Source organism: Perognathus longimembris, chromosome 28 (assembly GCF_023159225.1).
Source record: "Perognathus longimembris pacificus isolate PPM17 chromosome 28, ASM2315922v1, whole genome shotgun sequence".
Classification (NCBI taxonomy): Eukaryota; Metazoa; Chordata; class Mammalia; order Rodentia; family Heteromyidae; genus Perognathus; species Perognathus longimembris.
Window position 1 is genome coordinate 24,579,483 of NC_063188.1, and position 71,617 is coordinate 24,651,099.

General features: G+C 49.9%; 1 protein-coding gene across 1 annotated transcript; it reads left to right on the forward strand.

Moving 5' to 3' along the window:
* Positions 1–3,548: 3,548 nt before the first annotated feature.
* On the forward strand, positions 3,549–31,749 carry LOC125342980 (double-strand-break repair protein rad21-like protein 1). Its single transcript, XM_048335321.1, has 12 exons — positions 3,549–3,692; positions 5,497–5,626; positions 10,317–10,410; positions 12,789–12,905; positions 14,175–14,260; positions 14,871–14,957; positions 18,224–18,450; positions 18,667–18,760; positions 22,561–22,818; positions 26,394–26,504; positions 28,896–28,978; positions 31,630–31,749. Exons 1-12 carry the CDS (start codon positions 3,549–3,551, stop codon positions 31,747–31,749), a joined length of 1,551 nt encoding a protein of 516 aa, XP_048191278.1.
* The last annotated feature ends 39,868 nt before the right edge of the window (positions 31,750–71,617 follow it).

Below are 71,617 nucleotides of genomic sequence, written 5' to 3' on the forward strand. Positions count from 1 at the left end.
CCCTTGCTGCCCGCCCCCTGAACGTTCTTGCCGCCCCTCCCCAGTGCACCACGAGCCACGCCACACCCATTCCTCCATTTTTCTCTCCTCGTGTTAGTCTCGCCCTCCACAGATCGTCCTGGCTGGCTGGGACTTGGCTGGCTGCACTGGCGTGTCCTCCTCACCTCCTGCTTCCGAGACCCGGCGTGGAAAGTAGGCTTCATGGGGTCAGTGAGGAGGGAGTTTGTTGCGGAGGGGGGTGCGGGCAGCTTCCCTTCGCCCTCGGAAGCCCTCAGGCTTGTGGAGCCGGATGGAGGCTTGTTGCTGGGGGCTTTGGCGCCCACACTCCCATCCGTGGCAGAGATGACACTGGGGGGGGGGGGGGGGGCGGGGTCCTCATTGTAGCAGAGGGCGGGTTTGGTGATGCACACTTTGCTGCCCACCTTCCCATGCACTGCAGGTCTTCAGGGTTGAGGGGGGTTTTATGGTAGAGTGGGGCCAGCCAACATTGCCCCCAATGCAAATCTTCAGGTTTTGGGAGGTGGAGTAGGGTGGGCTGGGGAGGGGACGGACAGGAGGGGCGCCTGCCTCCCAGCCATGGTCACACCTTGGGCTATGGAGATGCGGGTGGACTGCATTAGGGAAGACAGGGGTCCCACCTTCCCACCTATGGTCAGACTTCCAGCTACAGGAGGGGGTGGGCAGGGTGAGAGAGGAGAATGGCACCCCCCCTCCACCCATGTCTGGGCTTCTGGTATGGGAGGGGGAGGGGAGCTACCCCAGCACTCCCTCCTGCCTCCCACCCATGCCCAGACCTCCAGCTATGGGAGTATGTGAGCTGGATGGGGGAGGGTAATGGCACCCCGCTTCCAGCCATTGCTGGCTTCCGGCTGTGGGAGGCATAGGCGAGCTACCCCACCGTTCCCACCTCTTTCTGGAGTTCAGACTACAGTTCTGGGGATGGACTGGGTGAGGGCGGGGAGAGTCTCTGGGGTGCTCACCCATAGCTGGACATCAGGCTACAGGATGTGCGGTAGAATGGGTGGGTGATGAGAGCCGCTCCCCTCATCCCACCCATAGCTGGACTTCCGGCCAAGGAAAGGGGTGGCCCACCGAGTAGGGGAGGCTTCGGCAACCACCTTCCCCTAGCTGCAGATGCTCATCCTCAGGAAATGGGGAACTGGACCTGATGTGGGCAAGAGCACCCTCCACTGCAAGTATTTACGCCATGGGATGGAGGAGGAGAACTTGGTGGGGAGGGGAGCAGCACACACCTTCAGAACAACTGAGGTCTTCAGGTTTTTGGAGGGGGAGATCCACCTGTTGGGGGAGGGGATTGGCACCCTCATTCACTCCCCCCCACACTCCAGATCTTCAGAGTAGAAGAAGGGGTTGGTGAATCTCATGGGGGATGGGGCCATGCCCACCGCCCCCTGCCCAACAGGTCTTCAGGCAAGGGGTATAGGGAAGTGAGTCTACTGGAGGAGGGCAGTCAGACCCACCTTCTTCCCCCACAGCAGGCCTTAGGGGTGCTGGGTGGTGCGTATGATGGGGGAGGGGAGCGGCAGCCACCTTCCCCCAGGCTGCAGGTCTTCAGTCTTGGGGAGGGGTGTATATGTGGTGAGGACAGAAGTGGCGCCCACCTACCCACCCAGAGTGTGTCTTCAGCCTAGTGGAAGCCACAGGGGGTCTTGGTGGTGAGGACTGTGTGGCCCACACTCCTATACATGGCAGAGACACCGCTGCCTGTGTTCAGGATTGTGGAGGGGACAGGGCTAAACCAGGACCCACCTTTCCACCCCATGCGGGTGGTCAGGGCTGGGGGAGGGCTGGAGAAGGGCTTGGTGGAGTGGACTCTGCCTCCGTGTGGCCGCTTGGCGGAGTGGACTCTGCCGCTGTATGGCCAGCTGCCCGGGTCCATGGTGGGAGGTCATACCGACTGGCACCTGGTAGATAGAACAGATGGGTAGTTCAGCCACCACCCTTCTTGTCCTCAATTTACCTCTCTCTGTACACCAGTGTGGTTGAAGCCTCATCACCACCCCTTCCCTGCCTCAACCTGTGCCCCCTACATCCACATCCCCCGTTTGGATAACGTGGCGCCTGTCAGCCCCCTTCTGCAGCTGGAGCCCCTGACCTCACTTCTCTAATGGCCTGAGCCTTGGGTAGCTAATGTCTCAGCATTGTTAACGCTCAGGGATTTCATGGGGATAGTTGTACAACTACAGGGCAAACACCATAGGCCTAAAATGGTGTAGCTCTGTCCTTGAAGAGTAAGGTTTGTAAACTGCTTAACCGTTGCTTTGGGCATGGTGATGTGATACTTGTAGTGGAATGGGAGAAACGTTCAAGTTCACCTAAGTGTTGAATTCTGTATGTGGCTTTGTGTTCAGCTTGGCTATTTGTATGCTATAAAAACTTAGGAAGCAAAGGACCCATAAGGGCAGTTTAAGGTTGTTTATATGTAAGAAAGGATTTGATTCTCTTCCGGCAGTCCAGCAAAGTGCTGTAACTTCCTTCCATTCTCAGTTTTGACTTTAGAGCTGAGAAGCTCAAGATAGCCAGTAGGTTGTTGAAATTTGCACTAATACTTTAAGTGATTGTTTTCTTTTATTATTTCTGTGGCTTTCTTCCTTCTTCCCTCCCTCTCTCCCACTCCCTCCTTTTTTGTGCCAGCACTGGGATTTGTAACTCAAGGCCTCTTGCCTCATAAGTTTGCTTATTTGGCCCATACTTTACTACTTGAGCCACACTGTCAGCTCAGCTCTTTGCTGCTTAGTTTTGAAGATGGATTCTCCCAATCCTCCAGCCTGAGCTGATTGGAACTGAATTCATGTGGATCCTAGTTCCTGTGCAGAAAACATTATGGGCATGAACTAAGGATGCATGGGTTTGCTATTCCTATTATTTCAAAACATTTACATTTTGGCTGCATATTTGCTGCAGGTTTTTTTTTGTCCTCTACTGAATCCTTCATTGTTTTCACTTTATGGTTCTATAGAATTCTAACATTTTAAGGTAAATGTTGGTATCTTTTATGTAAAGCAGACAATCTGGAAAAGAAGAAGATTTGAAACCTAGACTGAAATCAATGATACATTCCTTACCAAATTCTTAAGCTTTAGAAAGGGCCTGACAGCTAGTCTTTTTGTGTGCAGCGTTTCCTGTTTTTTTCTTCTGTTCTTCTGTCCACATTGCATCACATAATTTGAGCACCTTTTATTTAATTGACCATATTGCTAATGACAGCAGACATCTGTTATAAGAAACGGCTCAAGTAATAACAGAATCCTTTATAGAAGAAACAAAATCTGGGTATGATTATCTAAAGCACATGTGATTCACCATCATAGGAGTTTTGTTAATAGTATAAATTGACATTCTAAATATGGTTCTTTTTTTTACAAGAAAATAATTTTCTTGGAACACTATATTAAAATAGGAGATATCATTATATGATCACTGATATTTCTGCTTGTAGCCAGATACCACTAAAAATCTTGTTGTCAAGTTTTAAGTATTTTTTTTTCATTTTTCTCTACTTCCATAAACATAGGAGTAAAGGCAACATGTTCTATACCGATGTGCTTTTGAGTAAGCATGGGTCATTGGCCAACGTATGGCTGGCAGCTCATTGGGAGAAGAAGCTCACAAAGGATCATGTATTTAGATGTAACATAGAGAAAACCATTGGGAAAATTATTTCACATAAGGTATGTAACTGATTATAAACATTAGCGTATATTCAGCCAGAATCCTGGGCAGGAAAACAATGAGAATACAGTTGTATCAGGAAACATATTTCTGAACAATTTTACTTTACAAGTGATGGTTTTTAATTCCTTTAGCATCTTTTGTGTGAACACGAGCAAATGTTAGATCTAGTGCACAATTATTTTATGTGTTTTATCAAGAATAAATTGGACCCTGAGAAATAAAAAACAAGATCTATATTTTGTAATTCTTTATTCTCTTCTAATAAAATAAAACATGTACATAGCCGGGACATAATAAGTATTTCCTATACAAAAATGACTGAGTGTGGGTAGAATACAAAAGCATCAATTATAAATAAAATAATGTGAAGCTATTTTATGACAAGCAAAATACTTCTGACTTATGTCTTTATATTTTTCGTTATGAAAATATTAAAAAGTCTAATAACATTCACCTTAAACATATTAATATCTTCCAATTTAAATACATGACTTTAAAAAAATTAATTATTAGTAAATTAATTTTTTTGCCAGTCCTGGGACTTGGACTCAGGGCCTGAGCACTGTCCTTCGCTTCTTTTTGCTCAAGGCTAGCACTCTGCAATTTGAGTCACAGTGCCACTTCTCGCCATTTTCTATATATGTGGTACTGGGGAATCGTACCCAGGGTTTGATGTATATGAGGCAAGCACTCCTGCCACTAGTGTATATTCCAAGCAAAATATATGACTTTTTTTTTTATTATAATTGAAAGTCTATTTGGTGGGCTCTGGGCTAGACATTTTTTTTTTTTTTTTTTTTTGCCAGTCCTGTGCCTTGGACCCAGGGCCCGAGCACTGTCCCTGGCTTCCTCCCGCTCAAGGCTAGCACTCTGCCACTTGAGCCACAGCGCCGCCCCTGGCCGTTCTCTGTATATGTGGTGCTGGGGAATCGAACCCAGGGCCTCGTGTATCCGAGGCAGGCACTCCTGCCACCAGGCCATATCCCCAGCCCCTGGGCTAGACATTTTACTGGTTAAATTTTTTTTTTTTTTTTTTTTTTTTTTTTGGCCAGTCCTGGGGCTTGGACTCTGGGCCTGAGCACTGTCCCTGGCTTCTTTTTGCTCAAGGCTAGCACTCTGCCACTTGAGCCACAGCGCCACTTCTGGCCATTTTCTGTATATGTGGTGCTGGGGAATCGAACCCAGGGCCTCATGTATATGAGGCAGGCACTCTTGCCACTAGGCCATATCCCCAGCCCTGGTTAAATTTTTTAATCGTCACAATAAGCGGGAATCTTAACTCAGTTAATTGTGATGGGTAACCAGATGAACTTATGCATTGTTCAAATTGATATTTGGCCCTTACGTCATTACTAATCTGTATGAGCCTTGGTTTCTCTTTTGTGAGTAGGCATTATTAAAGTTAAGTAAATTAATGAATGAAAACCTCTTTGTACATTATCTGGCACAATGTAAATATATAGCAATTGTAGTCATGTTTGTTGCCCTGCAGTTGAAGAAGTCATAATGACTCACCTTTAGCAATTACCAAAGGCTTCAACCCAGGTTGCTTGACTGCAGTGTTTATGTTCTTTCCTTAGTATGAATAATAGTATACTTCCCTTTGATTCCTTGTCTGATTACATTTGCTAAATTATATAAAGAATGTTCACCTTTTATTTTTATAACTTTGGGTGAAAGTTAAGGGGCTTTAGATAAAATACACAAGGTGCTTTTTAAGGGGAAGAAAATCTTCTGGTTTTAGAGAAGTCTTTATGACCCTAATTTTTATTTTTGTAACACTCTGTATGTTATCGAAAGGTGAAATTTTCCCTTCGAACTTCGGGTCATCTTCTTCTGGGAGTTGTTCGAATCTATAAGAGGAAGATGAAGTATCTTTGGGAAGATTGCAATGAAACAGCTGGTAAAATGAGTATGACATTTCGCCCAGGTAAACATACAATGTTAATTTGTCTTACTTGTCCTGGTTTGTTTTGCATTTTGTGGGGTATGCTCTTTCACTTGACAGAATGCTTGGGGTTCTGGATGAATTTAGTGAATGTAAGCTTCATTTTTTTGGGACCCTAGAATCCATGGTTAAGGTAAATGTATTCTCTTTCTTGTTCCTTTCCTGTATTTATATAGAAGGTTATGCTGTCCAAAACTTGTTTGTTGCTGTGTGCATGTAGCAAATAAACTTAAGCACACCCCATTTGTGTAAAGATCTGATAGTCTGTTTTTAATTCCTTTAATTTCCCATTTGTTTGTGCCCATATAGTAGACATTGGAAATTGTTGGGGGCTCGGGACCCCCTTCCCCCTATCTCCCAGGGGGATGCCTGAATCCCAAACTATGAAAGAACACTCGGCTTTATCCCTCCCGCCCGCAGAAGGAACAAAGCGTGTTCTTATGGATTACGCTAAGATGAGGAAATTTGCTGAAACCTCCCCCCCCCCCCCCGCCGTCCCCCTCACGTGTCAGAAGCCAACGCAGGACAGAGGTTTCGGGTAGCCAGGTTTGGATGTTCTGCCGGTCTCCCCGTCCAGAGGGAGGGCAGAAGAAAGGAGGGAAGGAGAGGGACTTGGGGTGACTAGCTGATTGGCTGAGCTGGGCTGCCCATCAGGGGATGTCATGAAACTTCCTCTATGGGCGGGGACCACAATCCCCAAGGGCCGGGCCTCCGCCATTAGACACGTGGCCAAGCCGAGAGGCGGGGACGGCTTGCTTCTCTTCCGGTTCAGGCCGGAAGGTGGGAGGGGCTCCCTCCCACTCTGCCCCAGGGCTTGGGGAAGGGCAGCGTCTTGGGAGCTCTGTCGCCCTTCCCCTCTTGAGGCCAAACTAAATCCCCAACATCTGCCCCTTTTTGTTTTTTAAATGAGCAGGGGATGCTGTAAACATATAGCACATTTGTAGGCATAAGGCAGTCCAAGTCCAGAAAAGTCGGAATCTTTAGTCTGTTTCCACTCCACTCAAGATAATGCGGGCATCAACCCTTTTTGGGCAGTGAGGTAGAAGCAGGTTGAAGCTTTGGCATCTCTGGTAGTTCACAGTAGCTGATAACTTAAACACAGGTGGTTAGTAAAACATTCCTTTTTCTTTGTAAACATTGAAGCGAAGGTGCTAAACCTTTGTCCTTACTTTTAAGACATTTTTATCATGAAACATTGAGGTTGAGTGTCAAAACCCTCAGCTCCTATTTCCCTCTAACGGGACTCCCTAACGGCAGTGTGAAAGGCAAGGGAGAAACAGTGCAATTCCCCATTTCATTCCCTGTGCAAAGCCGTGGGCAATATCGTCACGGCAAAAAATCACACCACGAGAGACGCTCAAGAAGAGTCTAGAAAGCAGACAGGTTGTCTCCTACCGCTATTGCCCTTGTGTGCAGGCAGGCTTCCTCTATTCTCTTGGAAGAGCAGAAGAAATCCAGTATGGTCCTTGTTTTCCTAGAGAAAGCAACAAGACATTTCTCCAGAGCAAGTGCTCTGGGTTTAGTTTTCCAATCTGGAAAGGCACATACACTGTTCCATCCCACACTGATTTGGGATGATTTAAAAAATTTTAAGATATTTAATATAAGCATAACTATTCTTAATTAATCATGGGGGCTACTCCCCCTCTTTTTTTTTTTTTAAATTTATGACACCGGCGGGCACCAGGCAGGGAGTGTGGGTGAAGGTCTTTTCTTCTGTAGCTATTTCCTGCTGAAAGGGGGAGATGTAATCAAGGGCCCCTGGTCAGCCCGGCACCGTCCAGTGTGGCTGGCAAAAGTTCCCATCATTACCACGAGAATGGTCAATAGGGCCAGAGGGTGCCATGGTGTCCTCAGGCCAACTCCTGCATCATGGGCATACCTAGAAGTTTCCAGGGCTGGGGACTCCAGGGTTCAGGTCTGTGTTAGGGTGACGGCTATGAACGGCAAGTTCCCAGGTGGTGATCTCAGCAAGAGATGTTATTCTGTTAAAAGAGACTTTTGAAAAGGTCAGGCAAAAGATTGCTAAGTTTATAGGGCTAGTTAACATGAATGGCGTAGAATATACCCTGGGCATAAGCCAGGAAAGTTCCATTTGGAGCATAAATCCAATTGTAAAATGAACAGGTAAGGAGAAATGACTGAAAGAAGTGTTTAGTGATAGAAAACCGATTGGGCATAGCCAGTCAGAGGCAAAAAAAAAAATACATACATACATATATATACATATATACAACTGGCAGAAAAAGAAAATGGACTGGACTGGGTAAGTCCCAGGAGTTCCAGCGCTTGTTGCTGGGATGGCATGCTCCCATCCGCATTTACGGGTTTTGGACTCGGGGCCTGAGCACGGTCCCTGAGCACTTCTGTTCGAGGCTAGTGATCTACCACTTGAGCCACGGTGCCGCTTTCAGCATTTTGCTGGTTCTCTTGAGCCAAGTTCTCAATCTGGCTCTTTGCTGGTTAACTGGGAGGTGGAGTTTTAGAGAGATTTTTCTTTTGCCCGGGCTGGCTTTGAACTGCATCCAAGGAGTTTTAGATATAAAAGCCCTTATTATCTCCAATTGAGCAACAAGGAAAACAACATTTGTAACTCGTTGAGAGCTGACTAAAAACTGCTTGTTAAGGTTTTGCTGTAACACTTAGAGAACATGAGATCTATGTGCCATCAATCTGAATCACGCCATTTCTTCTTACCGGCAGGTGAGAGAGAACACAGATGAATGACAACCGAGGGCAAAGGGTTAAAGCAGTGTGGAACTTTCAGTTTTAGGAGTGGCTGCGTCTTTCATCCCAAATTATCAGGTTCCATGCCATGCGATGGAGAGATCCGGGCAAGGCTGCAGTGGCATCTCTGGATAGACTGTCACATCTCGTTTTGGGTTGCCTGAAAAATTTCTACATAGACTGGTTGATATTTAAAATCCCCCAACAGGAGATGGTGTGATTGACAGTCTTTTCAGAATTGTCATTTTTCTTACTTGACTGCTATTGATGAAATGTTACCAAAATTCCTAAGGCTTTCACAGTACTCTGTTCATGTGCTTCAACTGTAGTGTCTTCAGATTTTAATTTACAGACCATCTATTCAACTTTGGAGACATTAATCATTTTTCCTCTTTTTAGCATTGGTGATTTAAACATCAGTCTTTCCTTATCATCAGAATTGAAGTATCTTTGTTACACCCATTTTCTGATCCTCTGTTTTGGCACTTACTGCAGTTTGAACTCAGACCTTATGCTTGCCAGGCAGCTACTTGAGAACTCAGCCATGCTATCAGCCCTTTGTCTAGTACTGGTTCTTTCTCCCTGCCTGGGAATAGACTTGGTGTACATTCTGAATATATGGGCATCTTCGTTATAGCTGAAATGACATATGTGTACTACCAAGACAAGTTTATCGCCTTTAATACAGACTCAGGTTTTCTGCTGAACGTTGTCCTCAATTTCAGCCTGCAGTGAGGCTAGTATGACAAGTGTTCATTACCACACCAAGCATAGCCTGCAATATAGCAACTATGATGAGTGTTCATTACCATACCACGGTATCAGTGGATAAATGGGTCTCTTGAATGTTTGAGGGCTGTTGTCAAACTGCTGATCTTTCAATTGACAGCCTCCCCATTAGCTCGGAATTAATGCATGCGCCATTGATAGCACAGCTGATTTTCCGAGTCTCTGATAACCTGTCTTAATGTTTTTCCTGCGCCAATTGTTCAATCATTATGGAGTCTCTCCGGTCTTTGTTTATGATATGTGTGTTCTCTAATTAGCTATATAATCCTATCAATATGGCATATTTCTTTCTTATTTCAATTATGTTAGCACAAATATTTATTGATCTCATCCTTTGTGCCAAATATGTTAGGCTCTGGGACATAAGGACCAACAAGGCAATGGCCCTGGTTTTCTTTCTCTAAAGAAATCAAATCAGGGGGCTGGGGATATAGCCTAGTGGCAAGAGTGCCTGCCTCGGATACACGAGGCCCTAGGTTCGATTCCCCAGCACCACATATACAGAAAACGGCCAGAAGCGGCGCTGTGGCTCAAGTGGCAGAGTAGCTAGCCTTGAGCGGGAAGAAGCCAGGGACAGTGCTCAGGCCCTGAGTCCAAGGCCCACGACTGGCCAAAAAAAAAAAAAAAAAAAAAAAAAGAAATCAAATCAGGAAACTTGAAGAAATTTTTTTAGGTTACGTGCTATAAATGAAACTGAAATTAGCACAGCAACACAAAACAAAAAATTCAATTGACCTTTGACTCCTGGTAAATGCTTTTTGAGGGGAAGATGCATGGATATAGTCGCTAGAATAAGGGCAAAAAAGGGATATGTAGCTTAAAAACAAAGGGTTCATATCAAAAAGTGGTTCAACTCTCTGAGAGGATCTAAAGACCAGAAGAATTGGAATGTAAGGTGGAGAGGGTCTCCAATGATGCCTGATAGACTTGGAAGACTGAAGAGGCCCAGGCTGGAAATTTTGATTTAATTTGCATGGGGGAAGTTGCTCAACCACTTTAAACACAGACTTTGTCATCTGTGTGTCATGGGCTGCAGAAGGGCAGGAGTAGGCACAGAAAAACTAGATAAAGGTTCAAAGCCAATGTCTAGTGGGAGACAATAAACATTTAGCGGAATTATCTTATTTGCCTATTGATTTTCTTTTATACTTTTCAGGACTGAGTGACCTCTCAACAGGGGATTTAGAAGCGTCTTACAGTGCTATCACATTGGAAGAAGAATTTTATGATTTTGACATGGATACCATAAAGTAAATTGTATTCCTTCTGGTAGATTTTTATGTCACTTTGCTATGTTCATATGCAGGTTGTTTGTAAGCAGGTAGAACATAAGAACTCATGTAGTTTACATAGATTAAAAATCACCATATAATTGAAATTTAAGACCACAAAATTTTATCAATATATTTATTGCACATATTTTGCAATACTGGGAGTATATTCACTCATTTATCCTGTAAGAGTTCGTTGTGTGCCTTCCCTATGCCAGTCACTGCTTGAGGCATTGAAGAGATGGCCATTGTTAAAACTCAGCTCCCTGTGGATTTTACATTTCAATTGGAGAAGGCTGGGAAAAACAAACAAGTGCATGTCCATTATTCCAGGAGATGATCAGATGCCTAACATGAAGGGAAGTCGGATTAATGCTAAGATGGTCAAGGAAGGATTTTTCTGCTAATGTAATTATGAAGGCCTGAAGGAGCTAAAGGGACACATCAATACTGTGGAGCAAGAATTTTCTATGTAGAACCAAGTGTAAAGTTCCTAAGGCAAGAATGCAAGTAAGATTGGAGTGGAGAATATGAGCAACTGAGTGGTAGATAAATGAGGTCACAGAGGTAGCAGGAGGTCCAGGCAATTTGTGGGATATTGCAGGTATAATGGCAATTGCTTTTTAACTAAGGAAAGGCAGGCATGGCCAGATCTAACTTCATTTACCATGCTCCCTCTGGCTGTTTACTGTAAGAGGAAAAAGAAGTAGAGAATGTGTGAGAAGATGATTGTCCTTAAACAATATTAGCTAGGAGAAGATAAAATCTCTAAGCAGTTCTCAGTCTTCATCTTAGCAAGGCTGTAGCTGTCAACTGTGGATGTGTGTGGAAGGCAGAGCCATCAGTATTATTTGATAATGAATATGACTGTGAGGGAAAGAAGCAAAGGATCACTCTGATTTGGGAGCATGGTGATTGAGTTAGCACCTCATAAAATTAGGACAGCTAGCGAAGGAAAAATTTTATTACATACATGTATGTATTATCTTTATTGAAAAGGGTATGAGCAGGCAATTCAATTTCATAAGTCAGGTAATGAGTTCATTTGTTCTTAAACACTGTTACCCCTTCCCTCATCTTCTCCAGCTTATCCTCCTTATTTGCCCCCTCCCTAAGTTGTAGAGTTCACTTCCTACCTAGTGTCAAGTGAGTACCTGTCTTTTGTCCTGCGGTTTCTGGGATTCCATTGGCCTTTGACAGATGGAATAAACTTATATACAAGGCACAACGAACAGAAAACAATGAGAAACAGGAAAGAAACCTAGCTACATACAGGATATAATAAGAATCCCTTGATTCCATTTTTGGGGAATTCATATTGATACGCTTCAGTGTATTTGTTCCTGTGTGCTTAGCATTTGGGTTATTGAGATCTCCTGTTACGAATATCATAGGCCTATTCTATTTATTCCAAATGAAGGAAAACATGCAGCCTACCTTTCTTTGGGTCTGGGGGAAAGACAACTTTGAAAAGGAAAGAGAAAGAAGAAAGGTATTGGATCGTGAATGGTTTTGAGCTGAGTATCTGTGGGTCCTTTAAATAGATGTTGAAAGCTCATATGTAAGGCAGTAGAATTTTACAAATGAGGATTCTGAGGATGGTTAGGTAACAGAGGCTCTTGTGGATGAGATCAGTGCCCTCCTAAGAGAGGCTTGAAGTAGTTTCTTAAATTTTCTGCCTCCTGAGAATATAACAAGAAGGCCCCTCTATGAGAAACAGACTCTCACAAGACACTGAATCTCCTGGCACACTAACTTTGGACTTCCTAAACTACCGTCTCTGTGTAACAATATTTTATTGGTTATAAACTTCCAGAGGTCTTGTACTTCATTTACAGCATCCCTACAAAAAACCAAGAGCCCAGTGACTCAGTGTCTGGTGAACCTGTGTTGACTGGGTCATAGATGGCAGTTTTTTCTCTTTGTCCTCACAAAACGAAAGGAACAAGATAGTAGCCTGAGTCATCCTAAGGACACTAATGCCATTCATGAAGGCAGAGCCCTTATGACCTAGTCACATGGCAAAGGCCTGAAATACTATCACCTTGTGAGGAGGTTGAACATACAGATGTGGAGAGGACCCTTGCCTTCAGGCCATAGCAGGTGTGCACACCTCCCCCACATGGTATTGGTGAACGCAATGTGAGAACATCTGAAAACCAGCACTGACTTTTGCAGTCTGGAAATTATTTGTATGTATCATATACTAAAATCTTGTGTTCACATATAATACTATTGACAAAGCAACACACATGCATTTTTAGGTAACGAACCGGGTTTTGTTTTACATGTTTTCAATATGTGGCCAAATAACTGTTCTTTTCCTATTTCTTGCTCGAACTTTCATTTCACTGTAGCACTATTGATGCGTCTGAACACTTGACTCAAAACCAAAGCAGACCAGAGGAAATTACACTTAAAGAATATTATGGTAAGGATCTATCTTTAGAAGCACAGAATGTTGGTGATCATGTGTAAGAAATCAAAATTACAGTCATAGGCCATTGTAGTTGTATTTTATGTAGTGAAACAATGCAATAGAAATTCACAAGGAATCTAGAAGCCTGTTTCTCACGTATGTAATCCTAGCTACTTGGGTTGAAAGGATCAAGGCTCAAAGCCAGCCTGGGGAGAAATGTCTTGGAGACTTTTAGCAGAAATGAACCACTAAAGAGCTGGAAGTAGAGATGAAACTCAAGTGGTAGAGTGTCCTCCTCGAGTGAAAATACCGAGTATGTAGGACCTTGAGTCCAGGTCTCAGTACAACCAAAAAATATCAAAGGATGAACATTAGGATGAACATTTTTCTGTACAAGTACGTGTTCTGCATTATAAAACTTTACTTTCTTTTTAACTAGGGATGTCAGTTCCTGGTCTTAGCATCTGTTTCATTTCTCAGCTTATGTCCCTTTCTTGAATTTCTACTATATGTCGGGTACTATCATAAGGACCTGTGCTGTACACGTTGAAAGAGGCAGTCTCTGTCCTCCAGCAGCTTCAGCCTGGCTAGAGACAAACACATGCTCTAGTTAACGTGTATGGAAGGTTCCACACACATTGTGCCTAAAATGCCTTAAAAGAATATGGCTGACATTTGATATCCAGGAAAATCATCATAGAATGGAGAATACAAGCCTTACAGTAGGAAAAAAACCTGAGTTGAAATATTGGATATGTCCTTTATTAAGGTGGTAACTGCTCCAGTAAAAAACCCTTTCAGTGATTTGTTCCCTTTTGTATGATGACGGATAGAACAATTCCTTCTGTTGCATAGTCTCATGCACAATATAGTGAGTTAATAGTGGCTGGTTGGACTACTGATTGTTAGTGGTCCCTGTCCAACTACATTGTTGAATGAAGGCTATAGTCCCATTCTTTTAAATTTCACCTCAATTTCCTTGCAACTATTGTTTGATCTTACTATTTTTCTTAATTTCCTTCTAACTCTTGCTGTTATTATTTTTAAAGTAATATTTCATGTTCCATATGTATCTTATTATATGCATATGTATGTTTTTATACATTACCAAAGTATAAATTTTCTTCTGCATTTATTAAGTACTTTTAGCTATAATAGTTAGATGTGTTTCAACTCTTAAGTATATGTGTCTGTCATGAACTGAGCCTTAATGATATCTACATATATATATTTATTTAGCAGAAGGATCTCACATTCTCAGAGGACACAGCTTTGAGGAAAGGTATACATTGCCAAACTGCAGTGTCTACATATCTGACTATAGTACTGGAAACCTCCTTGGCGAAAACTCTTTGATGTGTAACAGTGGGGATGGATTTGGAGATGAAGGAGCTTCTGAAACAATGATGGGTAGGCTCTTTGTTTTTCTGGAAATAAAATAATTCAGTCTGATTACTTTGATGCTTTAGAGGACAGGTGACATCAGAATAGAATTTGGAGGTGACTTTCTGTGTCTTGTACATCTTAATAAAATACACCATTTGCTGTACATCCATTAATGCGTTATACAACTCTCCAAGGAAGAGAGCAATATATTTAGGCCTAAATAAAGTCATTCATTGAAACAAACTTTTCATAGAGTTGGGGGAACCAATGCCTATTACTATTTGTACAAATTATTGTTGGAGAGGAGTGAGGTTAGTGCATCCTATGAACGTGACTTCTTTAACACAATTGTGGAACGGCTATATAAGATTATCTTTTGAGCATTTTATATTATGTTCGTGTATTTCTATTACTGTTGTATTATGTAATTATAGAAATGGGTCACAGAAAATCTGAGAAACTGTCTATTTCAAACATAGTTGGTGGCTGTTTATATCTAATGGACTGTTAGACTTTTCCACTTTGTATTAAAATCTGGTTATGCCTTCGCAATGCCCTTTATAACGTAATGTTAATGTTTTTTGGACAAATGGAAGGTTCAAGTTTGTATGACAAAGATTCTGTGTTTTTCCAGACTTTCTATGGAAAGCAGATGAGAATTGCCTGTTAGAAGACATGCCTTTGGAGGAAACACTCCCATTGACTCCTGAATCTCACCAGGGTACGTTGAGTATGTCGAAGTCGCTTTCTGTGTGGGGAGTTGAAAGATAGCTAATATTCTAGTGAATCCTCAGAACTTAGAAATCTAAGTAGCAGAGTAGGATAGGAGGACTAAAGTAAAAGCTAAAGCCTCGTAATCCTAGTCTAACTCGTGTTGATATGGAATCCGATGTTGCATGCTGAAAAAGTTCCACTGAAGAATATTTAACCGGAATTAGGTTTAGTATGAAAGCACATTTAAATGTGCCAAAATACTGCCGAAAATACTGTCCCTTTAAATCCTGAAAACGTGTGGTACATATTAAAAATTATCATAAGATATGGTTTCACAGGATACAATTTTAGAGAAAATGAAAATGGATTATGTTTTCCTGCGTAAATTTCTAAAATGTAGTCCAGATGAGTTGAGATCCTCTAGGTTTGTTTAATAGAATATGTTAACCCACTATGATTATTATTTTTTTTTTTTTGGCCAGTCCTGGGCCTTGGACTCAGGGCCTGAGCACTGTCCCTGGCTTCTTCCCGCTCAAGGCTAGCACTCTGCCACTTGAGCCACAGCGCCGCTTCTGGCCGTTTTCTGTATATGTGGTGCTGGGGAATCGAACCTAGGGCCTCGTGTATCCGAGGCAGGCACTCTTGCCACTAGGCTATATCCCCAGCCCCCACTATGATTATTTTTTAACAAATAAATTTATTTATTTTGTTGTTGTCAAAGTGATGTACAGACAGGTTACAGTTTTGTAGGTAAGGCAGTCTGTACATTTCTTATTTAACTTGTTACCTCCTTCCCCATTTTCCCCTGGCCTTTCCCCCCTCTGCATTTCCATTCCCCACCATGACTTGTACTGTTGGTTTTCCTGCCCAGGCAGGAAAGTCTATGAGACTTGTATCTCCAGTTAAACACAGCAAAACCAGAAGTCGCACTACTGCTCAAGTGGTAGAGCATTAGCTTTGAGTGAAAAACCTGAGGGACAGTTCCCAAGCTCTGAGTTCAAGCCCCAGGACCGGCCAACAACAACAAAAATAATAATAAAAAAAAAACGTGAGAAGAGTTAGGTGGTAAATATTTACTCATGGATCTTTATGATTAACTGGTAAATTATTCAAGACAATATAAATTCTCCAGGAGACAAATCAAATTTATGTCTGTCATGTATTGGAGTGTCTACCACTGTTTTTACTGCTCTTAGGAAGGTGGGGACACCCTTAGATGTCTCAGGTGCTAAGAGCAAGATGAAAGTTGACTCACCAAAATACTGTGGTTCCCACACTGTATAACAACTGAGCCTTGATTCCTTTCTTAAATACAGGATTTGGAGCATTGAGATATGGCCTCAGCAGTATAAACCTTCAATTCATTTTCATTTTAATTTACTGTACACATAGTCTTGTATGTTGCAACATAATTATCTGTTTTTCTACTTGTTTTATGGTGACATTCATTAGCAAAACCAGATTCTTCAGCTGGCTCGTGTTTCAACTCAGATGACATATGTTTCCCTAAGATTGAAGAGATGGATACAACAACCTTAACAACTGAACAGGAAGGATTTATTCTTCATCCAATTGATACATCACGTCAGTGGCATTGCCGTGTTTTGTTTTTGTCTTTTATATCTTTATTTACATACTTTGAGATACGTGAATAATTTAGGAAATGTTAAAGAAGGCAGACTAGCAGTAGCATTCGTCATATAATAGGTAAAGTGCATGAAATGACTTTGAGGTGATACAGCCCTGCTCAAATGATAGGTCCACATTGGGGAACTGGAAAGATAAATGTAACTTTAGTTCAAGAAGTAACTGAGGCACTGCTGTGTGTTGGACACAGGAATGAAGAAAGGCTTCTGCCTTTGAAAAGAGCATGGCAGTAGATCTCTAGAATTCCAGCCTTTGGGCAGCTCAGTTAGCAGGATTTAGAATTCAGTGCCAGCCTTTTGTAAGTAGTCTGAGACTGGTCTCCAAAAGTGCATAAGGAGACCTCAAAGGAAAAGACTGCATCCAATTGAGGTGAAAAGATATTAAAGTGAATATAATTCAAGGCAGTATGAAAAGGTCAGGAGAGAGAATTCCTTAACAATTGACCTGGAATTTTAATGTCTTTTCAGGAATAATAGTATGAACTTAATGCATATTTAGGTACTTCAGGAATATTCTAGTTTTATTAGTGCATTTGATAAGAGTCTTGCATCCTAAACTCAATTGTATAAGGCCCTAAAGCATTCCAATTTGCTCTCCTGAATTAAACTGAGCCTTTGTTCCACAGGAATGGCAGTAAAGTCAACCAACTTGGCTTCCCTCTCTGTGGCTCGTCATGTTGTTATTAATGTTTAAGGAATGAGGGAAGAGGTGTATGAGAACTCTGGTTTGTCAGTCACCTCAGTGTGCATGTATACCATCTGTCCTAACTCCATAGCCAGACCTTTGAACCATGTTCCTAGGATTTCACTAAAGCACCTCAAGCAAGCAGGCTCTAGTACCCTGGCTGTCGGACCACTGGTCTGCATCTGAAATATCTAATTCTCTCCATTTCCAACATTACAAGGAAATCTTGACTTCTCCTTTTTCTGAATAAAATTTCCCTGAAGTGCTTCAATCCCATACACCTAGATATCTACTTTGAACTCATATATGAATTGTAGTAGAAGAGGAAAATTACACAGGAAAAATATCAATGAACTGTTCACAAAGTTAGGCTTGCCAGGGGCAAGGTGTGGCTCACATACCTATATTATAAGCTATTCAGGAGGATGAGATCTGAGGATCATGTTGTAAGCCAGCCTGGGCAGGAAAGGCTTTGGGACTCTTTATGTCCAATTAACCACCAGAAAAGCAGAAATAGCACTGTGCCTTAATGTGGTAGAGCACTAGTCTTGAGCCAGTAGAACTGAGGGACAGTGCCTGGGCCTTGAGCTCAAGCCCCACGTATAGAACCTCCAAATAGTCCAACTTCCCTCTAAGTGCGGTATATGTTATAACTAAGTGTGCTCAGGTATCCACCTAGTAGGCCATCAACCCCCTCGACGCACGTAGCAAGCAACACCTAGAAAATGTAACAGCACTTGGGTGTTCATAAATATATCTTACAAAAAACTTTCAAAGCTTAATCCTGAAAAAATAGGATTTACTTCCAAATGAATCGCTGCAGTTACTGTGTGAGTGTGTGTGTGTGTGTGTGTGTGTTATAAGCTTACATATATGATGTCTAGAATATCATCTTGCAAGTCTATGCAGACAGTCACACATATGTTTATTTTCTATATTTAGGAACTTCTGGGAAGAGGATGAGGAAGAAGAGGAGATTGCTCATAGATCCAGTCAAGGAGCTCAGTAACAAAAGTATATGTGAACAGCTTAGTTCCTTTGAGGACACTCTCAAGCCTTTAGAATTTTTACCTCCTACACGAAACTTAATGATGTTGAAGGAGAGGGACAAAGTGAGTACACTTCTATCAACACCGTTTCAGCATTTGGATTCTGACCAGTTGAATAAGGTAACAGAACAGACTTGGGTCCACACTTTGGCTAGAATGCAATATGTGCTTATGGAGTTTTCCATACTTATAACAGAATTAGAGTTTGTGTGAAAGGCCTTTTATTTAAAATGACTTTTTGAATATGTATATATGAGTTACCATTTTTTTACCCTAGAGCATACATGCTTGTGTTTTAAGTACAGATCGAACATACAAAAATATCTGTTTTTACAGTTGTTTCCAACTTGCCTTTTGCGCTCTGGTTTTAAATCTGGAAGATCAGTGAAGAGGGACTTAGAGCAAAATGAAGAAAACTGCTACGATGATGGTGAGACGTCTATGTGGAGGAGAAAATCCTGGAAACAAAGATCTCATTTTACAGGTCCCAGTGAAAATAGATCCAATTGCTTTTTCCAGTAATAAATGACAGCTTGAGAGTAGAATATTTTAACTTAGTATCGTTACCTCAGGCCGTCATTTTTCTTCTTTTTAGGTTAACATTTGAAAAAGATGAAGTAGCTCGGCTTGTGATAGCACATGCCTATAATCCTATTTATTTGGTTTTTTGGTTTGGGGGGGTATTTTTTGCCAGTCCTGGGGCTTGAACTCGGGGTCTGAGCACTGTCCCTGGCTTCTTTTTGCTCAAAGTTTGCACTCTACATCATAGCCACAGTGCCACTTCCAGCTTTTTCTGTTTATCTGGTACTGAGGAATTGAACCCAGGGCTTTGTGCATGCTAGACAAGCACTCTACCACTAAGCCACATTCCCAGCCCAATCCTAGTTATTTAGAGTTGATTTCATGAGTATCATTGGTTTGGGATTAGCCCAACAAACAAGGTTTATACCTATAATCCCAGCTATGCAGGAGGCATGGCTGAAGACAGACTTTGCAAGAAGCAAAAGACCTGAAAGTTAGCTAAAGGGAAAAGGGCTGGAGATGAGGCTTCAGGAATAAAATGTTTACTTAGCACATGCAAGACAATGAGTTCAAAAATCAGTAACCACACCTTCCACAAGATGAAAAGTGTTTATTATGTATACTGTTCCAATTCTTACTCATTCTTTGGTTTGGTGTGTGTGTGTGTGTGTGTGTGTGTGTGTGTGTGTGTGTGTGTGTGTGTGTGTGTGTGTTTGCCAGTCCTGGTCCTTGGACCGAGGGCCTGAGCACTGTCCCTGGATTCTTTTGGCTCAAGACTAGCACTCTACCACTTACTCTTACTCATTCTTATCCCCCATCCTCCTCAAAGTCAATACACACAAATCCACAAAACAAAATATGTACATGTAATACCATAATTTTTCCTTTAAACAACGAAATGAAAATTAGCTCAAGATTGAGTCTTAAACAATACATTTAATCTAAAACTTAGCAGTTGTCATCCAAACAAAGGGTTTATGGAATAGTAATGGAAATTATTATTGTTGGGACAATTAGAAAGTAATAGAGCCAACTTTCATGTGGTGAATAAGTCTCCTGCTCCCATCATGTTTCATAATGGCATTAGAATCTACTGATAATCCACCCCAGTGATTTTGGCATACCCATATTTTCCCATGAGTGTGTGAGTGAGTATGGAGGGGATGGTGGAGAGGATGGAGAGTGGGGTGATGAGAGTCCAAGAAGGGAAAGTGAAGATGAGTATGTGAGTCTTCAAAGAGCCTAAAGAACATATAACCACCCTTTGCCTGTATTCTTGGATTCCAAGTTGTCTGTCTGACATCTTAGTAACAACTGAAAAGACCTAAGTGACTCCATCTTAAAAATCTAAGCTTGCGGGCTGGGGATATGGCCTAGTGGCAACAGTGCTTGCCTTGTATACATGAGGCCCTGGGTTCAATTCCCCAGCACCACATATATAGAAAATGGCCAGAAGTGGCGTTGTGGCTCAAGTGGCAGAGTGCTAGCCTTGAGCAAAAAGAAGCCAGGGACAGTGCTCAGGCCCTGAGTTCAAGCCCAGAACTGGCCAAAAAAAAAAAATCTAAGCTTGCTCTCCCCTAAATCAGGAGGTTACACAGAAAGCCTGCACAAACATTTTTTCAGAAAAACTGCTGAATGTCTCAAATGGAGGATGTATGTGTTAGATATAAACAGAGATTGAAGTTTAACTTTAGGAATGCAGTTTAACCCTCTGCTAACAAAGTTTAACTATAGCCCTCTGCTAACAGAGTTAACTATGGCCCTCTGCTAACAAAGTTAACTATAGATAAGATTAGCCTATTTCCCTCTGCTTGCTTAGTGTGATATATTGTTAATCAAACATATGTCTTGACTGTTTGGAAGTTTCATGATATAAAAAGACTGCTAGATTTTGACTCGGGGCCCCTGAGCATCACCAGTTGCTGCTGTGTGTGCCGGGGACCGAGCTAGCTCACAATAAACGCCTCTTTACTGTTTACATCGGTCTTGGTCTCTGGTGGTCTTTTTGGGGGTCCTGAACTTGAGCAAAACAGCAACCATATCCAACTCCAATGTGATAAGTCAATTGGTGAAATATTCCTTAATTCCTTGATTATATAGATACCTCCATGATGGAAGAACCAAATCCCCAGGAACACTTCATTCAATTGGAAGCTTGTGACTAAAGAAACAAAGGAACTCTCCCTCGCCTAAGAATACCACAGTAAATATGAACCCCAAATAGAGGGTAACCAGAGAAAATTGGAAGAATATTTTTCCAGGACTGCTCTGGTGGAAGAATTGGTATATTTTGTTATTATCTCTTTACATTTGCAGCACATATTTCATTTCTTACCATGCTCCAGTTGTTTCTAAAAATTATCACTACTGCAGAATCTCATAAGAATTTCACTTGCAAGGCACTCTTCTCCAGGGGTTTTAATAAAGCCATTTTATACTGTAATCGCATTTTTGACTAAGACATTCAAGGAGTGATTTCTGGATCTAACTCCTGTCTACATAGGATTCAAGAGGTTCTCAGCATTAAGTATGCATGGAATTATTTCAGACACTAGTCAAAGAGGTTATTTTAAGTTTTGTTTTTATTTTTATTTATTGATGTCTTTAAGTAATTGTACAAAGACATTTCAATTGAATATGTATAGACTGGGTTTTGATCAGTGTGATTTCATCCCTCAGTCTCCTGTGGATCTACCCAAACTCCAACTATTTCCTTAAACTTATATTTTGTGTATCATACTAAATTCACACCACACCTTAAGTTAATATGTGTTCAACCTATCTATCATGTTGACCTGTAATCAGAAACTGTCTAAAAATCCACAAGCAAAGAAAACATTTTGTTTTTATTTAGAAAACCAGATATTTGAGAACACTGTTGGTAACAATGCAGTTTAAGTTCTTTTTCTCAATAGTCACTTTCCTGGTTGTGCATATATAAACACTAGGTAAAAATAGACAAGTGAGTAACAAACAGTACAAGAAATGTATCCAATGCCTAATGTATGAAACTGTAACCTCTCTGTAATTCAGTTTGATAATAATAAAAAAAATAGACAAGTGATTTTCTGGTTTGTTCCATCCTCACTGTGTTTTGCTAGTCATTAAGGGAACTCAAGTTGAAGCCAAATTGGAACTCTATGCCTGGGGTGTAAAGACCATTTCATGGAGTATTAAACAATTTATTTCACTGAATATAAAAGACTGAATACTGACATGAAGTCTTTCTGGTCCTAACCTATATTTTTTGCAGTCACATTTTTTTATTTTACAAAATAACGTGTTGTAATTAGTATTATGGAATTTTTTATGATTTGGCAGGGAGGGGAATATGAAAGCAGTTACCAAAGTAGACATATTAATAAAATATATTATTCCTATGTGCTTGTCATGGAAAAAGGAGAGAAGTCAATGTTGTAGGTCTCTTCCACATTTCCTCCATCACCCTATGCTGTATTTTCTCCTTTCTTTCCATTTGTATTTTCCTTCCAAATTGGTGGACAAATGCCATATGCCGTGATGTATGGGAACACGCTCAGTTTGAAGGGCAGGAAAGTGGTAACTCTGATTAATCTTTGATATACTCTACCTACAAAAGTGAGAATTCACAAAATGTTGAAAATTCACAGAGGTCAAATGATAATATGGCAAGGCTCTACAAATATGTGAAGACTGAAGTACACTTTGCTGTATTCACTAAACTTTCAGTAAGCTTCAGTGAAAATTCAAGGGAACACACAGAGAAGGCTCTTAAAGTGAGGGATGAGAACTGGGGAATGGAGTTTGGAGCTTTCAGGGTTTCTAGCAGTGCAGGGGAAGAAGCAATGGGACATGCTGAATTTGTGGCTTTCTCTTTTTCCTTCTTCCTTTATAAGTCTTTGCTCCCTCTGAGAGGACACAATCTTTTCTTAACTGGTGTCAGTGACAGCTCCAGCAGTGGCGGCAGCCATCCTGCCCTGGCCCTAGGTAGGGTGGCAGTGCCCCTCTCTCCTCTCTCAGTCCTTCTGGGGTGAGACCTCGGCAGGTGTCTTCCTTCTGCTACCTGGTACTTGGCCTGAGACTAGAGGTAGGAGATCAGAGCTAGATCCACCGTTACATGACGTCAGCAGCACTGCCCTATGGGCTTCTGATGTGAGATCTGCAGTGGAGTGGGAATTGAAAAGGAAAGGGACAGCAAGTCATGAGGGAAGTTCATCCCTTCTGAACGGCATGGGGAACAAAGAACTATTTCAATCGGGTGCTGCCTCTCTGAGGTATTTCAGAAATAATTCCTTAAACATATGGATCATACTTTTCACTGATGCTGATTTCAACCAGCAATTTTTGGGAGAACAGATAAAGAGATGTCCAGGCAAAGTTACCTCATATTTAGTAATTTAGTATTAAATTGAGTGAGGAATGGCTTAAGTGACAGACATGATTAACCCTTAGGTATCTCCACAACCTCTGATTTTATAGGCTAAGATTGCCCCATGGTATAGCTTAAAGGAATTATGAGAAAATTAACAAAAGGACACAAAAGATGTAAATATCAAGAAATTAAAAAGTACAGAGGTAGCTAGTTATAGGTCCAGGATGTCAGGATTTACTGAGATAAGTAAGTATGGAGACTCATCCTGTCAAAGACAGGAGACTAGAGAGTCACACACACACACATACACACACACACACACACACGGTTTTCTTCTTCAAATACCAGTCAACTCTCTGCAGACAATCACAGTGCTCACAGGCAGGGCTCTAGGGTTCCCACACACTGAGACTGAAAAACTAGCAGTTTATGATAAAAGCCATTTAATAAAATTAGTTTGTCCTGATTATAGAAAGCAGCAGTTTGACCTCTCCTTTCGTATTTGCCTTAGCAGGATGTCACTAAAATGCTTTTTCCAGCTTCTCAGAAATTATCTTAATGAGTGCATTCTTAACCCAGGAAAAGTGTCCAATTAAATTGGTCGATAGTGAAATCCTGGCTAGATTACTAGTACCTTATCTAAAATTGTCAATTTATAATTTTAATTCAGAATTTGAACAGACAAATTTTATTCATTTATTTATTTGCAGTACTTGAGGGGTTTACTAAATTTTATCATTGGAGCTGAGAATATGGCCTAGTGGCAAGAGTGCTTGCCTCGTATACATGAAGCCCTGGGTTCGATTCACCAGCACCACATATATAGAAAAAGCGGGCTGGGGATATAGCCTAGTGGCAAGAGTGCCTGCCTCGGATACACGAGGCCCTAGGTTCGATTCCCCAGCACCACATATACAGAAAACGGCCAGAAGCGGCGCTGTGGCTCAAGTGGCAGAGTGCTAGCCTTGAGCGGGAAGAAGCCAGGGACAGTGCTCAGGCCCTGAGTCCAAGGCCCAGGACTGGCAAAAGAAAAAAGAAAAGAAAAAGCCAGAAGTGCTGCTGTGGCTCAAGAGGTAGAGTGCTAGCCTTGAGCAGAAAGAAGCCAGGGACAGTGCTCAGGCCCTGAGTCCAAGCCCAGGACTGGCAAAAAACAAAAACACTAAATTTTATCATTTTAATTCAGAATCTGAACATACAAATATTTATCTATTTACTTATTTCCATTACTAGGGGACTGAACTAAAAAGGCCTGGGAGCTGTCTCTTAGCATTTTTATTTAAGGGTGGCAGTATTCCTTCCAGGGAAAGCCACCACTTCCTGAACAGTCAAGTTTTAGCTAGATATGGTCGCAGGATTTTTATATCTCGGCATTCTGGAAGTGGAAGCAGCCTAACTTGGGCTATATTTTGAGTTCAAATATCCCCAGATCACACTGGAAAGAAGAAAGGAAAATATCTCTGTGAAAGGATGGATGAAACATACAGCATTCTCTGGCATATTAATTTCTTACTTTATGTTTGAACTTCAAATGTACAGGAAAGCATGGTTTTTATGCTTTTATCACAGAAAATGATTGATAGCTTCAAAAATGTTGATCTACGGTTTACATGATACTTCATTCTCCAGAAACAATGCTACATTAGGAGCATAGCCTGGGATATTTAAATTTGTGTTTTATTTCAAAAGAGCAAGTGGGCATGGTGGGGCATGAGTGTAATCCCAACAGACAGTGCAATGAAGTAGGAGGATGCAGTACTTGAGACCGATCTGACCTACATATCAAGAATTTCTCTCAATTTAGGAAAGCTCACACCCAAAACTCATGTACTAAAGTTCCTGGATATTTCTGTCTCTTAACATTACAAGACTGAAGTCATATTTCCATACAAGATTTCTGAAATCAGGCAAAGGGAATGGATTGCTTCCAGGGATCAAGGCTGATAACAAAAAAACTGAAATGTGAGTTCCTTAGTACTGCTAATGCCTTGTTTTTCTGGCCCTTGTCCCAGAGTAATAAAAACATTTAAAAAGTATAAGGAATTTTAGTAAAGTTATATTAGTAAATAATAATGAAACCAGCAACTAATGCCTGATATTGTTAAACAAGTTACCTCTTTACAGTATGTTCTAAGACTGTTAGATTGTTTTTATGTACATGGAAATCATACTGAATTTTCTGGATAATGTAGGACAGAATAAAATAGTATGAAGTTTTTATCTGAAACATTGGAAGGTCTGAGCCAGAAGTCACTTGGTTCATTTTCATCTTTCTCTTGCTTGCATAGACAGTTTACTTGTAACCATGGTTAAGCAAACCACACTACAGTACATGTTCAGGCATCCTACGAACCCATGAGGATTCTCGCAATATGGATACAGTTGTAGGGTAGAGATTAAATTGATGGTTCCTTGTGAAATATACAGGCTATTATTCTGAGCTGCTTTTTCTTTTTAGTTGTGTGTTTTAAGTGAAGCTATGGTTTATGTATCCTCAAAAATGAGCTTTCTACATGTCAAAAACATCATTAAACAGTGTTTAACAATAAAGTAAACATAAATGAGTGAACTAATTTAGTCAGACACAGACCTAAATAGGAATACAAATGATGTGTGGACTGAGAGATTTGGAAAACTCTTCAGAAAAAACCAAGTATTGTTTTTTTCAGGTCAACTTAATTGAGTGTAAGGAAAGACAAGGCTTGTGCAGAACCAGGAAGCCAGCACAGCTTGTGAAAATGGGGTTCAGCAGTTCCTAAAACTCCTCAAAGTGTCCCTGTAGCCACAGCGGCTTCAAAGATAAGGCAGCGTGTTGATGAACTCTCTGAAACTGTGTTGGAATCCATAAAATCAACAGCACTCTGATGGAAGAGCTGGGCTCCAGAATTTCCTATGAGGCTAGACAAACAGTGCAAATGTGAAAAGGGTGACACAGATGCTGCTGGGTGGTGGGGTCAGAGGCAGCCTAAACATTTCACCAAAAAAACCCAGTTCTGTCTGTGCCGTTTCTGTGCCCACAAGCCTAGCTTGCCTGTGCTTTTTTTCCCTATCAGATTGATTGATCAGCACATTTTCCATGCCCTTTCTGTTCTCTGCTCCTAAGGTACTGGTTTGTAAGTGACTGGAATGGATTCGTGTAAAGGCATTTCAACTTTATACATTCCATTATTGATGTTTTCTCAATGTGGTTAAGGTTTAAAGACTGAAAAGAATGAACCTATTCAGATAGCTGACAGAACAGGCAATGAGTTACCCATTTTTGGAAAAGGAGAGGCCTTGAAATCTGAAAGATTTCTAAACCTTGGTAATTGGCACAAACTCTATAAATTACTCTTAGAATTTGTAAATAATCAGTTAAGTTTAGATTTACAGTACACTTTTTCTATTCACTTGTATTTACTTCTGTCATTGGAGTTAGATTGACCAGGACTAGGAAAATCCTACTGAAAGTGGGTATCTGCTGAGTTTACATTTCAAAGTACAGAAGGGCCAGATGCTTTTGGATGTGGTACCAGTGAAGATGGCAGAGTCTCCTGTTAGGGATCTCCTCTGTATTAGCACAAGTAACACTGCAAATCAGCAAATGTCTGTGTATACTTGGATTATTTTTATCCTCTCCATTATCAGAGTGCAAACTCTTTCATTTGGCAAACAGTAAATATTTGGTAAGAATTACTTAAACAAAACGTTTTTTGTTTATCAATTATCCCAACAGGAGTTGTGGAACAGAAAAGAAAACCCTGAGGCAGTGAAAATGAGTGCAATAGTATGTCACATGGTGTTAACTACTTTACAGGTAAGATTTATCAACTCTGCTTTGAAAAAGAAATAAAGCAATGGCCACAGGCACTTAAATATTTATGAAAACAAAGTCATTTCTTTTTCTGGTAGTTGTCTTGAGTCTTGAACTCGGGGCCTAGGCACAGTCCCCGAGCTTTGGGGATTTTTTTTTGTGTCTCAAGGCTAGTGCTCTACTATTTGAACCATAGCTCCACTTTACTTTTTGGTTGTTATTTGGAGATAAGAGTTTTACAGACTTTCCTTCCTAGGCTGGCTTCACATAATGTCTTCAGATTCCATCCTCCTCAGTAGCTAGGATTATAGGTATCTTTTTTAAAATGTTTCTATTTGAAACAAACTCCACTAGAGTGAGATGCTTAAGAGTGATGGTACCTACCATTATGTATAGAAGTTGGGGACTGATGCCAGAAAGTTCTAATCACATTCTCATTCACACTCATATCCCCAGAAATCTATTCTGTGTCTCATTCTTTTTATAGCAAACTATCAAAAATAATTGTAAATGTGACACTCATTTTTATAGGTAAAGAGCAATAACTTACTTTTGAAATTTCATTCCTATTCAACATACTCAAGAGTGCTGTTGCAAAAGGCTGAATGAAAAGCAAAGACCGCAGTCCTTTGTCCCACCCTCCTTCATCTCTAAGCCCTCATCATCAGACAACACTGTGTTAGGCTCTTCTGTTTAGAACTTACATCCATGTTTCCAACTGATAACATGTTTTCTGTTCTTTCTTGATTTCCCAGGTTTAGCTTTTCTCTCTTGCCTTTTTTTCTTTTTGTTATTGGCAAGGTGATGTTCAGAGGAGTTACAGTGACATATGTTAGGTAATGAGTGCATTTATTGTCCAACTTGTTACCCCCTCCCTCATTTTCCTCCCACCTTCCCTCCTCCCAACCTCTCCTCCCCGAGTTGTACAGTTGGTTTACTACATATGTATTGTTGTTGCATTGGTTTGTCTTTTATCCTTTGTCTCACTATTTTAATGTTCCCCTTTCCCTTCCCTAATTCAGATAGACAGACATAAAATACCAAGGGTACCAGAATCAAATATAGTGACAACAGGGGCTAAATCATAGGGAAAATGATCCGAAGAAAAAAGAAATAATTTCATATAGTACTTTAAGAATAACAGCATCAGTGATAAACCACACTTGTTTCCATATTTTGGAGGTCATATCACTTGACGTCATTAGCTATTAAGCTGTTGTGGTTATCTGCTAGGACTATCCTAGATATATACTAATTATTACCAATGAGTGATATCATAGAGTTCATGTTTCTTAGTCTGATTTTTTTCTCTTTCCATTTTCTTACGAATAGAGAAATGCCATTCTTTCTGATAGTAGCATAGAAGTCCACTGTGTATACATACCACAGTTTCTTAATTCATTCATCTACTGAGGGGCATATGGGTTGATTCCATATTTGAGCTATGGTAAATAATGCTGCTATAAACATGGTTGTGCTGGTAGCTTTAGTATGGCTTTGTGATCCTTTGGGTAACTGCCCAAATGTGGGGTTGCTGGGTCAGAGAGGAGCTCTATGTTTAGCGTTGTGAGGTCTCTCTTGGCTTTTGGGGGCCTGAAATGAAATCCTACCTTGTTAAATTCCTCATTTTAATGTGCCTTTAGCTGAGCATTTAGTGTTACCAGGTAACAATTGTAATAGTTGTGAATACAGGCTTGATTGTGACAGAAAACCAAAATGCCTACCATAAAGAAGACAGTAAGAAGTGAATTTCTCCCTCAGCTAATCATGCAGTCTGGTATGCGTTTGTGCTGGAAAAGTTGTCAGAGCCAAGTTTTCCTTTACCTTATTTCTCACTTTCAAGATCCAAAAGAATCTACCTACACTGTTTCTATTTCAATCAGCAGTGTATTTTTCCTAAAGTGCTCTGTCTAGCTGGGAAATGCAGCTCAGCTTTAGCCACCTTAGACCCAGCTAATGATGATATTTCTATTGAAGAAGACATGGTAAGGAAGAGCTAGCACATTCTGGCACTAAGATCACCTGAAGCCCACATGGAAGCAAATGTTATGCTTCTATTACCTGATTCTATTACCTGAGTTAATCATTCCCTCATGTTTTCATTTACTGAATATTTGTCCACGTACCCATCCTTTTTTTCCTTTCCCTCCTGTAGTTTTTTTTTAAATACTTATTTATTGTCAAAGTGATGTACACAGAGGTTACAGTTTCATATGTTAGGCCTTGGGTACATTTCTTGTACTGTTTGTGTACCCATCCTTAATTATTTTTCCAAATTCTCTGAAGATAAAACAAAATGCCTCCTGAATATATACAATTTGCTATGCCAGTTGATCAGTTCTACATTTTTTCTTCAAGGAAACTCTTGGAGCTCATCATCTTCTTGTTCTAGTTCAAAGTAGTTTTTCTTTGGGTCTTCTCCACAGTTTTTGTCTTGAGAAAGTCTTTATTTCAAACATGGGAATTTCTTGTTGGGAATTTCTCTTTGTTCCTCTGTAGGCAATCCTGATTTTCTCTGGAAGCATTTGGGGATTTTCTTTATATCTACTGCCATGATATTTCATTACAATATTTGGTGTACTAAGCATGTAGTGGGTTCTTTTGGTCAAAAATAACATCCTTGTGCTAAGTGAAATGAACTCCACGTTATAGAAACAAGTCTTATATCATTGTTGTAATTATTTTCAACATGCCATGTGAAACCATACCCCTTTTTTTCCTCTCATATTCCCTTCCTGGGGTTTCACCCCTGCTATCACTGTATCTCATCTTAGTGCCTTCGATAGTGTATATATGTGTATTAGAACTAGGGAAGAGAAAGGGAAAAGGAATACCAAAATCGAGAGACAAAAGAAAAAAAGACAAACCATTCCAAAAGCAATACTTAAAAAACCATTTGGGGGCTGGGGATATGGCCTAGTGGCAAGAGTGCCTGCCTCATATACATGAGGCCTTGGGTTCAATTCCCCAGCACCACATATACAGAAAATGGCCAGAAGTGGCGCTGTGGTTCAAGTGGCAGAGTGCTAGCCTTGAGCAAAAAGAAGCCAGGGACAGTGCTCAGGCCCAGAGTCCAAGCCCCAGGACTGGCCAAAAAGAAAAAAAAACATTTAGTGTAAACTAACTGTACAACTCATGGGGGGAGAGGGAAAGGGGGAGGCGGGGGGGGGGGGAGGAATGAAGGAGGAGGTAACAAGTTGAACAAGAAGTATAATCACTGCCTTTCATATGAAACTGTAACACCTATGTACTTCACTTTGACAATAAAAAATAGTATTCTTGGCTTCTAAGATTTTTAAGAAATATTTTGTGCCCTTCATCTTCACTGTTTCCTTCTCTTATTTGGAGGGCAATAGGGTCTGATTATGGATATTCTGCATCATTTTTAAAATCCTTTTGAGCTATATTAACTTCCTTTGACTTTGTATTTTTCAGGTGTCTATTTTATTTTTCAGTTTTGGTGAAATTGGCATTTCTCCCTTTACCTTTTCTTTACCAGAAGATTGTTGATGTTGTTTTATTCTGTTTGGTTTTGAAGCACATTAATAAGCTGGATGCCTGCAATTCCAATTACTCAGTAGATTGAGATCTGGGGATTGCTGTTCAAAGCTAGCCTCAGCAGGAAAGACTGTGAGACTCTTATCTCCAATTAATCACAAAAATAAAGTCATTCTATCAAAAGAATAAAAATTAAAAGGATTAATAGAATAATAATTAGTTGAGGGGCTGGGAATACGGCCTAGTGGCAAGAGTGCTTGCCTTGTATACGTGAAGCCCTGGGTTCAATTCCTCAGCACCACATATATAGAAAACGGCCAGAAGTGGCGCTGTGGCTCAAGTGGTAAAGTGCTAGCCTTGAGCAAAAAGAAGCCAGGGACAGTGCTCAGGCTCTGAGTTCAAGCCCCAGGACTGGCAAAAAATAAAATAAAATTTAATATTAATTAGTTGAGATTTTACTAAAATCTCTATTGAAGTATGGCAAATTCAAACTGCACGTTTAACATACAGTAGGCTATACCATTGCCATTGTAATTAACACATCCAACCCCTCCTAAAGATTCCTGTATTCTCTGCCCCTTTCATCACACAGTTTGCCAACACCCCTACCACTGCCCTTACAAACTGACTTCAAAATTTACCAGTGAGGTGGTTTCACAGTCCTCCCCACCTCTAGCTCCTTTTTAAGAAGAGGAAATCTCCAAAGGTGATCATGCTCTTTGAATTTGAAGCGTCCTAAAGCACTGTGGATTTTTCTTCTATCTGTACCCAAGACTAATTGCACTTTCTATATGAGGCATTTTTATCAGCATGCATTTTGAAATGAGCTAATATTTCTTTGTCACACTAGACATTGATACAACAGTTTGGAATTCTTTTCCATATATTTCCTCTGTGATCTACTTCTGTGCTCTGTGATAAGTGATATTTATTCTAATTATATTGTACTGTTTTGCTCCTTTGAAGGCTATCATGGTCACTTATGAAATTTTTCAGTATTTTGTTGATTATTGCTTATCCATATCCTGTATTCCTTTCAGTGATGTTGTTTCCCTTTACTTTTCTCATTTCCATATCCTGTATTCCTTTCAGTGATGTTGTTTCCCTTTACTTTTCTCATTTCTAATTACTTTCCCAGGAATACAACAAGATGGGAATATGGTCCTTTAATCTAAAGGAGCTCTGCAAAAACTGTAACCCAAAACAAGTAGCTGCCACGTTTAATAGCTTGTTACAGAAACAGACCATTGAGCTCTAGAGGGAACCCAGAGTGAGGGGAACCCCTCTCTACTTCTCAACTTTTCAAGAGCTCAAGCAGAGAGGCAGAAAGGGGGGGAGAAGGCAAGTATATAGGTGGCCTTTCCACCTGCCCTAGTGGTTTTATATAGGTCCCATAAAATATTCAGGTTCAGGGCTGGGAATACGGTCTAGTGGCAAGAGTGCTTGCCTCTTATACCTGAAGCCCTGGGTGCTAGCCTTGAGCAAAAAGAAGCCAGGGACAGTGCTCAGGCCCTGAGTCCAAGGCCCAGGACTGGCAAAAAAAAAATTCAGGTTCAGTGCCCCATGAAGGGGCCATGTGGACTCATTGTCCAGTGAACAGTGGAACCAAATTTGATTTCATATGTATGTAATGATATGAGCCTTAAGGTTAGACTGGAGCTTTAAAGGATCCAAATTATGCAAAAGACAGCCTAGAGGAGAATCCCGAGGAATTTTAGACAAGACCCCTCCCATTCTGAGAGTGTGGTTGACTAGATTTTCCATAAGTGTCTCCACCCAGAGGAACTCAAGAGTGCTTGTCACCATATAATTGTCAGATCCCTGGCCTATGCCGGCCAATGAGTGGCCTTGGCCTCCTGGGCTAGACCTGGAACTCAGCTCTGAGCATTTACTCTTGTGCTCTGAGCCCTGAACTGTGACTCACCACTGATCAGACAGAGTTGAATGCAGGAAAGGGGTGTGGAATTCATCACAGTGGTTGTCTGGGTGGGCCTGATCTCTGTACCAGGTCCTCAGGGCAGCTCAGATTATCAAAAGGGGAAGAGCAAAACTCACCGCAGAGCCTCGATTCAAGTCACAGCACTAATGAAAGCATATAGCCCAGAAGACCACACAGACACAGTCAAGTACAGAAAAAGCAGTTTATTGCCAGCTGAGGCTGACCTGGCCGCCTCTCCCATGGGAGAGGGACAAATGGCATCCATCTTTTGTTTAGGGTCAAACGTTTGGTCAGGGATAGGGGTAAAACAGGGCTCTGGAAATTGAATGGGAGGAATGGCCAGGGCTGAAGGCCAGCTGCAGTTAGGAAAATCAACCGGTTGTGGGAGGGGCTGAGGAACTGAGATGGAGGGGATGCTAACAATAACCTCTCTGAATCTCCAGGGTATTTTAACTGTATTGTAGATTGGCAAAATAAAGCAATTTTAAAACATGCCTCTGAGTATTTGACCTACCATTTCACAGGATCTTTATGATCTCCACCAACTCACACGATCAAATATATATTACAGGCATATATTGGGGTTTTATCTAATTTAACCTATCCACTGTTTTGTTTGGTTTGGGTTTGTCAGTCCTGGGGCTTGAACTCAGGGCCCAAGCACTGTCCCTGGCTTCTTTTTGCTCAAGGCTAGTACTCTGCCACTTGAGCCACAGCGCCACTTCTGGCCTTTTCTCCGTATGTGGTGCTGAGGAATCAAACCCGGGGCTTCATGTATACGAGATGAGCACTTTAACACTAGGCCATATTCCCAGCCCCTCCATCCACTTTTTTAAATTAGCATATACTAATAGCATAAAGGTATTTCATTGAGCTATTCTCATTTATGCATGAAATGTATTTTCTTCACATTCACCCCCTTTACTATGCTTTGTCTCTGCTCTCCCATTTTTTTCAACATTGTTTTGTTATGTCATTCTCATTCATACATATAATTTTCTTTGATTATATTCATCCTAATACTATCTATTCCTTTCCCTCTCCCTCCATTCCTCCCTGCAATCAGCCTTATATTTTTGTTCTGAGTTTTTAGCTCAGGATTCTCCAATCATTATTATTACGTGTGTTTGTGTGTGCATGTGCGCTGGTCCTTGGGCTTGAACTTAAGGTTTGGGCAGTCTTACTATGCTCTTGTGTTCAAAGCTAGTGCTCTATATTGAGCCACAGCTTCACTTCCAACTTCCTGTGGTTAACTGGAAGTAAAACTCTCATGGATTTTCCTGTTGGGACTTAGAAATGCAATCCTCAGCTATCATCATCTTGAGTAGGTAGGATTACAGGCATGTGCCACCAGTGCCTAGTTAGGATCATTAAAGTCCAATTGATGACATCAAGGTGCCTACTTACATGTATACAACATTCTTTTTATAACCTATTTGTCCTTAACTTGGAAGAAAGATGTTTTGCTTTCTGCCAAATTTAAACAATTTTCCAGTTTGCATGCAGTTTTCTCACTGTCCACGATAATCAAGATATTTTAGCAATGTTTTTTAGGCTGATACATTGAACCACTTGTAAGAAATGAAAATACTAGGGTGCTACTTTTCACACTCCTTTACTCCTGACTAAAAACAACAGCAAGATAACCAGCTACTTTGAATGTTCCCACCACCAGCATCACCAGTCTTGGCATATCCAAGTACCCATTAATTACTCATTTCTGTGTGTGTGTGTGTGATTATATCCCAATGTTGAGATACTCATAAATTCCCTCATTTAGCTAAGGGCCTGTGCCTGAGATACAAATGTGTAATGAAATATAAAGTTGAACTTTCTCATTACCTATTTCTTTGGTCCATTAGTTTGCATCCTTCCCAGGTTAACAGACTGGCTTGTCTAAAAATACTGCTGTTAAAGAGAGTTGACCATTACTTAATTTTATACAGAAAAATGGAAGCGATTTGGTTGTTTATTTTTATTTTTTCCATTAAGTCTTGCTCTTGTCTGTAACAAAAAATACTTCCATAGGCTGGGGGTTTGCCATTTCTCACAACAAAAAAACCTCAACATTCAAAATATATTCCTCAAATATGGAAAAGACAAACAAATGAGCATATATAGGAAGAAAGTGTTGAAGGCTTTACGCAGGTTTTAGGATGGCTGCCAAGAAGTCTATTCTTTTTCAGGTTTCTGGCATTCAGCTTCAGTGGCACTCCGGGGCTCTGGTGGATTCTCTCTGAAGGAAGAAAATAACAAGTGGTTCATAGAGTTGTGGATGATATGAAATACAAGGACACACATTTCATACAAACTGAAAAATTCTGACCTTCCCATCTATTCTAGATTGTCTTTGCTACACCAGCAACCCAGGCTTGCTTCATACTTTTTCTTGTGTGAAGATATGGGTAAGGGGGGTGGATTTACAATTTGGAACTTACCCGGGAACCCCAGTCTCAATCCTGCAATCCTAGCTATTCAGGAGCCTGAGACCTGAGGATACTAGCTAACCTAGACAGGAAAGTCTGTGACTCTTACCCCCAATACACTGGAAAAAGATGGAAGTGGTGACATGGCTCAATTGGTAGAACACTAATCATGAACAAAAAGATGCTCAGGGACAGTGCCTGGACACTGGTTCAAGCCCAAGGTCGGCAATATATACATATAAATGTACACATTTATATACATACTTATATATACATATAAATGTACACATACATATATATGAACTTAAGGCTATGCATAGTTAGTTAAATGCAACATTTTAAAAACCTAGGTTAACGGAGGCACTCTATAATGACCAAATCATGTGAACTTTACTGTGCGTTCATGTTTGCTTTGTTTTGTTATCATCCTGTGGTGTTAAGGATTAATCTCACAGGCCAAAATGCGCATGTAAGCACTCTATCACAGTTACCTACCACTCCGCCATCACAGCCCATCCGTAATTTTAAAGATTGCCTCTTCTTATCAGTATGATTTGAGTCCAATAGCACGTTGTTTACAAAAACAGAGTTCAGAGTTTGCTAATTTTTTTCATTCCTGTATTATATGAAAACATTTACCTTGATGGCCAGTCACTATCGCTCCCACCTTGCAGCACCCAGTCACCAACCCTGGGCCCCCAACACAGCTTCCAGTAGGAAGGGGGAGGGAATGAGACGGGGAGGCATTTAGGAGAACCGAGGGCCTGCAGAAGCCACTTACCTGACTAACATTTCAGGATATGGAGTGCGCAAGAAAATGCGCTCCACCTCGTGCAGTCGCAACTCACTGACAGTGCGGCAAAGGGCGAGGCGAGCCGCATCTGGAAGCAGGGACCCCTGGGCCTCAAGCGAGGACAACTCCTCCTCAGGCTCCTGCTCAGGCTGCCCGGGATTCTCCTCATCGCGGCCCCCGCTGGCCTGGGGGCTGCCGGGCTCGCCGTCGTCTCTCATGGCGGCCAGAGTGCTCGTGCCCGCGTCCGCGCCCGCGGCGCCTGCGCCCAGGCCTTCTCCGGCTCCCGCGCCCGGGCCTTCTCCGGCTTCCAGCTCATCCTCGCGCTTCATCTTCTCCGCGGCCTCGGCCTCGCCTCCTGGCCCTCCGGTCCCCGAAGTCACCGTGGGCTTCACGTCTGTAAAGGAGAGATGCAGAGGGAGAGGCGCAGCTGGAGGAGAGAGCGGGCGGCCATGGAGGCTTCGCCGCGACGTGAGGGCCGCACGCGGCAATGGCGGCGAAGGAGCCCCCCCACCCCGGCTCCCCCACCCCACCCGGGCTTGTTTCTGGGAATTCACCCCAAACCGTCTGGGCACCTACCCTGCACCTCTTCCTGGAGCCCATGGGCTTCCGGAGTCCGGCAGGTGCTCTGCTGCGGAACGTCCATGATGAAATGGCTGGGAAGCACTATGCCTTTCCCTGCTCCAAAATGGCGCGTCCTGCTCTTAGCTCTGAAGGTTAAAGCAACTCCAAGACCGCAGTTCTCACGAGGTTTTGTTGTACTGCGTGCAGTGGGGTCTACCTTCTGGGGCGCATGCGCTACTATGTTGGGGGGCGGGGGAGGCATAGGGTAAGGATATGTTGCCCGGTCTCTAGTTGGGGAGTCTGCGCATGCACCACTTTGGTGGGGCCATAGAGTAGGGACGGGGCGTGAGAGTGCGCATGCGCGCACATGTCTGTATATGTGTGTGTGCATCTTTTCTGAGTGTATTGGTCTTCGGCTTGAACTCAGAGCCTGGGCGCTGTCCCTGAGCTTTTTTGCACAAAGATATTGCACTACCACTGAGTCACAGCTCCACTAGTGGCTTTTTGGTAGTATGTTGGAGATAACGGTCCTGTACAAGCCAAGCACTCGTGGCTCACGACTGTAATCCTAGCTACTCAGGAGACTGAAATCTCAGGATCTCAGTTTAAAGCCAGGCCAGGAAAGAAAGTCTATGAAGTTATTTTCAACTAACCATCACAAAGCTGGACATGGAGCAGTGGCACAAAGGGTAGAGCACAAACGCTCAGGGATTCCACTCAACTCTTGAGTTCAAACCACAGGACTGATAAAAAAAAAAAAAAAAAACAACAATAAAAACCCCAAACCAAAAACCAAAAACCTTGAACCAAAACAAAAAACATCTCATCAAATAGGCTTAAGAAAACTAATAGTTTATGCATTATTCCCTCTTTTTTTCTCAGATATGAAGCCTGTACTCAATCAGGGCCTTGTACTTGCTAAGCAAGTGTTCTTCCAGAGCTAAATCCCAAACCCCTATTTATGCATTCTTTGAAATGCTGAGATTTTAAGTTCCACTTCATATTGCTTTTATGAGACCCATTTCGAGTACTGTAGCAGATATTATTTTGGTAATGCAACCTTAAGTAAGTTACTAATCCCTTGGAATCTCTGAATTTTCTTTAAGACAGAATGACAAAGACTAAGCAATTTCACAATTACTAAGCATGTCCATATTGTTTGGAGAGGATATTTAACACCTACTCATGTAATGAACTGCACATTTCATCATGCATTATGTATGCTTTGGGATTATGTCTGACCTATTTTTAAATTAGGACATATTAACTGCAGGAAGGTATTTTATTGATATTTCCTTACATGCATACAATGATGTTGATCATATTCACCCCTTTATTACCTTTACCCATATCTACCCTTCATTTAAAAAAAAATTAATGGGAATTACTGATATGTCTTTATATATAAAATATCTTTTATCATATTTACATATCACACTAACTTTCTTTGTCTAAACCATCCCCAAGTCTCTCCCAGAAAATAAGTACCCTTTCAGGTTCACTGTGTGTGTGTGTGTGTGTGCAGGTGGTGGGGCCTGAAGTCAAGGACTGGACAAGATGCTTTAGCTTTTTTCTACCACTCAATCCACAGATCCTTTAATATCATTTGTTGGATGATTGAAGAGTCTCATGGACTTTCCTACCCAGGCCGCTCTCAAACCTTGATCCTCACATATCAGCCTCCTGAGTAGCTAGGATTACATGTATGAACCACTGGCGAGCAGCTTTAAAAAATTAAGTTAAATTTTCTGCAACATGATTATTAAACAAGATTTCTGAAGGGCTTCTAAAGGGCATTCTCTTTTGAAACCTCCTGAGAGTTAATAATAAAAAAGACAGTGCTAGCAGGGTGGCAGTGGCCCAGACCTATAAATGTAGCTACACATGAGGCTGAAATCTGAGGATCAGTTTGATGCCATCCCAGGCAAGAAATTCCTTGAGACTCTTTTATCTCCAATTAACCATCCCAAAAAAAAAAAAAGCTTGAACTTGTGACTCATGTGGTAGAGCACCAGCCTTGACCAAAAAAGCTCAGGGACAACACTCAGGCCCTGAGTTCAAGCCCCAGGACTGGCTGGCACAAGAAAAAATAATGCCAGAAGCAAAACTCAGCTATGGAAAGAACTAGAGATTATAGCTTGCCCACCTGCAACAGAAGAGCTGGCCCTCGGGACACTGCTGTAATATTTCGCTTGTGGAGTTTGGAAAGATGTAAACAAACTGCATTCAAATTCACTAGTATTCCTCACTCCTAGACCTGCAACTCCATCACTGTACATGCACCCGTGCACGGAGCACTAAACTCACTAATGGGTTGTTTGGGTTTTTGGGGTTTGTTGGTCGGTCTTGAATTGTGGCTTTGGTCTCTGTCCCTGAGATCCTTTTCAACCTCCATCCTCAAGAGCTCCACCTTTTCAGTGGTTAGGATTGCAAACCTGAGCCACCACCTCCCAACTAGGGTTATATGTGTTTTTTGCTGTCCTGAAGTTTCAACTCTGGGCCTGGGCACTGTCCCTGAGCTCCTGTTGCTCAAGGATAGCACTCTTACCACTTGAGCCACAGCAACACTTCCAGCGTTTTCTGTGATTTAACTGGAGATAAGAATTTCTTGGGCTTTCCTACCTGAGCTGGCTTTGAACTGTGATCTTTAGATCTCAGCCTCCTGAGTACTTATAATTACAGGTGTGAGCAACTGGCATCCAGCTTAAAATGTTTTTTATGAAGTATTAGCTGAGCCCTCACATACCTTCTTCCTTCCTGCATTAATTTGCATACTTCTCAAGTAAGATGGATGTTCAACATGACCACACACAGACAAGTTACAGTAAGGTAAACTTTGTAAATTTCTCCATGGCATACAAGTAAAAACTTGCTCTTATTTCCATTCTTTCCATTACTAAGTCATAGTCCTCTTGGTAACAGAAATGTTTATATGTTGGGGTACACTTACAATACAAAGATTCCAACAGTTCAAAACTCATGTAACTAACAAGGAAAAGGAAATAAACCACACCAACTTGAACATATTCAAAGAAGTGTTTTTATTTTTGTTTTCACAGGAGTGTTTTCATGCAGGTTATAATATGGCTGCGCTGGTTGATCACTTTTCTTCAGGCTGATCTGGTGGGAAAGTGGTTTCAGTAAAAGTCAGAGGTTCATCCCTGAGGGCAGAAAACAGCAAAGGGTCTATTTTAGAGTTGTAGATGAAATGAAATACAGAGAGACACAGTTTACATTCAATTAAAATTCCTGTTCTCAGGGGCTTAGTGGTAGTGTTCTTGCCTAGCATGCATGACACCATCGGTTCGATTCTTCAGTACCAATTTTAAAAACAAAAAGAAAAAGAAATTCTTGGTCTCCCATCTATGTCAGCCCATTTTCTTTAGCACACAGTTTCTCACTTGCTGTAGGGAGGGAGAGAGGTGTGTGTGTGTGTGTCTGTGTGTAGAGAATTTAACATAATGTAAAAAGTTCATGTCTAATACTTTAAGACTTAAAACTAATCATGTTTCAATGCAACATTTAAAAACGTAGACTAATGAAAATGTCTATGGGGACCACATTATCACAAATGTTTTTGTCTTCTTGTGGTACTGGAGGTGGACCCAAATGCCTTTGCCAGGCTAGCAAGTTCTCTACCATAACTTCTATAGCCTCAGGGCCCAGCCTTAAATAAATGAAGAAATGTTGCTCATTCTCAATTTGGTGTCAACCTTGACTCCAATAAAACCTTATTTAAAAAAAAAAGTTAAGAGTGCAATGTTGATTCAGTCATTCTACATGGTATTGTTTCTCTTTAACTTCAGTAGCTATCCTGTCACCCCAGTGTACCCAGTCAGTGCCCTTAGGCCTCCAAGTAGCTTTTATTATGGAGGGGGACAACAGTGTTGCCGATGTGTAGGTGTGCAGAGGAGCCACTTACTCAGTGAAAATCTCTGGGTATTGAGTGCGCAGGACAAGTTGCTCCAGCTCAGTCAGGCACAACTGGCTTAAAGAGTGGCAGAAGGCGTTGTGATCAAAGTAGGGCTCCTCCTGCTCAGGCTGCCCGGGATTCTCCTCATCGCGGCCCCCGCTGGCCTGGGGGCTGCCGGGCTCGCCGTCGTCTCTCATGGCGGCCAGAGTGCTCGTGCCCGCGTCCGCGCCCGCGGCGCCTGCGCCCAGGCCTTCTCCGGCTCCCGCGCCCGGGCCTTCTCCGGCTCCCGCGCCCGGGCCTTCTCCGGCTTCCAGCTCATCCTCGCGCTTCATCTTCTCCGCGGCCTCGGCCTCGCCTCCTGGCCCTCCGGTCCCCGAAGTCACCGTGGGCTTCACGTCTGTAAAGGAGAGATGCAGAGGGAGAGGCGCAGCTGGAGGAGAGAGCGGGCGGCCATGGAGGCTTCGCCGCGACGTGAGGGCCGCACGCGGCAATGGCGGCGAAGGAGCCCCCCCTCCGCTCCCCCACCCCGCCCGGGCTTGTTTCTGGGAATTCACCCCAAACCGTCTGGGCACCTACCCTGCACCTCTTCCTGGAGCCCATGGGCTTCCGGAGTCCGGCAGGTGTTCTGCTGCGGAACGTCCATGATGAAATGGCTGGGCAGCACTATGCCTTTCCCTGCTCCAAAATGGCGCGTCCTGCTCTTAGCTCTGAAGGTTAAAGCAACTCCAAGACCGCAGTTCTCACGAGGTTTTGTTGTACTGCGTGAAGTGGGTTGTACCTCCTGGGGCGCATGCGCCACTATGGCGGGTGTGAGGGGGGGCACAGAGTAGGGGATATGTTGCCTGGTCTCTGATTGGGGGAGTCTGCGAATGCGCCACTATGGTGGGCCCCATAGAGTAGGGGCTAGGGTGTGTTTGTGAGCATGCGTCACTATGGCGGGTGTGACGGGGTGCATAGAGTAGGGGATATGTTGCCTGGTCTCTGATTGGGGAAGTCTGCGCATGCGCCACGATGGTGGGCCCCATAGAGTAGGGGCTAGGGTGTGTTTGTGCGCATGCGCCACTATGGCGGGCGCGAGGGGGGGCATAGAGTAGGAGATATGTTGACTGGTCTCGTTGGGGAATCTGCGCATGTGCCACGATGGTGGGCCCCATAGAGTAGGGGCTGGGGAGTGTTTCTGCGCATGCGCCACTGTGGAGGGCTTGAGGGGGGGCATAGAGTAGGGGATATGTTGGCTGGTCTCTGGTTGGGGAATCTGCGCATGTGCCACTGTGGTGGGGCCCAAAGACAAGGAGCTGGGGTGTGGTTGTGCGCATGCGCCACTATGACGGGTGTGAGGGGGCATAGAGTAGGGGATATGTTGGCTGGTCTCTGGTTGGGGAAGCTGCGCATGCGCCACGATGGTGGGCCCCATAGAGTAGGGGATGGGGTTTGTTTGTACGCATGCGCCACTATGGCGGGCGCGAGGGGGGCATAGAGTAGGGGATGTGTTGGCTGGTCTCTGGTTGGGGAATCTGCGCATGCGCCACTATGGTGGGCCCCATAGAGTAGGGGCTGGTGTGTGTTTGTGGGCATGCGCCACTATGGCAGGCGCGAGGGGGGGCATTGAGTAGGGGATGTGTTGGCTGGTCTGTGGTTGGGGAATCTGCGCATGCGCCACTATGGTGGGCCCCATAGAGTAGGGGCTGGGGTGTGTTTGTGCGCATGCGCCACTATGGTGGGTGTGAGGGAGCATAGAGAAGGGGATATGTTTCCTGGTCTCGGGATGGGGAATCTGCGCTTGCGCCACGATGGTGGGCCCCATAGAGTAGGGGCTGGTGTGTGTTTGTGCGCATGCACCACTATGGCGGGCGTGAGGTGGGGCATAGAGTAGGGGATATGATGGCTGGTCTCTGGTTGGGGAATCTGCGCATGCGCCACTATGGTGGGCCCCATAGAGTTGGGGCTGGGGTGTGTTTGTGCGCATGCGCCACTATGGCGGGCGCGAGGGGGGGCATAGAGTAGGGGATATGTTGGCTGGTCTCTGGTTGGGGAATCTGCGCATGCGCCACTATGGTGGGCCCCATAGAGTAGGGGCTGGGGTGTGTTTCTGCGCATGCGCCACTATGGCGGGCTCGAGGGGGGGCATAGAGTAGGGGGATATGTTGGATGGTCTATGGTTGGGGAATCTGCGCATGCGCCACTATGGTGGGCCCCATAGAGTAGGGGCTGGGGTGTGTTCGTGTGCATGCGCCACTATGGCGGGTGTGAGCGGGCATAGAGTAGGGGATATGTTGGCTGGTCTCTGGTTGGGGAAGCTGCGCATGCGCCACGATGGTGGGCACCTTAGAGTAGGGGCTGGGGTGTGTTTGTGCGCATGCGCCACTATGGCGGGCGCGAGGGGGGGCATAGAGTAGGGGATATGTTGGCTGGTCTCTGGTTGGGGAATCTGCGCATGCGCCACCATGATGGGCCCCATAGAGTAGGGGCTGGTGTGGGTTTGTGCGCATGCGCCACTATGGCGGGCGCGAGGGGGGGCATAGAGTAGGGGATATGTTGGCTGGTCTCTGGTTGGGGAATCTGCGCATGCGCCACGATGGTGGGCCCTAGAGTAGGGGCTGGTGTGTTTGTGCGCATGCGCCACTATGGCGGGCGCAGGGGGGCATAGAGTAGGGGATATGTTGGCTGGTCTCTGGTTGGGGAATCTGCGCATGCGCCACTATGGTGGGCCCCATAGAGTAGGGGCTGGGGTGTTTTGTGCGCATGCGCCACTATGGCCAGCGCGAGGGGGCATAGAGTAGGGGATATGTTGGCTGGTCTCTGGTTGGGGAATCTGCGCATGCGCCACGATGGTGGGCCCATAGAGTAGGGGCTGGGGTGTGTTTGTGCGCATGCGCCACTATGGCGGGCGCGAGGGGCATAGAGTAGGGGATATGTTGGCTGGTCTCTGGTTGGGGAATCTGCGCATGCGCCACCATGGTGGGCCCCATAGAGTAGGGGCTGGGGTGTGTTTGTGCGCATGCGCCACTATGGCGGGCGTGAGGGGGGGCATAGAGTAGGGGATATGTTGGCTGGTCTCTGGTTGGGGAATCTGCGCATGTGCCACTGTGGTGGGCCCATAGAGTAGGGGCTGGGGTGTGTTTGTGCGCATGCGCCACTATGGCGGGTGTGAGGGGGCATAGAGTAGGGGATATGTTGGCTGGTCTCTGGTTGGGGAATCTGCGCATGTGCCACGATGGTGGGCCCCATAGAGTAGGGGCTGGGGTGTGTTTGTGCGCATGCGCCACTATGGCGGCGTCGGGGGGCATAGAGTAGGGGATATGTTGGCTGGTCTCTGGTTGGGGAATCTGCGCATGCGCCACTGTGGTGGGCCCATAGAGTAGGGGCTGGGGTGTGTTTGTGCGCATGCGCCACTATGGCGGGTGTGAGGGGGCATAGAGTAGGGGATATGTTGGCTGGTCTCTGGTTGGGGAATCTGCGCATGCGCCACTATGGTGGGCCCCATAGAGTAGGGGCTGGGGTGTGTTTGTGCGCATGCGCCACTATGGCGGGCGCGAGGGGGGGCATAGAGTAGGGGATATGTTGGCTGGTCTCTGGTTGGGGAATCTGCGCATGCGCCACTATGGTGGGCCCCATAGAGTAGGGGCTGGGGAGTGTTTGTGCGCATGCGCCACTATGGCGGGCGTGAGGGGGGCATAGAGTAGGGGATATGTTGGCTGGTCTCTGGTTGGGGAATCTGCGCATGTGCCACTGTGGTGGGCCCATAGAGTAGGGGCTGGGTGTGTTTGTGCGCATGCGCCACTATGGCGGGTGTGAGGGGGCATAGAGTAGGGGATATGTTGGCTGGTCTCTGGTTGGGGAATCTGCGCATGCGCCACTATGGTGGGCCCATAGAGTAGGGGCTGGGTGTGTTTGTGCATGCGCCACTATGGCGGGCGTGAGGGGGCATAGAGTAGGGGATATGTTGGCTGGTCTCTGGTTGGGGAATCTGCGCATGCGCCACTATGGTGGGCCCCATAGAGTAGGGGCTGGGGTGTTTTGTGCGCATGCGCCACTATGGCGGGGTGAGGGGGCATAGAGTAGGGGATATGTTGGCTGGTCTCTGGTTGGGGAATCTGCGCATGCGCCACTATGGTGGGCCCATAGAGTAGGGGCTGGGTGTGTTTGTGCGCATGCGCCACTATGGCGGGTGTGAGGGGGCATAGAGTAGGGGATATGTTGGCTGGTCTCTGGTTGGGGAATCTGCGCATGCGCCACTATGGTGGGCCCCATAGAGTAGGGGCTGGGTGTGTTTGTGCGCATGCGCCACTATGGCGGGCGCAGGGGGGGCATAGAGTAGGGGATATGTTGGCTGGTCTCTGGTTGGGGAATCTGCGCATGCGCCACATGGTGGGCCCCATAGAGTAGGGGCTGGTGTGTTTGTGCGCATGCGCCACTATGGCGGGCGTGAGGGGGGGCATAGAGTAGGGGATATGTTGGCTGGTCTCTGGTTGGGGAATCTGCGCATGCGCCACTATGGTGGGCCCCATAGAGTAGGGGCTGGGGTGTGTTTGTGCGCATGCGCCACTATGGCGGGCGAGGGGGGGCATAGAGTAGGGGATATGTTGGCTGGTCTCTGGTTGGGGAATCTGCGCATGCGCCACGTGGTGGGCCCCATAGAGTAGGGGCTGGGGTGTGTTTGTGCGCATGCGCCACTATGGCGGGCGCGAGGGGGGGCATAGAGTAGGGGATATGTTGGCTGGTCTCTGGTTGGGGAATCTGCGCATGCGCCACTATGGTGGGCCCATAGAGTAGGGGCTGGGGTGTGTTTGTGCGCATGCGCCACTATGGCGGGCGCGAGGGGGGCATAGAGTAGGGGATATGTTGGCTGGTCTCTGGTTGGGGAATCTGCGCATGCGCCACTATGGTGGGCCCCATAGAGTAGGGGCTGGGTGTGTTTGTGCGCATGCGCCACTATGGCGGGCGCGAGGGGGGCATAGAGTAGGGGATATGTTGGCTGGTCTCTGGTTGGGGAATCTGCGCATGCGCCACGTGGTGGGCCCATAGAGTAGGGGCTGGGTGTGTTTGTGCGCATGCGCCACTATGGCGGGCGCGAGGGGGGCATAGAGTAGGGGATATGTTGGCTGGTCTCTGGTTGGGGAATCTGCGCATGCGCCACTATGGTGGGCCCCATAGAGTAGGGGCTGGGGTGTGTTTGTGCGCATGCGCCACTATGGCGGGCGTGAGGGGGCATAGAGTAGGGGATATGTTGGCTGGTCTCTGGTTGGGGAATCTGCGCATGCGCCACGATGGTGGGCCCATAGAGTAGGGGCTGGGGTGTGTTTGTGCGCATGCGCCACTATGGCGGGCGCGAGGGGGGGCATAGAGTAGGGGATATGTTGGCTGGTCTCTGGTTGGGGAATCTGCGCATGCGCCACTATGGTGGGCCCCATAGAGTAGGGGCTGGGGGTGTTTGTGCGCATGCGCCACTATGGCGGGCGTGAGGGGGGCATAGAGTAGGGGATATGTTGGCTGGTCTCTGGTTGGGGAATCTGCGCATGTGCCACTGTGGTGGGCCCCATAGAGTAGGGGCTGGGTGTGTTTGTGCGCATGCGCCACTATGGCGGGCGTGAGGGGGCATAGAGTAGGGGATATGTTGGCTGGTCTCTGGTTGGGGAATCTGCGCATGCGCCACGATGGTGGGCCCCATAGAGTAGGGGCTGGGTGTGTTTGTGCGCATGCGCCACTATGGCGGGCGTGAGGGGGGCATAGAGTAGGGGATATGTTGGCTGGTCTCTGGTTGGGGAATCTGCGCATGCGCCACTATGGTGGGCCCCATAGAGTAGGGGCTGGGGTGTGTTTGTGCGCATGCGCCACTATGGCGGGTGAGGGGGCATAGAGTAGGGGATATGTTGGCTGGTCTCTGGTTGGGGAATCTGCGCATGCGCCACGATGGTGGGCCCCATAGAGTAGGGGCTGGGGTGTGTTTGTGCGCATGCGCCACTATGGCGGGCGAGGGGGGGCATAGAGTAGGGGATATGTTGGCTGGTCTCTGGTTGGGGAATCTGCGCATGCGCCACTATGGTGGGCCCCATAGAGTAGGGGCTGGGTGTGTTTGTGCGCATGCGCCACTATGGCGGGTGAGGGGGCATAGAGTAGGGGATATGTTGGCTGGTCTCTGGTTGGGGAATCTGCGCATGCGCCACGATGGTGGGCCCCATAGAGTAGGGGCTGGGGTGTGTTTGTGCGCATGCGCCACTATGGCGGGCGCGAGGGGGCATAGAGTAGGGGATATGTTGGCTGGTCTCTGGTTGGGGAATCTGCGCATGCGCCACTATGGTGGGCCCCATAGAGTAGGGGCTGGGGTGTGTTTGTGCGCATGCGCCACTATGGCGGGTGAGGGGCATAGAGTAGGGGATATGTTGGCTGGTCTCTGGTTGGGGAATCTGCGCATGCGCCACTATGGTGGGCCCCATAGAGTAGGGGCTGGGGTGTGTTTGTGCGCATGCGCCACTATGGCGGGCGCGAGGGGGCATAGAGTAGGGGATATGTTGGCTGGTCTCTGGTTGGGGAATCTGCGCATGCGCCACTATGGTGGGCCCCATAGAGTAGGGGCTGGGGTGTGTTTGTGCGCATGCGCCACTATGGCGGGCGTGAGGGGGCATAGAGTAGGGGATATGTTGGCTGGTCTCTGGTTGGGGAATCTGCGCATGCGCCACTATGGTGGGCCCCATAGAGTAGGGGCTGGGTGTGTTTGTGCGCATGCGCCACTATGGCGGGCGCGAGGGGGGCATAGAGTAGGGGATATGTTGGCTGGTCTCTGGTTGGGGAATCTGCGCATGCGCCACTGTGGTGGGCCCCATAGAGTAGGGGCTGGGTGTGTTTGTGCGCATGCGCCACTATGGCGGGCGAGGGGGGCATAGAGTAGGGGATATGTTGGCTGGTCTCTGGTTGGGGAATCTGCGCATGCGCCACTATGGTGGGCCCCATAGAGTAGGGGCTGGGGTGTGTTTGTGCGCATGCGCCACTATGGCGGGCGCGAGGGGGATAGAGTAGGGGATATGTTGGCTGGTCTCTGGTTGGGGAATCTGCGCATGCGCCACGATGGTGGGCCCCATAGAGTAGGGGCTGGGGTGTGTTTGTGCGCATGCGCCACTATGGCGGGCGCGAGGGGGCATAGAGTAGGGGATATGTTGGCTGGTCTCTGGTTGGGGAATCTGCGCATGCGCCACTATGGTGGGCCCCATAGAGTAGGGGCTGGGGTGTGTTTGTGCGCATGCGCCACTATGGCGGGCGTGAGGGGGCATAGAGTAGGGGATATGTTGGCTGGTCTCTGGTTGGGGAATCTGCGCATGCGCCACTATGGTGGGCCCCATAGAGTAGGGGCTGGGGTGTGTTTGTGCGCATGCGCCACTATGGCGGGCGCGAGGGGGGCATAGAGTAGGGGATATGTTGGCTGGTCTCTGGTTGGGGAATCTGCGCATGCGCCACTATGGTGGGCCCCATAGAGTAGGGGCTGGGGTGTGTTTGTGCGCATGCGCCACTATGGCGGGCGTGAGGGGGGCATAGAGTAGGGGATATGTTGGCTGGTCTCTGGTTGGGGAATCTGCGCATGCGCCACTATGGTGGGCCCCATAGAGTAGGGGCTGGGGTGTGTTTGTGCGCATGCGCCACTATGGCGGGCGTGAGGGGGCATAGAGTAGGGGATATGTTGGCTGGTCTCTGGTTGGGGAATCTGCGCATGCGCCACGATGGTGGGCCCCATAGAGTAGGGGCTGGGGTGTGTTTGTGCGCATGCGCCACTATGGCGGGCGCGAGGGGGGCATAGAGTAGGGGATATGTTGGCTGGTCTCTGGTTGGGGAATCTGCGCATGCGCCACATGGTGGGCCCCATAGAGTAGGGGCTGGGGTGTGTTTGTGCGCATGCGCCACTATGGCGGGCGCGAGGGGGCATAGAGTAGGGGATATGTTGGCTGGTCTCTGGTTGGGGAATCTGCGCATGCGCCACGATGGTGGGCCCCATAGAGTAGGGGCTGGGGTGTGTTTGTGCGCATGCGCCACTATGGCGGGCGAGGGGGGCATAGAGTAGGGGATATGTTGGCTGGTCTCTGGTTGGGGAATCTGCGCATGCGCCACTATGGTGGGCCCCATAGAGTAGGGGCTGGGGTGTTTTGTGCGCATGCGCCACTATGGCGGCGTGAGGGGGCATAGAGTAGGGGATATGTTGGCTGGTCTCTGGTTGGGGAATCTGCGCATGCGCCACGATGGTGGGCCCCATAGAGTAGGGGCTGGGGTGTGTTTGTGCGCATGCGCCACTATGGCGGGCGCGAGGGGGCATAGAGTAGGGGATATGTTGGCTGGTCTCTGGTTGGGGAATCTGCGCATGCGCCACTATGGTGGGCCCCATAGAGTAGGGGCTGGGGTGTGTTTGTGCGCATGCGCCACTATGGCGGGCGTGAGGGGGGGCATAGAGTAGGGGATATGTTGGCTGGTCTCTGGTTGGGGAATCTGCGCATGCGCCACTGTGGTGGGCCCCATAGAGTAGGGGCTGGGGTGTGTTTGTGCGCATGCGCCACTATGGCGGGCGTGAGGGGGCATAGAGTAGGGGATATGTTGGCTGGTCTCTGGTTGGGGAATCTGCGCATGCGCCACGATGGTGGGCCCCATAGAGTAGGGGCTGGGGTGTGTTTGTGCGCATGCGCCACTATGGCGGGCGTGAGGGGGCATAGAGTAGGGGATATGTTGGCTGGTCTCTGGTTGGGGAATCTGCGCATGCGCCACTGTGGTGGGCCCATAGAGTAGGGGCTGGGGTGTGTTTGTGCGCATGCGCCACTATGGCGGGCGTGAGGGGGCATAGAGTAGGGGATATGTTGGCTGGTCTCTGGTTGGGGAATCTGCGCATGCGCCACGATGGTGGGCCCCATAGAGTAGGGGCTGGGGTGTGTTTGTGCGCATGCGCCACTATGGCGGGCGCGAGGGGGGGATAGAGTAGGGGATATGTTGGCTGGTCTCTGGTTGGGGAATCTGCGCATGCGCCACTATGGTGGGCCCCATAGAGTAGGGGCTGGGGGTGTTTGTGCGCATGCGCCACTATGGCGGGCGAGGGGGGCATAGAGTAGGGGATATGTTGGCTGGTCTCTGGTTGGGGAATCTGCGCATGCGCCACTGTGGTGGGCCCCATAGAGTAGGGGCTGGGTGTGTTTGTGCGCATGCGCCACTATGGCGGGCGTGAGGGGGCATAGAGTAGGGGATATGTTGGCTGGTCTCTGGTTGGGGAATCTGCGCATGCGCCACTATGGTGGGCCCCATAGAGTAGGGGCTGGGTGTGTTTGTGCGCATGCGCCACTATGGCGGGCGTGAGGGGGGGCATAGAGTAGGGGATATGTTGGCTGGTCTCTGGTTGGGGAATCTGCGCATGCGCCACTATGGTGGGCCCCATAGAGTAGGGGCTGGGGTGTTTGTGCGCATGCGCCACTATGGCGGGCGTGAGGGGGCATAGAGTAGGGGATATGTTGGCTGGTCTCTGGTTGGGGAATCTGCGCATGCGCCACTATGGTGGGCCCCATAGAGTAGGGGCTGGGTGTGTTTGTGCGCATGCGCCACTATGGCGGGCGCGAGGGGGCATAGAGTAGGGGATATGTTGGCTGGTCTCTGGTTGGGGAATCTGCGCATGCGCCACTATGGTGGGCCCCATAGAGTAGGGGCTGGGTGTGTTTGTGCGCATGCGCCACTATGGCGGGCGAGGGGGCATAGAGTAGGGGATATGTTGGCTGGTCTCTGGTTGGGGAATCTGCGCATGCGCCACTATGGTGGGCCCCATAGAGTAGGGGCTGGGTGTGTTTGTGCGCATGCGCCACTATGGCGGGCGTGAGGGGGGCATAGAGTAGGGGATATGTTGGCTGGTCTCTGGTTGGGGAATCTGCGCATGCGCCACTATGGTGGGCCCCATAGAGTAGGGGCTGGGGTGTGTTTGTGCGCATGCGCCACTATGGCGGGCGCGAGGGGGGGCATAGAGTAGGGGATATGTTGGCTGGTCTCTGGTTGGGGAATCTGCGCATGCGCCACGATGGTGGGCCCCATAGAGTAGGGGCTGGGGTGTGTTTGTGCGCATGCGCCACTATGGCGGGCGAGGGGGCATAGAGTAGGGGATATGTTGGCTGGTCTCTGGTTGGGGAATCTGCGCATGCGCCACTATGGTGGGCCCCATAGAGTAGGGGCTGGGTGTGTTTGTGCGCATGCGCCACTATGGCGGGCGCGAGGGGGGCATAGAGTAGGGGATATGTTGGCTGGTCTCTGGTTGGGGAATCTGCGCATGCGCCACGTGGTGGGCCCCATAGAGTAGGGGCTGGGGTGTGTTTGTGCGCATGCGCCACTATGGCGGGCGCGAGGGGGCATAGAGTAGGGGATATGTTGGCTGGTCTCTGGTTGGGGAATCTGCGCATGCGCCACGTGGTGGGCCCCATAGAGTAGGGGCTGGGGTGTGTTTGTGCGCATGCGCCACTATGGCGGGCGCGAGGGGGGGCATAGAGTAGGGGATATGTTGGCTGGTCTCTGGTTGGGGAATCTGCGCATGCGCCACTATGGTGGGCCCCATAGAGTAGGGGCTGGGGTGTGTTTGTGCGCATGCGCCACTATGGCGGGCGCGAGGGGGGGCATAGAGTAGGGGATATGTTGGCTGGTCTCTGGTTGGGGAATCTGCGCATGCGCCACTATGGTGGGCCCCATAGAGTAGGGGCTGGGGGTGTTTGTGCGCATGCGCCACTATGGCGGGCGTGAGGGGGGCATAGAGTAGGGGATATGTTGGCTGGTCTCTGGTTGGGGAATCTGCGCATGCGCCACTATGGTGGGCCCCATAGAGTAGGGGCTGGGTGTGTTTGTGCGCATGCGCCACTATGGCGGGCGTGAGGGGGGGCATAGAGTAGGGGATATGTTGGCTGGTCTCTGGTTGGGGAATCTGCGCATGCGCCACTATGGTGGGCCCATAGAGTAGGGGCTGGGTGTGTTTGTGCGCATGCGCCACTATGGCGGGCGTGAGGGGGGCATAGAGTAGGGGATATGTTGGCTGGTCTCTGGTTGGGGAATCTGCGCATGCGCCACTATGGTGGGCCCCATAGAGTAGGGGCTGGGGTGTGTTTGTGCGCATGCGCCACTATGGCGGGCGAGGGGGGGCATAGAGTAGGGGATATGTTGGCTGGTCTCTGGTTGGGGAATCTGCGCATGCGCCACGATGGTGGGCCCCATAGAGTAGGGGCTGGGGTGTGTTTGTGCGCATGCGCCACTATGGCGGGCGAGGGGGGGCATAGAGTAGGGGATATGTTGGCTGGTCTCTGGTTGGGGAATCTGCGCATGCGCCACTATGGTGGGCCCCATAGAGTAGGGGCTGGGTGTGTTTGTGCGCATGCGCCACTATGGCGGGCGTGAGGGGGGGCATAGAGTAGGGGATATGTTGGCTGGTCTCTGGTTGGGGAATCTGCGCATGCGCCACGATGGTGGGCCCCATAGAGTAGGGGCTGGGGTGTGTTTGTGCGCATGCGCCACTATGGCGGGCGAGGGGGGCATAGAGTAGGGGATATGTTGGCTGGTCTCTGGTTGGGGAATCTGCGCATGCGCCACTATGGTGGGCCCCATAGAGTAGGGGCTGGGGTGTGTTTGTGCGCATGCGCCACTATGGCGGGCGTGAGGGGGGCATAGAGTAGGGGATATGTTGGCTGGTCTCTGGTTGGGGAATCTGCGCATGCGCCACTATGGTGGGCCCCATAGAGTAGGGGCTGGGGTGTGTTTGTGCGCATGCGCCACTATGGCGGGCGCGAGGGGGGGCATAGAGTAGGGGATATGTTGGCTGGTCTCTGGTTGGGGAATCTGCGCATGCGCCACTATGGTGGGCCCCATAGAGTAGGGGCTGGGTGTGTTTGTGCGCATGCGCCACTATGGCGGGCGCGAGGGGGGCATAGAGTAGGGGATATGTTGGCTGGTCTCTGGTTGGGGAATCTGCGCATGCGCCACTATGGTGGGCCCCATAGAGTAGGGGCTGGGGTGTTTGTGCGCATGCGCCACTATGGCGGGCGAGGGGGGGCATAGAGTAGGGGATATGTTGGCTGGTCTCTGGTTGGGGAATCTGCGCATGCGCCACTATGGTGGGCCCCATAGAGTAGGGGCTGGGGTGTGTTTGTGCGCATGCGCCACTATGGCGGGCGCGAGGGGGGGCATAGAGTAGGGGATATGTTGGCTGGTCTCTGGTTGGGGAATCTGCGCATGCGCCACTATGGTGGGCCCCATAGAGTAGGGGCTGGGGTGTGTTTGTGCGCATGCGCCACTATGGCGGGCGCGAGGGGGGGCATAGAGTAGGGGATATGTTGGCTGGTCTCTGGTTGGGGAATCTGCGCATGCGCCACATGGTGGGCCCCATAGAGTAGGGGCTGGGTGTGTTTGTGCGCATGCGCCACTATGGCGGGCGCGAGGGGGGCATAGAGTAGGGGATATGTTGGCTGGTCTCTGGTTGGGGAATCTGCGCATGCGCCACATGGTGGGCCCCATAGAGTAGGGGCTGGGGTGTGTTTGTGCGCATGCGCCACTATGGCGGGCGTGAGGGGGGCATAGAGTAGGGGATATGTTGGCTGGTCTCTGGTTGGGGAATCTGCGCATGCGCCACTATGGTGGGCCCCATAGAGTAGGGGCTGGGGTGTGTTTGTGCGCATGCGCCACTATGGCGGGAGGGGGCATAGAGTAGGGGATATGTTGGCTGGTCTCTGGTTGGGGAATCTGCGCATGCGCCACTATGGTGGGCCCCATAGAGTAGGGGCTGGGTGTGTTTGTGCGCATGCGCCACTATGGCGGGCGCGAGGGGGGCATAGAGTAGGGGATATGTTGGCTGGTCTCTGGTTGGGGAATCTGCGCATGCGCCACTATGGTGGGCCCCATAGAGTAGGGGCTGGGGTGTTTGTGCGCATGCGCCACTATGGCGGGCGCGAGGGGGGGCATAGAGTAGGGGATATGTTGGCTGGTCTCTGGTTGGGGAATCTGCGCATGCGCCACGATGGTGGGCCCCATAGAGTAGGGGCTGGGGTGTGTTTGTGCGCATGCGCCACTATGGCGGGCGCGAGGGGGCATAGAGTAGGGGATATGTTGGCTGGTCTCTGGTTGGGGAATCTGCGCATGCGCCACTGATGGTGGGCCCCATAGAGTAGGGGCTGGGTGTGTTTGTGCGCATGCGCCACTATGGCGGGCGAGGGGGGCATAGAGTAGGGGATATGTTGGCTGGTCTCTGGTTGGGGAATCTGCGCATGCGCCACTATGGTGGGCCCCATAGAGTAGGGGCTGGGGTGTGTTTGTGCGCATGCGCCACTATGGCGGGCGCGAGGGGGGCATAGAGTAGGGGATATGTTGGCTGGTCTCTGGTTGGGGAATCTGCGCATGCGCCACTATGGTGGGCCCCATAGAGTAGGGGCTGGGGTGTGTTTGTGCGCATGCGCCACTATGGCGGGCGCGAGGGGGGCATAGAGTAGGGGATATGTTGGCTGGTCTCTGGTTGGGGAATCTGCGCATGCGCCACTATGGTGGGCCCCATAGAGTAGGGGCTGGGGTGTGTTTGTGCGCATGCGCCACTATGGCGGGCGAGGGGGCATAGAGTAGGGGATATGTTGGCTGGTCTCTGGTTGGGGAATCTGCGCATGCGCCACTATGGTGGGCCCCATAGAGTAGGGGCTGGGGTGTGTTTGTGCGCATGCGCCACTATGGCGGGCGCGAGGGGGGATAGAGTAGGGGATATGTTGGCTGGTCTCTGGTTGGGGAATCTGCGCATGCGCCACTATGGTGGGCCCCATAGAGTAGGGGCTGGGTGTGTTTGTGCGCATGCGCCACTATGGCGGGCGCGAGGGGGGGCATAGAGTAGGGGATATGTTGGCTGGTCTCTGGTTGGGGAATCTGCGCATGCGCCACATGGTGGGCCCCATAGAGTAGGGGCTGGGGTGTGTTTGTGCGCATGCGCCACTATGGCGGGCGTGAGGGGGGGCATAGAGTAGGGGATATGTTGGCTGGTCTCTGGTTGGGGAATCTGCGCATGCGCCACTGTGGTGGGCCCCATAGAGTAGGGGCTGGGGTGTTTGTGCGCATGCGCCACTATGGCGGGCGTGAGGGGGCATAGAGTAGGGGATATGTTGGCTGGTCTCTGGTTGGGGAATCTGCGCATGCGCCACTATGGTGGGCCCCATAGAGTAGGGGCTGGGTGTGTTTGTGCGCATGCGCCACTATGGCGGGCGCGAGGGGGCATAGAGTAGGGGATATGTTGGCTGGTCTCTGGTTGGGGAATCTGCGCATGCGCCACTATGGTGGGCCCCATAGAGTAGGGGCTGGGGTGTGTTTGTGCGCATGCGCCACTATGGCGGGCGAGGGGGGGCATAGAGTAGGGGATATGTTGGCTGGTCTCTGGTTGGGGAATCTGCGCATGCGCCACATGGTGGGCCCCATAGAGTAGGGGCTGGGGTGTGTTTGTGCGCATGCGCCACTATGGCGGGCGCGAGGGGGGGCATAGAGTAGGGGATATGTTGGCTGGTCTCTGGTTGGGGAATCTGCGCATGCGCCACGTGGTGGGCCCATAGAGTAGGGGCTGGGGTGTGTTTGTGCGCATGCGCCACTATGGCGGGCGCGAGGGGGGCATAGAGTAGGGGATATGTTGGCTGGTCTCTGGTTGGGGAATCTGCGCATGCGCCACTGGTGGGCCCCATAGAGTAGGGGCTGGGGTGTGTTTGTGCGCATGCGCCACTATGGCGGGCGCGAGGGGGGGCATAGAGTAGGGGATATGTTGGCTGGTCTCTGGTTGGGGAATCTGCGCATGCGCCACTATGGTGGGCCCCATAGAGTAGGGGCTGGGGTGTGTTTGTGCGCATGCGCCACTATGGCGGGCGCGAGGGGGGCATAGAGTAGGGGATATGTTGGCTGGTCTCTGGTTGGGGAATCTGCGCATGCGCCACTATGGTGGGCCCCATAGAGTAGGGGCTGGGTGTGTTTGTGCGCATGCGCCACTATGGCGGGCGCGAGGGGGGGCATAGAGTAGGGGATATGTTGGCTGGTCTCTGGTTGGGGAATCTGCGCATGCGCCACTATGGTGGGCCCATAGAGTAGGGGCTGGGGTGTGTTTGTGCGCATGCGCCACTATGGCGGGCGCGAGGGGGGCATAGAGTAGGGGATATGTTGGCTGGTCTCTGGTTGGGGAATCTGCGCATGCGCCACTATGGTGGGCCCCATAGAGTAGGGGCTGGGTGTGTTTGTGCGCATGCGCCACTATGGCGGGCGTGAGGGGGGGCATAGAGTAGGGGATATGTTGGCTGGTCTCTGGTTGGGGAATCTGCGCATGCGCCACTATGGTGGGCCCCATAGAGTAGGGGCTGGGGTGTGTTTGTGCGCATGCGCCACTATGGCGGGCGCGAGGGGGCATAGAGTAGGGGATATGTTGGCTGGTCTCTGGTTGGGGAATCTGCGCATGCGCCACTATGGTGGGCCCCATAGAGTAGGGGCTGGGTGTGTTTGTGCGCATGCGCCACTATGGCGGGCGTGAGGGGGGCATAGAGTAGGGGATATGTTGGCTGGTCTCTGGTTGGGGAATCTGCGCATGCGCCACTATGGTGGGCCCCATAGAGTAGGGGCTGGGTGTGTTTGTGCGCATGCGCCACTATGGCGGGCGAGGGGGGCATAGAGTAGGGGATATGTTGGCTGGTCTCTGGTTGGGGAATCTGCGCATGCGCCACATGGTGGGCCCCATAGAGTAGGGGCTGGGGTGTTTGTGCGCATGCGCCACTATGGCGGGCTGAGGGGGCATAGAGTAGGGGATATGTTGGCTGGTCTCTGGTTGGGGAATCTGCGCATGCGCCACTATGGTGGGCCCCATAGAGTAGGGGCTGGGGTGTTTGTGCGCATGCGCCACTATGGCGGGCGCGAGGGGGGCATAGAGTAGGGGATATGTTGGCTGGTCTCTGGTTGGGGAATCTGCGCATGCGCCACTGGTGGGCCCCATAGAGTAGGGGCTGGGTGTGTTTGTGCGCATGCGCCACTATGGCGGGCGAGGGGGGCATAGAGTAGGGGATATGTTGGCTGGTCTCTGGTTGGGGAATCTGCGCATGCGCCACTATGGTGGGCCCCATAGAGTAGGGGCTGGGGTGTTTGTGCGCATGCGCCACTATGGCGGGCGCGAGGGGGGGCATAGAGTAGGGGATATGTTGGCTGGTCTCTGGTTGGGGAATCTGCGCATGCGCCACGATGGTGGGCCCATAGAGTAGGGGCTGGGGTGTGTTTGTGCGCATGCGCCACTATGGCGGGCGCGAGGGGGGGCATAGAGTAGGGGATATGTTGGCTGGTCTCTGGTTGGGGAATCTGCGCATGCGCCACTATGGTGGGCCCCATAGAGTAGGGGCTGGGGTGTGTTTGTGCGCATGCGCCACTATGGCGGGCGCGAGGGGGGGCATAGAGTAGGGGATATGTTGGCTGGTCTCTGGTTGGGGAATCTGCGCATGCGCCACTATGGTGGGCCCATAGAGTAGGGGCTGGGGTGTGTTTGTGCGCATGCGCCACTATGGCGGGCGAGGGGGGGCATAGAGTAGGGGATATGTTGGCTGGTCTCTGGTTGGGGAATCTGCGCATGCGCCACTGGTGGGCCCCATAGAGTAGGGGCTGGGTGTGTTTGTGCGCATGCGCCACTATGGCGGGCGCGAGGGGGGGCATAGAGTAGGGGTATGTTGGCTGGTCTCTGGTTGGGGAATCTGCGCATGCGCCACTATGGTGGGCCCCATAGAGTAGGGGCTGGGTGTGTTTGTGCGCATGCGCCACTATGGCGGGCGCGAGGGGGGCATAGAGTAGGGGATATGTTGGCTGGTCTCTGGTTGGGGAATCTGCGCATGCGCCACTATGGTGGGCCCCATAGAGTAGGGGCTGGGGTGTGTTTGTGCGCATGCGCCACTATGGCGGGCGTGAGGGGGCATAGAGTAGGGGATATGTTGGCTGGTCTCTGGTTGGGGAATCTGCGCATGCGCCACTATGGTGGGCCCCATAGAGTAGGGGCTGGGGTGTGTTTGTGCGCATGCGCCACTATGGCGGGCGCGAGGGGGGATAGAGTAGGGGATATGTTGGCTGGTCTCTGGTTGGGGAATCTGCGCATGCGCCACTATGGTGGGCCCCATAGAGTAGGGGCTGGGGTGTGTTTGTGCGCATGCGCCACTATGGCGGGCGCGAGGGGGGCATAGAGTAGGGGATATGTTGGCTGGTCTCTGGTTGGGGAATCTGCGCATGCGCCACTATGGTGGGCCCCATAGAGTAGGGGCTGGGTGTGTTTGTGCGCATGCGCCACTATGGCGGGCGGAGGGGGGCATAGAGTAGGGGATATGTTGGCTGGTCTCTGGTTGGGGAATCTGCGCATGCGCCACTGTGGTGGGCCCCATAGAGTAGGGGCTGGGGTGTGTTTGTGCGCATGCGCCACTATGGCGGGTGAGGGGGCATAGAGTAGGGGATATGTTGGCTGGTCTCTGGTTGGGGAATCTGCGCATGCGCCACTATGGTGGGCCCCATAGAGTAGGGGCTGGGTGTGTTTGTGCGCATGCGCCACTATGGCGGGCGCGAGGGGGGGCATAGAGTAGGGGATATGTTGGCTGGTCTCTGGTTGGGGAATCTGCGCATGCGCCACTATGGTGGGCCCCATAGAGTAGGGGCTGGGTGTGTTTGTGCGCATGCGCCACTATGGCGGGCGCGAGGGGGGGCATAGAGTAGGGGATATGTTGGCTGGTCTCTGGTTGGGGAATCTGCGCATGCGCCACTATGGTGGGCCCATAGAGTAGGGGCTGGGTGTGTTTGTGCGCATGCGCCACTATGGCGGCGCGAGGGGGGGCATAGAGTAGGGGATATGTTGGCTGGTCTCTGGTTGGGGAATCTGCGCATGCGCCACTATGGTGGGCCCCATAGAGTAGGGGCTGGGGTGTGTTTGTGCGCATGCGCCACTATGGCGGGCGCGAGGGGGGGCATAGAGTAGGGGATATGTTGGCTGGTCTCTGGTTGGGGAATCTGCGCATGCGCCACTATGGTGGGCCCCATAGAGTAGGGGCTGGGTGTGTTTGTGCGCATGCGCCACTATGGCGGGCGCGAGGGGGGGCATAGAGTAGGGGATATGTTGGCTGGTCTCTGGTTGGGGAATCTGCGCATGCGCCACTATGGTGGGCCCCATAGTGTAGGGGCTGCGGTGTGTTTGTGCGCTTGCGCCACTATGGCGGGCGCGAGGGGGGGCATAGAGTTGGGGATATGTTGGCTGGTCTCTGGTTGGGGAATCTGCGCATGTGCCACTGTGGTGGGGCCCATAGAGTAGGGGCTGGGGTGTGTTTGTGCGCATGTGCCACTATGGCGGGTGTGAGGGGGCATTGAGTAGGGGATATGTTGGCTGGTCTTTGGTTGGGGAACCTGCGCATGCGCCACTATGGTGGGCCCCATAGAGTAGGGGCTGGGGTCTGTTTGTGCGCATGCGCCACTATGGCGGGCGCGAGGGGGGGCATAGAGTATGGGATATGTTGGCTGGTCTCTGTGGGGGGAATCAGCGCATTCGCCACTATGGTGGGCCCCAGAAGTAGGGGCTGGGGTGTGTTTGTGCGCATGCGCCACTATGTCGGGCGCGAGGGGGGGCATAGAGTAGGGGATTTGTTGGCTGGTCTCTGGTTGGGGAATCTGCGCATCTGCCACTGTGGTGGGGCCCATAGAGTAGGGGCTGGGGGTGTGTTTGTGCGCAATGCGCCACTATGGCGGGTGTAAGGGGGCATAGAGTAGGGGATATGTTGGCTGGTCTCTGGTTGGGGAATCTGCGCATGCGCCACGATGGGGGGGGGCCCCATAGAGTAGGGGCTGGGGTGTGTTTGTGTGCATGTGCCACTATGTCGGGCGCGAGGGGGGGCATAGAGTAGGGGATTTGTTGGCTGGTCTCTGGGTGGGGAATCTGCGCATGTGCCACTTTTGTGGGGCCCATAGAGTAGGGGCTGGGGTGTGTTTGTGCGCATGCGCCACTCTGGCGGTTGTGAGGGCGCATAGAGTAGGGGATATGTTGGCTGGTCTCTGGTTGGGGAATCTGCGCATGCGCCACGATGGTGGGCCCCATAGAGTAGGGGCTGGGGTGTGTTTTGTGCGCATGCGCCACTATGGCCAGCGCGTCGGGGGGGCATAGAGTAGGGGATATGTTGGCGGGTCTCTGGTTGGGGAAGCTGTGCATGCGCCACGATGTTGGGTACCTTAGAGTAGGGGCTGGGGTGTGTTTGTGCGCATGCGCCACTAAGGCGGGCGCGAGGGAAGGCATAGAGTATGGGATATGTTGGCTGGTCTCTGGTTGGGGAATCTGCGCATGCGCCACCATGGTGGGCCCCATAGAATAGGTGCTGATGTGTGTTTGTGCGCATGCGCCACTATGGCGGGCGTGTTGGGGGGAATAGAGTAGGGGGATATGTTGGCTGGACTGTGGTTGGGGAATCTGCGCATGCGCCACAATGGTGGGCCCTATATACAAGTGGCTGGGGTGTGTTTGTGCGCATGCGCACTATGGCGGGCGTGAGGGGGGGCATACATTAGGGGATATATTGTCTGTTCTCTGGTTGGGGAATCTGCGCATGTGCCACTGTGGTTGGGCCCATAGAGTAGGGGCTGGGGTGTGTTTGTGCGCATGCGCCACTATGGCCAGCGCAACGGGGGGGCATAGAGTAGGGGATATGTTGGCTGGTCTCTGGTTGGGAATCTGCGCATGTGCCACTGTGATGGGGCCAATAGAGTAGGGGCTGGGGTGTGTTTGTGCGCATGCGTTACTATAGCGATTGTGAGGGGGCATAGCATAGGGGATAAGTTGGCTGTTCTCTGGTTGGGGAATCTGCGCATGCGCCACGATGGTGGGCCCCATAGAGTAGGGGCTAGGGTGTGGTTGTGCGCATGCGCCACAATGGCGGGCTCAAGGGGTGATATAGAGTAGGGGATATGTTGGCAGGTCTCTGGTTGGGGAATCTGCGCATGCGCCACTATGGTGGGCCCCATAGAGTAGAGGCTGGGGGGTGTTTGTGCGCATGCGCCAATATGGCGGGCGCGATTGGGGGCATAGAGTAGGGGATATGTTCGCTCGTCGCTGGTTGGGGAATCTGCGCATGCGCCACGATGGTGGGCCCCATAGTGTAGGGGCTGGGGTGTGTTTGTGCGCAATGCGCCACTATGGCGGGCGCAAAGAGGGACATAGAGTAGGGGATATGTTGGCTGGTCTCTGGTTGGGGAATCTGCGCATGCGCCAGTATGGTGGGCCCCATAGAGTAGGGGCTGGGGTGTGTTTCGTGCGCATGCGCCACTATGTCGGGGCGCGAGGGGGGGGCATAGAGTAGAGGATATGTTGGCTGGTCTCTGGTTGGGGAATCTGCGTATGCGCCACTATGGTGGGGCCCATAGAGTAGGTCCTGGGGTGTGTTTGTGCGCATGCGCCAACATGGCGGGCGCGAGGGGGGCATAGAGTAGGGGCTTTGTTGGCTGGTCTCCTGTTGGGGAATCTGCGCATGTGCCACTATGGTTGGGCCCCATAGAGTAGGGGCTGGGGAGTGTTTGTGCGCATGCGCCACTATGGAGGGTGTGAGGGGGGGCATAGAGTAGGGGATATGTTGGCTGGTCTCTGGTTGGGGAATCTGCGCATGCGCCACGATGGAGGGCCCCTTAGAGTAGGGGCTGGGGTGTGTTTGTGCGCATGCGCCACTATGGCGGGCGCGAGGTAGGGCATAGATTAGGGGTATGTTGGCTGGTCTCTGGTTGGGGTTCTGCGCATGCGCCACCATGGTGGGCCCCATAGACTAGGGGCTGGTGTGTGTTTGTGCGCATGCGCCACTATGGCGGGCGTGAGGGGGGGCATAGAGTAGGGGGATATGTTGGCGGGTCTCTGGTTGGGGAATCTGCGCATGTGCCACTGTGATGGGGCCCATAGAGTAGGGACTGGGGTTGTTTTTGTGGGCATGCGCCACTATGTCGGGTGTGAGGGGCATAGAGTAGGGGATATGATGGCTGGTCTCTGGTTGGGAATCTGCGCATGCGCCACTATGGTGGGCCCCATAGAGTAGGGGCTGGTGTGTGTTTGTGCGCATGCGCCACTATAGCGGGTGTGAGGGGGCATAGAGTAGGGGATATGTTGGCTGGTCTCTGGTTGGGGAATCTGCGCATGCGCCACGATGGTGGGCCCCATAGAGTAGGGGCTGCGGTATTTTTTGTACGCATGCGCCACTATGTCGGGCCCAAAGGGGGGCATAGAGAAGGGGATATGTTGGCTGGTCTCTGGTTGGGGAATCTGCGCATGCGCCACCATGGTGGGCCCCATAGTATAGGGGCTGGTGTGTGTTTGTGCGCATGCGCCACTATGTGGGCGTGAGGGGGGGCTAAGAGTAGGGGGATATGTTGGCTGGTCTCTGGTTGGGGAATCTGCGCATGCGCCACTATGGTGGGCCCCATAGACAAGGGGCTGGGGTGTGTTTGTGCGCATGCGCCACTATGGCGGGCTTGAGGGGGGCATAGAGTAGGGGATATGTTGGCTGGTCTCTGGTTGGGGAATCTGCGCATGTGCCACCATGGTGGGGCCCATAGAGTAGGGGCTGGGGTGTGTTTGTGCGCATGCGCCACTATGAGGGCGCGAGGGGGGGCATAGATTAGGGGATGTGTTGGCTCGTCTCTGGTGGGGAATCTGCGCATGCGCCACTATGGTGGGCCCCATAGAGTAGGGCCTGGTGTGTGTTTGTGCGCATGCGCCACTATGGCGGGCGCGAGGGGGGCATTGAGTATGAGATATGTTGGCTGGTCTCTGGTTGGGGAATCTGCGCATGCGCCACAATGGTGGGCCCCATAGAGTAGGGGCTGCGGTGTGTTTGTGCGCATGCGCGACTATGGCGTGCTTGAGGGGGCATAGAGTAGGGGATATGTTGGCTGGTCTCTGGTTGGGGAATCTGCGCATGCGCCACGATGGTGGGCCCCATAGACAAGGGGCTGGGGTGTGTTTGTGCGCATGCGCCACTATTGCGGGCGCGAGGGGGGGCATAGAGTAGGGGATATGTTGGCTGGTCTCTGGTTGGGGATTCTGCGCATGCTCCACCGTGGTGGGGCCCATACAGTAGGGGCTGGGGTGTGTTTGTGCGCATGCGCCACTATGGCGGGCGCGAGGGGCGGCATAGAGTTGGGGGATATGTTGGCTAGTCTCGGGTTGGGGAATCTGCGCATGCGCCACGGTGGTGGGCCCATAGAGTAGGGGCTGGGGTGTGTTTGTGCGCATGCGCCACTTATGGCGGGCACGAGGGGGGGGGCATAGAGTAGGGTATATGTAGGCTGGTCTCTGGTTGGGGAATCTGCGCATGCGCCACTGTAGTGGGCCCATAGAGTAGGGCTGGGGTGGTGTTTGTGCGCATGCGCCACTATGGCGGGTGCGAGGGGGGGCATAGAGTAGGGGATGTGTTGGCTGGTCTCTGGTTGGGGAATCTGCGCATGCGCCACTATAGTGGGCCCCATAGAGTAGGCTCTGGTGTGTGTTTGTGCGCATGCGCCACTATTGCGGGCGCGAGCGGGGGCATTGAGTAGGGGTTATGTTGGCTGGTCTCTGGTTGGGAATCTGCGCATGCGCACTATGGTGGGCCCATAGAGTAGGGCTGGGAGTGTGTTTGTGCGCATGCGCCACTATGGCGGGCGCGAGGGGTGGCATAGAGTAGGGGATATGTTGGCTGGTCTCTGGTTGGGGATTCTGCGCATGCGCCACTATGGTGGGTCCCATAGAGTAGGGGCTGGTGTGTGTTTGTGCGCATGCGCCACTATGGCGGGCGTGAGGGGGGGCATAGAGTAGGGGGATATGTTGGCGGGTCTCTGGTTGGGGGAATCTGCGCATGTGCCACTGTGATGGGGCCCATAGAGTAGGGACTGGGGGTGTTTTTGTGGGCATGCGCCACTATGTCGGGTGTGAGGGGGGCATAGAGTAGGGGATATGATGGCTGGTCTCTGGTTGGGAATCTGCGCATGCGCCACTATGGTGGGCCCCATAGAGTAGGGGCTGGTGTGTGTTTGTGCGCATGCGCCACTATGGCGGGTGTGAGGGGGCATAGAGTAGGGGGATATGTTGGCTGGTCTCTGGTTGGGGAATCTGCGCATGCGCCACGATGGTGGGCCCCATAGAGTAGGGTCTGCGGTATTTTTGTACGCATGCGCCACTATGTCGGGCCCAAAGGGGGGCATAGAGAAGGGGATATGTTGGCTGGTCTCTGGTTGGGGAATCTGCGCATGCGCCACCATGGTGGGCCCCATAGTATAGGGGCTGGTGTGTGTTTGTGCGCATGCGCCACTATGGTGGGCGTGAGGGGGGGCTAAGAGTAGGGGGATATGTTGGCTGGTCTCTGGTTGGGGAATCTGCGCATGCGCCACTATGGTGGGCCCCATAGACAAGGGGCTGGTGTGTGTTTGTGCGCATGCGCCACTATGGCGGGCGTGAGGGGGGGCATAGAGTAGGGGGATATGTTGGCGGGTCTCTGGTTGGGGAATCTGCGCATGTGCCACTGTGATGGGGCCCATAGAGTAGGGACTGGGGTGTTTTTGTGGGCATGCGCCACTATGTCGGGTGTGAGGGGGCATAGAGTAGAGGATATGATGGCTGGTCTCTGGTTGGGAATCTGCGCATGCGCCACTATGGTGGGCCCCATAGAGTAGGGGCTGGTGTGTGTTTGTGCGCATGCGCCACTATGGCGGGTGTGAGGGGGCATAGAGTAGGGGATATGTTGGCTGGTCTCTGGTTGGGGAATCTGCGCATGCGCCACCATGGTGGGCCCCATAGTATAGGGGATGGTGTGTGTTTGTGCGCATGCGCCACTATGGCGGGCGCGAGGGGGGGCATAGAGTAGGGGATATGTTGGCTGGTCTCTGGTTGGGGAATCTGCGCATGCTCCACCGTGGTGGGGCCCATACAGTAGGGGCTGGGGTGTGTTTGTGCGCATGCGCCACTATGGCGGGCGCGAGGGGGGGCATAGAGTAGGGGGATATGTTGGCTAGTCTCGGGTTGGGGAATCTGCGCATGCGCCACGGTGGTGGGCCCATAGAGTAGGGGCTGGGGTGTGTTTGTGCGCATGCGCCACTATGGCGGGCACGAGGGGGGGGCATAGAGTAGGGTATATGTAGGCTGGTCTCTGGTTGGGGAATCTGCGCATGCGCCACTGTGGTGGGCCCATAGAGTAGGGCTGGGGTGTGTTTGTGCGCATGCGCCACTATGGCGGGTGCGAGGGGGGGCATAGAGTAGGGGATGTGTTGGCTGGTCTCTGGTTGGGGAATCTGCGCATGCGCCACTGTAGTGGGCCCCATAGAGTAGGCTCTGGTGTGTGTTTGTGCGCATGCGCCACTATTGCGGGGCGCGACCGGGGGCATTGAGTAGGGGTTATGTTGGCTGGTCTCTGATTGGGGAATCTGCGCATGCGCCACTATGGTGGGCCCATAGAGTAGGGCTGGAGTGTGTTTGTGCGCATGCGCCACTATGGCGGGCGCGAGGGGTGGCATAGAGTAGGGGATATGTTGGCTGGTCTCTGGTTGGGGAATCTGCGCATGCGCCACTATGGTGGGCCCCATAGAGTAGGGGCTGGTGTGTGTTTGTGCGCATGCGCCACTATGGCGGGCGTGAGGGGGGGCATAGAGTAGGGGGATATGTTGGCGGGTCTCTGGTTGGGGAATCTGCGCATGTGCCACTGTGATGGGGCCCATAGAGTAGGGACTGGGGTGTTTTTGTGGGCATGCGCCACTATGTCGGGTGTGAGGGGGCATAGAGTAGGGGATATGATGGCTGGTCTCTGGTTGGGAATCTGCGCATGCGCCACTATGGTGGGCCCCATAGAGTAGGGGCTGGTGTGTGTTTGTGCGCATGCGCCACTATGGCGGGTGTGAGGGGGCATAGAGTAGGGGATATGTTGGCTGGTCTCTGGTTGGGGAATCTGCGCATGCGCCACGATGGTGGGCCCCATAGAGTAGGGTCTGCGGTATTTTTGTACGCATGCGCCACTATGTCGGGCCCAAAGGGGGGCATAGAGAAGGGGATATGTTGGCTGGTCTCTGGTTGGGGAATCTGCGCATGCGCCACCATGGTGGGCCCCATAGTATAGGGGCTGGTGTGTGTTTGTGCGCATGCGCCACTATGGTGGGCGTGAGGGGGGGCTAAGAGTAGGGGGATATGTTGGCTGGTCTCTGGTTGGGGAATCTGCGCATGCGCCACTATGGTGGGCCCCATAGACAAGGGGCTGGGGTGTGTTTGTGCGCATGCGCCACTATGGCGGGCTTGAGGGGGGGCATAGAGTAGGGGATATGTTGGCTGGTCTCTGGTTGGGGAATCTGCGCATGTGCCACCATGGTGGGGCCCATAGAGTAGGGGCTGGGGTGTGTTTGTGCGCATGCGCCACTATGGCGGGCGCGAGGGGGGCATACAGTAGGGGGATATGTTGCCTGGTCTCTGGTTGGGGAATCTGCGCATGCGCCACTATGGTGGGCCCATAGAGATGGGGTTGGGGTGTGTTTGTGCGCATGCGCCACTATGGAGGGCGCGAGGGGGGGCATAGATTAGGGGATGTGTTGGCTCGTCTCTGGTGGGGAATCTGCGCATGCGCCACTATGGTGGGCCCCATAGAGTAGGGGCTGGTGTGTGTTTGTGCGCATGCGCCACTATGGCGGGCGCGAGGGGGGCATTGAGTATGGGATATGTTGGCTGGTCTCTGGTTGGGGAATCTGCGCATGCGCCACAATGGTGGGCCCCATAGAGTAGGGGCTGCGGTGTGTTTGTGCGCATGCGCGACTATGGCGTGCTTGAGGGGGCATAGAGTAGGGGATATGTTGGCTGGTCTCTGGTTGGGGAATCTGCGCATGCGCCACGATGGTGGGCCCCATAGACAAGGGGCTGGTGTGTGTTTGTGCGCATGCGCCACTGTGGCGGGCGCGAGTGGGGGCATAGAGTAGGGGGATATGTTGGCTAGTCTCGGGTTGGGGATTCTGCGCATGCGCCACGGTGGTGGGCCCATAGAGTAGGGGCTGGGGTGTGTTTGTGCGCATGCGCCACTATGGCGGGCACGAGGGGGGGGCATAGAGTAGGGTATATGTAGGCTGGTCTCTGGTTGGGGAATCTGCGCATGCGCCTCTATGTTGGGCCACATAGGGCAGGGGCTGGGGGTGTCTTTGTGCCCATGCGCCACTATGGCGGGCGCGAGGGGGAGCATAGAGTAGGGGGATATGTTGGCTGGTCTCTGGTTGGGGAATCTGAGCATGCCCCACGATGGTGGGCCCATACAGTAGGGGCTGGGGTGTGTTTGTGCGCATGCGCCACTATGGCGGGCACGAGGGGGGGCATAGAGTAGGGGATATGTTGGCTGGTCTCTGGTTGGGGAATCTGCGCATGCGCCTCTATGTTGGGCCACATAGGGCAGGGGCTGGGGGTGTCTTTGTGCGCATGCGCCACTATGACGGGCGCGAGGGGGGGCACAGAGTAGGGGGATATGTTGGCTGGTCTCTGGTTGGGGAATCTGTGCATGCGCCACTATGGTGGGCCCATAGAGTAGGGCTGGGGTGTGTTTGTGCGCATGCGCCACTATGGCGGGTGCGAGGGGGGGCATAGAGTAGGGGATGTGTTGGCTGGTCTCTGGTTGGGGAATCTGCGGCTGCGCCACTATAGTGGGCCCCATAGAGTAGGCTCTGGTGTGTGTTTGTGCGCATGCGCCACTATGGCGGGCGCGAGCGGGGGCATTGAGTAGGGGTTATGTTGGCTGGTCTCTGGTTGGGGAATCTGCGCATGCGCCACTATGGTGGGCCCATAGAGTAGGGCTGGAGTGTGTTTGTGCGCATGCGCCACTATGGCGGGCGCGAGGGGTGGCATAGAGTAGGGGATATGTTGGCTGGTCTCTGGTTGGGGAATCTGCGCAAGCGCCACTATGGTGGGCCCCTTAGAGTAGGGGCTGGGGTGTGTTCGTGCGCATGCGCCACTATGGCGGGTGTGAGGGGGCATAGAGTAGGGGATATATTGGCTGGTCGCTGGTTGGGGAATCTGGGCATGCGCCACGATGGTGGGCCCCATAGAGTAGGGGCTGGGGTGTGTTTGTGCGCATGCGCCACTATGGCGGGCGCTAGAGGGGGAATAGAGTAGGGGATATGTTGGCTGGTCTCTGGTTGGGCATTCTGCACATGCGCCACGATGGAGGGCCCCTTAGAGTAGGGGCTGGGGTGTGTTTGTGCGCATGCGACACTATGGCGGGCGCGATGTGGGGCATAGAGTAGGGGTATGTTGGCTTGTCTCTGGTTGGGGTTCTGCGCATGCGCCACCATGGTTGGCTCCATAGACTAGGGGCTGGTGTGTGTTTGTGCGCATGCGCCACTATGGCGGGCGTGAGGGGGGGCATAGAGTAGGGGGATATGTTGGCGGGTCTCTGCTTGGGGAATCTGCGCATGTGCCACTGTGATGGGGCCCATAGAGTAGGGGCTGGGGTGTGTTTGTGTGCATGCGCCACTATGGCCGGTGTGAGGGGGCATAGAGTAGGGGATATGATGGCTGGTCTCTGGTTGGGAATCTGCGCATGCGCTACTATGGTGGGCCCCATAGAGTAGGGGCTGGGTGTGTTTGTGCGCATGCGCCACTATGGCGGGCGCGAGGGGGGGCATACAGTAGGGGATGTTTTGGCTTGTCTCTGGTTGGGGAATCTGCGCATGCGCCACTATGGTGTGCCCCATAGAATAGGGGCTGGTGTGTGTTTGTGCGCATGCGCCACTATGTCGGGCGCGAGGGGGGGCATTGAGTAGGGGATATGTTGGCTGGTCTCTGGTTGGGGAATCTGCGCATGCGCCACGAGGAGTGGCCCATTAGAGTATGGGCTGGGTTGTGTTTGTGCGCATGCGCCACTATGGCGGACGCGAGGGGGGGCATAGAGTAGGGGGATATGTTGGCTGGTCTCTGGTTGTGGAATCTGCGCATGTCCACTATGGTGGGCCCCATAGAGTAGGGACTGGGGTGTGTTTTTGCGCATGCGCCACTATGGCGGGCGCGATGGGGTGCATAGAGTAGGGGATATGTTGGCTCGTCTCTAGTTGGGGAATCTGCGCATGCGCCACGATGGTGGGCCCCATAGAGTAGGGGCTGCGGTGTGTTTGTGCGCTTGCGCCACTATGGCGGGCGCGAGGGGGGGCATAGAGTTGGGGATATGTTGGCTGGTCTCTGGTTGGGGAATCTGCGCATGTGCCACTGTGGTGGGGCCCATAGAGTAGGGGCTGGGTGTGTTTGTGCGCATGTGCCACTATGGCGGGTGTGAGGGGGCATTGAGTAGGGGATATGTTGGCTGGTCTCTGGTTGCGGAACCTGCGCATGCGCCACTATGGTGGGCCCCATAGAGTAGGGGCTGGGGTCTGTTTGTGCGCATGCGCCACTATGGCGGGCGCGAGGGGGGGCATAGCGTATGGGATATGTTGGCTGGTCTCTGGTTGGGGAATCAGCGCATTCGCCACTATGGTGGGCCCCATAAGTAGGGGCTGGGGTGTGTTTGTGCGCATGCGCCACTATGTCGGGCGCGAGGGGGGGCATAGAGTAGGGGATTTGTTAGCTGGTCTCTGGTTGGGGAATCTGCGCATCTGCCACTGTGGTGGGGCCCATAGAGTAGGGGCTGGGGTGTGTTTGTGCGCATGCGCCACTATGGCGGGTGTAAGGGGGCATAGAGTAGGGGATATGTTGGCTGGTCTCTGGTTGGGGAATCTGCGCATGCGCCTCGATGGTGGGCCCCATAGAGTAGGGGCTGGGGTGTGTTTGTGCGCATGCGCCACTATGGCGGGCGCGAGGGGGGGCATAGAGTAGGGGATGTGTTGGCTGGTCTCTGGTTGGGGAATCTGCGCATGCGCCACTATGGTGGGCCCCATAGAGTAGGGGCTGGTGTGTGTTTGTGGGCATGCGCCACTATGGCAGGCGCGAGGGGGGGCATTGAGTAGGGGATGTGTTGGCTGGTCTGTGGTTGGGGAATCTCCGCATGCGCCACTATGGTGGGCCCCATAGAGTAGGGGCTGGGGTGTGTTTGTGCGCATGCGCCACTATGGTGGGTGTGAGGGAGCATAGAGAAGGGGATATGTTTCCTGGTCTCGGGATGGGGAATCTGCGCTTGCGCCACGATGGTGGGCCCCCATAGAGTATGGGCTGCGGTGTGTTTGTGCGCATGCGCCACTATGGCGGTTGTGAGGGGGCATAGAGTAGGGGATATGTTGGCTCGTCTCTGGTTGGGGAATCTGCGCATCCGCCACAATGGTGGGCCCCATTGAGTAGGGGCTGGGGTGTGTTTGTGCGCATGCGCCTCTATGGCGGGCGCGAGGGGGGGCATAGAGCAGGGGTATGTTTGCTGGTCCCTGGTTGGGGAATCTGCGCATGCGCCACTATGGTGGGCCCCCATAGAGTATGGGCTGCGGTGTGTTTGTGCGCATGCGCCAATATGGCGGACGCGAGGAGGGTCATAGAGTAGGGGCTATGTTGGCTGGTCTCTGGTTGGGGAATCTGCGCATGCGCCACTATGGTGGGCCCCATAGAGTAGGGGCTGGGGAGTGTTTGTGCGCATGAGCCACTATGGCGGGCGTGAGGGGGGACATAGAGTAGGGGATATGTTGGGTGGTCTCTGGTTGGGGAATCTGCGCATGTGCTACTGTGGTGGGGCCCATAGAGTAGGGGCTGGGGTGTGTTTGTGCGCATGCGCCACTATGGCGGGCGCAAGGGGGGGCATAGAGTAGGGGCTATGTTGGCTGGTCTCTGGTTGGGGAATCTGCGCATGCGCCACTATGGTGGGCCCCATAGAGTAGGGGCTGGGGAGTGTTTGTGCGCATGAGCCACTATGGCGGGCGTGAGGGGGGACATAGAGTAGGGGATATGTTGGCTGGTCTCTGGTTGGGGAGTCTGCGCATGTGCCACTGTGGTGGGGCCCATAGAGTAGGGGCTGGGGTATGTTTGTGCGCATGCGCCACTATGGCGGTTGTGAGGGGGCATAGAGTAGGGGATATGTTGCCTGGTCTCTGATTGGGGGAGTCTGCGCATGCGCCATTATGGTGGGCCCATTGTGTAGGGGTTGTTGTGTGTGTGTGCGCGCGCATGCCCCACTATTGCGGTGCGAGAATATGCGATATATGAGAATATGGGGGCATAGAATATGTGATATGTTGGCTGGTCTCTGGTTGGGGTAGTCTGCGCATACGCCACTATGGTGGGGCCCATAGAATAAGGGATATCCTGACCAGGTTTTGTTAGAGGAGTGTGCGCATGCACCAGTATGGTGGGGGCATAAGGGGGGGTGTCTGCGCATGCGCGCAAATGTCTGTGTGCGTCTTTTCTGTGTGTATTGGTCTTCAGGCTAGAACTCAAATCCTGGGCGCTGTCTCTGAGCTTTTTTGCATAAAGCTATTGCTCTACCACTTGAGTCACAGCTCCACTAGTGGCTTTTTGGTAGTATGTTGGAGATAACGGTCTGAAATAAGCCGAGCGCTCCGAGTGGCTCATGCCTGTAATCCCAGGTATTCAGTAGGCTGATAGCTGAGAATCGTGGTTCAAAGCCAGCCAGGAAAGAAAGTCTATGAAATTATTTTCAACTAACCATCAAAAAGCTGGACGTGTAGCAGTGGCACAAAGGCTAGGACACAAACGCTCAGGGATACCACTCAACTCCTGAGTTCAAACCATAGGACTGACAAAAAAATCAACAAAAACCCCAAACCAAAAAATAAAAACTTGAACCAAAAAAAAAAACACATCTCATCAAATAGAAAACTGTAATTATTTATGCATTAGACCCTCCCTTTTTATTTCCTCAGACCTGAAGACTAAATTCAGGACCTTGTACTTGCTAAGCAAGTGTTCTTCCAGAGCTAAATCCCAAACCCCTATTTATGCATTCTTTGAAATGCTGAGATTTTAAGTGCCACTTCATATTGTGTTTAAGAGACCCATTTATAGTACTGTTGCAGGTACTATTTTGGTAATGCAACCTTAAGTAAGTTACTAATCCCTTGGAATCTCTGATTTTTCTTTAAGACTGACAAAAACTAAGAAATTTGAAAACTACTAAGCATATCCGTATCATTTGTATTGGATATTTGCCCCGGCCCATGGGGTTTTGTCAACAGGAGCCCAAGGGGGAATCGACCTGAATGAGAGACAAACCATACACAAGGAAGGAGACCAAGACAGGATTCTGATCAAGGTTTCAAACTTTATTTTTTGCACAGCAGCTTATATAGTGGTTAGAAAAGGGTAGCTAATGTAAGCAGGGCCGTTAAGTTGCTAGGTTACTAAACTACAAAATGTACGTCACAAGAAAGTTATGGGTGGGTGATTTTCAATGAAGGGTAGTATGTACTGCCAAGCAGGATATCAAGACTGACCAACCTGCATGGATGAGATATCACAGGAACCAAACATTCTTTTCAGTTAAGCCCTATAGATTTTTCATGTAACAATATGACAGCCATTTGGCTCCCGCCAGATATTTAACATCTCCTACTCATGTAATGAACTACACA

Coding starts and splice junctions, on each gene's coding strand:
- LOC125342980 (XM_048335321.1), top strand. CDS start 3,549: ATGTTCTATACCGATGTGCTTTTGAGTAAGCATGGGTCATTGGCCAAC. Junction 10,411..12,788: donor TTTGACATGGATACCATAAA/GTAAATTGTATT, acceptor ATTTCACTGTAG/CACTATTGATGCGTCTGAAC. Junction 12,906..14,174: donor CAGAATGTTGGTGATCATGT/GTAAGAAATCAA, acceptor ATCTGACTATAG/TACTGGAAACCTCCTTGGCG.